Source organism: Balaenoptera borealis, assembly GCF_965194805.1.
Source record: "Balaenoptera borealis genome assembly, chromosome: 5".
NCBI classification, from domain to species: domain Eukaryota; kingdom Metazoa; phylum Chordata; class Mammalia; order Artiodactyla; family Balaenopteridae; genus Balaenoptera; species Balaenoptera borealis.
The window spans coordinates 64,511,975-64,584,063 of NC_138862.1; the positions used below are offsets into that span (position 1 = coordinate 64,511,975).

At 36.5% G+C, this 72,089-nt stretch overlaps 1 long non-coding RNA gene across 1 annotated transcript; it reads right to left on the minus strand.

The window, feature by feature from the left end:
• Positions 1-11,025: 11,025 nt before the first annotated feature.
• LOC309630072 lies at positions 11,026-22,011 on the minus strand. Its single transcript, XR_014245407.1, has 2 exons — positions 21,679-22,011; positions 11,026-21,629 (listed from the first exon to the last, which is right to left on the minus strand). It is a non-coding gene; the product is annotated as an uncharacterized lncRNA (long non-coding RNA).
• Positions 22,012-72,089: the final 50,078 nt, after the last annotated feature.

A 72,089-nucleotide genomic window follows, 5' to 3' on the forward strand; every position in this document is an offset into this window, starting at 1 on the left:
TGCCTTTAGTTAAGTTGAGAAACATCAAGAAGGCCAGGGTGGATGGAGTCTGGTCAGAAGGGGAGGAGTCCTTCAGGGAAACAAACAAGTAGGACTTAGTTGGCCATGGAAAGATTTTGGTTTCTATTTTTAGTGTGATACGAAACTATTGAAGTGTTTTGTGGGAGTGACTAACATGATCGGATTCAGGTATTTTAACCATCTCTCTGGCTGCTGTATGGAAAATTGAGTATAGCAGGGGAAGATGAATTAGGAGGTGGTAGCCTTTGAGGTAGTGAGAAATAAAAAGATTTGGTTGAGGTTTTTTAGGGGAGAACCAACAAATTTTGCTAAATAGTCAGCGGTCATGCATGAAAGAAAATGAGGAGTCAAAATGAGAGCAAGGTTTTTGACTTGAGCAGCTAGGTGACAAGTGGTGCCATTTACCACATTAGGAAAATGTGCAGAGAAGCAGTTTTGAGGAGAGGGGATTTAAGACTTTTTTTCAGCCATGTTGAGTTTGATATTTGCTTATTAGATGTTCAAGTTGAAATGTTGAACAGGCAGAGATATATGAGCTTGGAATTCTTAATTTATTGAGAAATCAGTTTTTCTTCAAAGCATTTATATTTACTAAAATAACACAGCGTTATGAATATACTAAGGATGAGTATTTGTGGTAAGGGAGAGAATTGTTTGTCTTGTTTGGATGTTTATACATTTTTTGTCTAATCATAAAATTAAATATATGATTATCATGGAAAATTACGAAGCTATATAGAAGCATAAAGAAAAAATCATAATACTACCATTGAACATCACTATTTGTATTTCTGTATATTTCCTTCTGGTGATTTAATATTATATGGTGAGTATTTTCTGATTGATCAAATATTCACTGGAAACACTTTATCACTATACAATAAGAGCTACAATAATTCAGTAATTAAGGTATTAGTGCAATAATCAATGGTTCAATGAACTGGATAAGGCCTCTGAAACAGATTATAGCTCAGTATGAAAATTTAATTTACGGCAAAGGAACCTAACTTACCAAGAAGGAATGTATTCAACAAATCGAGCCATAATCTTATCTCACACCCTAACCCAATATTAAAGGTAAAATTATTAAACCATAAATATTTAACCCTCTGTGAGTCTACTCTTGCCATCCTTAGCTTTTTCTCAACAGAGAATACCTTTCAAATATGTCAGATGATGTCACTCCTTTGTTCAGAATCTTCTAATGGCTTCTCCTTTAAGTTAAAGCTTCTCCTTTAATGTAAGTCTGAAGTTCTGCAAATGGTACATAAGATATTACATAAGCTGACCCCTGTTCTCTCTGTCCAACCACTTTCCTCCTCTACTCTCCTCCCACTCAGCTAGCCTCACCGTCCCTCAGACACACCAGCATTCTCCCACCTCAGGGTCTTTACACCTGCTGTTTGCTGTGTCTACAATGTTTCCCCCGGATGTCCCCATGGCTTGCTCAATCATTTCCTTCAGGTCTCTCTTCACATGTCACCTTAGTTGGAGTTCTTCCCTCATCATTCTATTTAAAATAGTAACTGATAACCTCCATTCTTTCCCACTGTGCCCTTCCTCCAAGATTCTCTTTCATTCTTAACTTCCTTTATTATTCCACATCAAATTTACTGCTACCTGACCTACTGTATATTTGTTTATAGACTGTCTTCTCTCATTAGAATATAAGCTTCATAAGGACAGAGACTTTATTTTTTTAGTTTTACCCCAGTACATTACCTGACATATATTAGGCATTCAATAATTTTTTGTTGTATGAATAAATTACTGGGTGAGTGAATTAATTTAGGATGAAATGAAGGACAATATTAGCTGATCTTTTTCTGAACACAAGTGAAATAAATGAATCGAAAGAGAAAGTAAGACTTTCCAAAAAAGCCCAATCAGTTTTATAAATCAAACAATAGAAATCTATTTTCTATTTTCTTATTCCTCTTATAACTGCCACTCCCCCCGCCCCCCAAAAGAAGAAAAACAGGAAAGTACAAGTCTGAAGAGGGTTTTGGTTTTTCTGTGCTGTAATTCAGCCTGATTTATCTGCTAAACTCTCAGGAGGGAAACTACGGAATCCCAAGCACCAAACAGAGTGAGAAAATGGGTAGTAAATGGATGAAACGATAGTGATGAGATCAGAGAGCAAAACAAAACTAAGCCATGCCACAGCTGACCATGCTGAACCCGTGGTTGCAGACTCTACAAATATTGCCAATGGTAGAGGGAAAGAAATGGTATTTTAAACCCAACTGTAATCCCCCTCTATTTTCCATTGCTCTGGAAAAGCAGTGCTTACAATGACTTTCTCTATGCTTCCCATGTGGGATTTAGGCACTGTTGTAACCTTTGTGTTGTTCATTGTGAGGCTAGAAAAGTACAGTTCCACTACATTTAAGCCACTTTGTAAGGGGAAATACAGCTGTCAGTTCAGGTGGCTTTAAGCTGCCAGAGCTTGGGAAATAAAACCAACTCATCTCTCTTCAAAATACCCACGTGATAAGAGAAGCTGACAGATATTAGTTCTGTCTTCCTGTAATAAACTCTTCCCATGCAATGTAGTGGTCTCAAGGAAGTGAGCATTGAATCAACTGTGGAACCTTAAAAAGTACTGCCCTCACCCAAGGTTTTGGCCTGAACATTAAAATTTGTAAATGCTCCCAGGTGATTCTAATGTGCAGCCAAATTGAGAACCATTGCTATAGGTTTTTCTTTTCCTTTCTTTTCTTTCTTCTTCTTCCTTTTTTTTTTTTTTCTTCTTTATGGTTTGCCTACCCAGAATAATTTTTCTATTTCCTATGATATCTAAATTCTAAATTTTGGTTCAGAGTTTTGCTCTTATTCATTTAGGAAACTGTGAGAAAAACTGACTTCTCCCAGCTTCAAGGCCCAGCCTTCTTGGCTTGTGCTAATCAGCCCATTCTATTGCCCTGTCCACAGTCACTGGTCCAGGAATGAGCAAGTAATAGGAACAGCCGAGTTAGGATGGATTTCAGGACACTTCCTTAGATTAGAAGTCTGTGTTAAGAACATTTTCTTCCTTCTTCAGGACAATGTGGGAGGTAGATGTGAAGCCAGGAACCAGCACAGGCATTTTTCTCCAGAGGACAAGTGCCCAAAGATGTGATCTTTACTTAGAAGGGGACACAGCCAGGGAAATTGCAGAGAAATTGCCAGAGTCACAATCTTATGGTTACCCTCAAGCCCATCCCATTTCTGGGATTCCAGTTAGATAAGCCAATAAAGGACCTTTTTATTGAAGTCAATTGGAATTGCAATGTAGCTAAAATACTCTAACAGATTTACCCTGACATTCTGTTTTTCTCCCTGCCTCTCTTAAACCTGGGCCAATTGTTAATGGAAGATGCCAAAATCCTCATTCAGTATTTACAGGGGACTGAAGCAGTCTTGCTAATCATCTTTCATGATCACCTTCCTAAAATAAAGTAAATCCTAATGTAAGCAAGATATTCTTTGTGTGATTTGAAATGGAAGTGCTAGCTTCTGCGAACGATATGGGGTTAATTGCTATAACAACTGCAGGAAAAAGTACTTCTATTTCATACTGTTTCTTTTTCAGTGGCTCAACAATAAACAAGTTGCCTCTGTTGGCAAATCAATAATCCTTGAGTGGATGATTCACAGGAATACTGTATGAGTAACTGTAAGTTCAGTTACAATACTGGAATGAAAGAAAAGCATGGCCCATGGCCTCAAGTAGTTTATTATTTAATGGAGCAGTTTTCCAATCTGCTTTCCTATGGGAAGAAACCTCAAGGAGTCATGTCTATGTCTTACCTAATTTCCTATCTATTCTGCTTTTAGAATGTTATACCAAAGCACACTAATGCAGATAGCTTATAGTCTCTTTGATCCACTATCCTTTCTAGACAGTAATCTTTTCACTAGATCCAACAAACTCATGACTTTGCCAGTCCTGGAACTGAAATTACAAACATAATAAGTGTTAAGAATCTTCCTCTCAGTTTTCCCCCTTATATCATTTTTTCTAGTTCCAGAAACTAGCACTTTTCAAATGACCAGACATAGTTCTCCTGTGTATCATCATCTAGTGATGTTTCACTATGTTTTATCTCAAACTGACCTCTTTCAGAGGTCAAATTTTCCCGTTTATATGCATAAGAAACTGAAATATTTGATTCCATAAATTAATCTGACCAAAAAAACCCATATTCTTCAAGGAATTCTGAATTTTGATTAAAAATATAGCCTTCAGATATATTCCTAGTTTCTTGTGGAATCAAATCATTTGGATTTCATAGGCTGATTTCAGTCAAATTGACAAAGAGGCAGAAGTCTTAGAGACATATTGAGTTTTCTTGTAGGCAACCACCCATGAAGTTAAAATCCAGGGGAAATCAAATTTCTTTAGTTCAGTCATTTGCCTCCAGTAATGACTTGCTTTTACACCAGCCATAACATTTCTCTACCATTAAAACGATTTAGAGCATTTTTGTGTATCAGATTATTTTTCACTTCGACACAGTTTTCCCTGCTTCACTGCCGAACCAATCCAATGCTCTAAGGTGCTGTCAGTTCACATGAAGGGACAATCTGCAGGCTCCACTGAGTAGGTGAAATGTTCCATCATGACTGGTTAGACTCAAGTTATGTCTTTACCTTTAGCTCAAAGTAGCTCTACATTTTCTCTTAGAGTTTGTGAGTCAGTCTGCAGATGTTGGTTTTTAGATTGTAAGTATAGGCGAGTGTAAGAAGCAGAAAAAATGATTTTCAGAGAGGTCACTTCTGATACATGGGTAGCACTGGAGTGGGCTTAAAAATGCATATACCACCCCGACTCCCACCCTGACCCAATCATTTTGCTGATAGGCTCTATGATGCTTCATAAGAGACTAATATTTGGGCTTTAATATCATGAGGTCTGGTCCAGACAGGAAAGGAGCCCAAACACCTCTCATGAGGTTTTACAGACCTGTGGTTTTTGCTTTTGAAACACTTTTATTATGAAATAGAATACATACACATCTAGTAAAGTGCATAAAATGCATTTTCAGTTTAGTAAACAGCTATAAACAACACTCATGTAAATGTTACATAGGTCAAGCAAAAGAATATTATCAATATTCCAGAACCCTCACATGTGTCTCTTCCTACTATTCCCTCCCCTTTGAGGTAATCGTTATCCTGACACTAATAATAATCAATTCCTTGTTTTCTTTAGTTTTAGTTCTTGTTTATGCCTCCCCAAGCAAAATACTTTACTTTTGCTTGTTTTGAATACTATATAAATGGAATCAGGCTGTGTATATTTTCTATTATTTGCTATTTTTCTTTCACTATAAAGATTGTAAGTTTCACCATATTGATGTATATAGAACTATTCATTAATTTTCACTGCTGTATAATATTCATTATTGATATTGCAAATTGTTTATCCATTTTGCTATTAAAGGATTCTTTTTGGATTTTGAAAAATTTGAAAAATGCTGCTTTGAACATTCTTATATCTTATTTCTTGTTGCATATAAGAATGCAGATTTGTAGAGTATACACTTAGAAATGGAAAGACTAGAATATGTGTATTTTTTCAACTTTACTAGTTTTTCTCCCAACTATAGCATTGCTAGATAATGCTATACCAGTTTGCAAAATGTACTAATTTCCATTCCCAAGTGATACATGAGAGTTCATGTGTGTCAACACTTGGTATATATGTGTGCCAACACTTGGTATAGTCAAGTATGCATTAGTATCTGCCAGTATGGAGCATGTGTATTGGAATCTCATTGTAATTATAATATGCATTTCCCTCATTACTAATGAATATTCATTGTCAATTTTATCATACTTATTGATCATTGTCATAGTCTGCTCAGGCTTCTGTAACAAAATATCCTAGACTGGGTGGCTTAAACAACAGAAATTTATTTCTCAGAGTTCTGTAGGCTAGGAAATATGAGACCAAGGTGTCAGCCAGTTTGGTCCTTGGTGAGAGCCCTCTTTCTGGTTTGCAAATGGCTGCCTTCTTGCTGTATCCTCACATGATGAAGAGAGATCATTTCTTACCTGTCTCTTCTTATAAGGGTACTTATTTCATTCATGAGGGTTCCACTTTATTGACCTAATTACCTCCTAAAGGTCTCCCCCCCTTCCAAATACCATCACACTGGGGATTAGGTCTTCAATTAAAATCTGGCATTTTAGGAGGACACAAATATTCAGTCCATAGCACTTATTTAGATGTGCTGTTTTGTGAAGTACCGCTTCAAAACTCTTAGATAATTTTTCTGTTGAGTTATCTGCATTTGCCACTTTCATTTTTTTGGAGACATATATTTTGGATTCTGTTATATATTCTGGATACTTTGTTAGTTATAAGTATTGCAAAAATCTTCTCCCACTCTGTAGCTTACCTTTTCTGTATAACGAAATGTCTTTTTTTTTTTTTAATTAATTTATTTTATTTTTGGCTGCGTTGGGTCTTCATTGTTGCTTGCAGGCTTTCTCTAGTTGCGGCGAGCGGGGGCTACTCTTCGTTGCAGTGCGCGGGGCTTCTCATTGCGTTGGCTTCTCTTGTTGCGGAGCACGGGTTCTAGGAGCATGGGCTTCAGCAGTCGTGGCTCTCAGGCCCTAGAGCATAGGCTCAGTAGTTGTGGCACACGGGCTTAGTTGCTCCGCGGCATGTGGGATCTTCCTGGACCAGGGCTAGAACCCGTGTCTCCTCATTGGCAGGCGGATTCTTAACTGCTGCGCCACCAGGGAAGCCCCCAAAATGTCTTTTGATTAATGGAAATTATTAACTTAACGCTCTCCTCTTTGTACATCTTTATCATTATGGCTCTGGAATTTGTGTCTTGTCCAAGAAATCATTCCTACCCTGAGGTCTAAAGACATTCTCCTATTTCTCTCTTAAACACATCATAGTTTTTTAACTTTAAAATGTAGATCTTGAGGATCAATTTAGACCTTCAAGAATTGATTTTTCTTAATATGGTGCAAATCAAGAGTTCACTTTTAAAAAAATTATTGATAGCAGTTATGCCTGCATAGTTTATTTAATTTTTTTGAGTTTTTTACACTTATCTGCAGTAATATTTGTGTAAAAAGTCAAGTATCCATTTATACTTAGTGCTGATACTAAGCTCTCTATTCTGTGTCATTGATCTACTTTTGCCAAAACCACTGTTCTTATTACTCTAGGTTTGCAATATGTAATAATAACAGAGAAAGTTCTTCTATCTTGTTTTCTTAAAAGACGTTTTTGGATATTTTTAGCTCTTTGCAATTTCATATAAATTTAAAATTCAGCTTGTTGAGATCATGACTGGAGTTTCATTGAAAGTATAAATTACTTTATGAACACTGTGTATTTCCATGTCCTTAAGTCTTCTTTAATGTTTTTCAATAAGGTTATAAATTTTACCTGTAAGCTTTTGCACTTCTTTTATTAGATTCATTTGCAGGTTTTAGATAATTTATATAAATATATAAATGATAGATTTAAAAATATTTATTTACTAAATGTTTTGATTGCATATAAATATACAATTGATCTTTTATTTTTAATTAATTAATTTTAACTCTTTTGTGTCTAGTTCCCTTTATTTAGCATACTGCTTTTAAGATTCATCCATGGAATTACATTTATAAGTAGTTTGTTCCTTTTGCTGCTGAGCAGTATTCCATCATAAGAATATACCACAATTTATTTATCCATTCACCAATTGACAAGAATTTGGGGTTTTTCTTAGTTTGAGAGTATTAGGAATAAAGCTGTTATAAACATTCATGTATAGATCTTTCTGTAGACCTTTATGATTTTTAATACAAAGAAGTATGGCTTAGAAAATACTGCATAGATTACAGGAAAATACTGGAGGGAAACAAAAGAACGTCCTTATCTCTGTATAGGGCCAGGTGTGTTAGCAGTGTAGACATATGACATCATTCCAGAATATTCTTTCTGTATTCTTAATTATGTGATGAGGATTGTGGGGTAAAATGCAGAAAGTAAAGAGAAGAGAGTGTTTGGAACAGTGACTTGCATTTTTTTAGCTGACTGCTATATTTACTATAGCTTTGTCTTCTAATAACTGTTCAATCATAATAATATTAGCAACAAAATATATGGTAGTAAAATTAATAGCTAATATTAACATAGCACTTTCTACATACCAAGAATCATTCTAAGTGTTTGACTTTTATTAAATCACTTAATTGTCATATCTTATCAACTCTTGGTAATGAATTAGTATTATATTGTTATTACCAGTTTATAGAACTAAAGGCAAGAGAAGATAAGTGACTGGGCCAAGTTTACATAGCTAATCAGTGACGGAACTGACATTCAGAAACTGGTAGACTGACTTCAGAATCCACGTTCTTAAACCCTATTCAATGCTATTTTGATAAGACAGCTATCCCTATTAACAAATTAAAGTCTTCTTAAGTGAGTATCATCTATGAGAGACACTCATAATTCTCACCATTTGGCAGAACACAGGAAATAGAACATAGCCAAGATTTGATAATAGATGCTAACTCCATTCTCTTGTCTATGTGTATCCTCAAGGGAGCTATATTACATTTCTTAGACATGGCTGCATGCAAATGCTAAAGCTATACTTCTTCTTTCCTTAGCAAGATTAAGAGAAAGTCCTCTAAGTGAAATTCAGAATTAAAGTTTTTCTAGTTTTCTGAATAAAAATATATCATATTGATGCTACATTCTTTTGGTTATACACAACAAAAGTCCATATAACAAAAAATCAAGTGATTAGTTACTACTAGAAAAATAATTTTTTTTTTATTGAAATATAGTTGATCTATAATATTGTGTTAGCTTCTGGTGTACAGCAAAGTGACTCAGTTTTTTTTTTCAGGTTATATTCCGTTAGAGGTTATTACAAGATATTGAATATTATTACCTGTGCTATACAGTGAATCATTGTTGCTTATCTATTTTATGTATGGTAATTTATATCTGTTAATCCCATACTCCCAATTTGTCACTCCATCCCTCCCTCCCTCTCTCCTTTGGTAACCGTAAGTTTATTTTCTATGTCTGTGAGTCTGTTTCTGTTTTGTATTTAGATTCATTTGTATTATTTTTAGATTCCACATATTAGTGATATCATATAGTATTTGTCGTTCTCTGCCTGACTTACTTCACTAAGTATAATATTCTCTTGGTTCAACCACGTTGCGGCAAATGGCGCTATTTCATTCTTTTTTATGGCTGAATAATATTCCATTGTAAATATATACCACATCTTCTTAAGCCAATCGTCTGTTGATGGGCACTTGGGCACAATTGATATTTTATAAGGATTTTTGTATATACTGAACTTGCTAATCTCTGTCGTAAATTTGAATAATTTATTTGTACATTTTTCCAGATTCACAATCATCTCACTTACAGATAATAAGAATTTATTTATTTCAAATTCTTTTAGCTTCTCTTTTTCTTCATTGCATTGGTTGAGACCTTGAGGACAGTGATGATAATGGGGATCTTTGTCTTATTCACAAACTCAAAAAGAAAGCTTTCAACATTTGATCATTAAATGTTTCTGGAAACTTTTATTATAGATACCTCTTATCATATTAATGAGGTTCCCTTCTACTTCTAGATCACCAAATATTTTAATTTTTTAAATCAAGAAATGGTGTTGATTTTTGTCAACTTCTTTTTCTATGTATATTAAAATTAATAACTTTTCACTGTAATGTAAATTTTTGATGGCTTAAAATGGTTAATTTTTAATGCTAAATCAAACTTGTACTCCTGTGATACATTTGAGCTTGGCAGTGATCTATTATCTTTCTTATACAGTACTGTATATTCTTGGAGTTTGCGTTTGCTAATATTTTGTTTGAATTTTTGAATTTATAATTCATGATTGGTGTTGGACTTTAATTTTAATTTCTAGTCTAGTCCTCAGCAGTTTATAAAAATATATTAAAGTGTAACATACACACACTAAAAAGTACATTTTTAAGTATGCAATTTTGATCTATCTTTGTGTATATATATGTGTGTATTTACACAAGCACACACACACTAGTAAATTATCACCACAATCAAGATAATGAACATACACATCACTCTCAAAAGTTTCCTCATGTCCATTTTTAATCTCTCCCTTTGGCTCATCCTTAAACCCACTTCCATCTCCTGGGAACCACACTGAATTACTTTCTGTCACTATGGATTAGTTTGCATTGTCTAGAACTTTATATAAGTATAATTATACAGTATGTACTTTTTATGGTCTAGCTACTTTCACTCAAAATTAACTATTTTGACATTCATCTATATTGTACATATCAAGAGTTTGATATTGTTATTGCCAAATAATATTCCATTATATTGACATACTACAATTAGTTTATTCATCCATCCATTGATGGGCATTTGAGTTGTGTACAGCTTTTGACTATTACAAATTAAGGTGCTCTGAATATTGTTGTATGATTATTTGTATGAATAAACATTCTAATTTCTCTAGGGTAAATATGCAAATGTTTAAAGTTGGGGTCATATGTAGGAATACACTTAACTTTTAAGAAATTGCCACATTATTTTCAGAATGGTTCTACCATTTTACATTCCTACCAGTAGTACACAAAAGTTCAGTTGTTCCATACCCTTGTCAAACTTGGTATTGTCAGTCTTTTTAATGTTAGCTATTCTAATAGGTGTGGGAGTATATCATTGGTGTTTTAATTTGCCTTTCCCTAATGGCTAAAGATGTTGAATATCTTTTCATATGCTTATTTTCAATCTGTATATCACTTTATAAAGTGTCTCTTATAAAGGACTTCTCTGGCACTCCAGTGGTTAAGACTTGGCACTCTCAATGCAGGGGGCACAGGTTTGATCCCTTGTTTGGGGCACTAAGGTCCCACCCATGCTGTACTAAGATCCTGCATGCTACACGGCGTGACCAAATTAATTAATTAATTAATTAATTAACTGACCTGACTCCTCTTAAAAAAAAAAAAAGTGTAACTTCAAATATTCCCTTTGTTTATTCTGGGGGGGGAGCCAGTTGGTTTCTTATTCTTGAGTTTTGAGAATTCTTTATACTTTCTAGATACAATTCTTTTATTAGACATGGGATTTGCAAATATTTTCTCACAATCTTTAGTGTTTTTTTCCCCATTCTACTAACAGTGTATTTCAAAGAGCAGAAATTTTGAAGTCTAATTTATTGGTCCTTTTACTTTACGGATTGTACTTTTTACTGTTTTATCAAAGGAACCTTTCTTTGCCTAACCTAGGATCATTAAGACACACTCTATGTGTTCTTGAAATTCTATGGTTTTAGGTTTTATATTTAAACGTATTAGCTATTTTGAGTTAATTTTGCTATAGTGTGGGATATGAATTGAATGAAATGAATCAATATTGAGGCCTTTTTGCATCTGGATAAACAAATTTTTTAAGAACTATTTGTTGAAAAATTTATGCTTCTCCAATGAATTGCCTCTATACCTTTGTCAAATTCAAATAAGTATATATTAATTTTTTTAAATTAACTATCTATTTGCAAGTCTATTTCTGGACTTGATTTGGTTCCCTTGATCTATTTGTCAATTTTCATGGCAAAACCACAGTATCTTGATTACTATAATTTTAAAATAAATAAATCTTAATGTCAGGTAATATAAGTTCTACAACTTTACTCTGCATTTTCAATGCCATTTTTTCTACTTTAGATACTTTACATTTCAATATGAATGTTAAAATTAGCCTTCTGAAAAACTAGCCTACAAAAATCTCCTTATAAGGTTTTAATTGACATTACATGGAATCTATAGATCAATTTAGAGAGAAATGACAGGTTAAAAATATTGAGTCACCCAATATAGGAACACAGTATCGCCATCCTTTTAGGGATTCCTTAATTTTTCTCAGAATTTTCTATTTTTAAGTGTAAAGGCCTTGTACATTTTTATCAGATTTATCTCTAAGTATTTGCTATTTTTGATGCTATTGTAAATGGTATTTTTAGCATGTTAACTACTGATTATCAGTACATAGAAATCCAACTAATTTTGTATGTTGATCTTATATCCTACAACCTTGCTAACCTCACATATTAGATTTATTCTTATTTATTTTAGAGTCCATAAGATATTTTACACAACCAATTGTGTTTTCTGTAAATTAAGACAATTTTAATTCTTCCTTTCCTACAATGTTATTTAATCTTTTTCTTATCTTTTTGGACTGACTGGAACCTCCAGTACAATGTTAAATAAAAGTGGTGAGAATGAATATCTTTACTTTGCTCATGATCATAGGAGAAAACACTAACTTTATGCACCATTAAGAATGACGTCAGCTGAAAGCTTTTTGTAGATGACATTTATACAATTCAAGACATCTCTTCTACTCCTTGTTTTCTGGGAAGATTTTATCAGTAATGGATGTTGGGTTTTTCAAATGCTTTCCCTGTATCTATTGAGATAATCACTTCCTTTGCTGTTGCTGTTGTTGTTCGTGGTGGTGGGGGTGGCGGTGGTAGTGTGTGTGTGTGTGTGTGTGTGTGTGTGTGTGTGTGTGTGTGTGCAAGTTTAGTCTTAATAAGGTCAATTACATGGATTGATATTTAAATGTCAAACCAACTTTGCATTCCTGGGATAAGCCCAAATTGGTCATATTATATTATTTTCTTTATACATTGTTGGATATAATTTGCTAAAATTTTGTTGAAAATATTTTATGTATGTTCATGAGGGATACTGTTCTGTAGTCTTCTTTTCTTGTAATGTGTTAGTCTGGTTTTGCTATCAGAGTACCACTGGTCTTATAAATGATAATAGGAAACAGTCTCCTCAATTTTCTGGAAGAGTTTGTGTTTAGACATGTTTTATGGCCTGGTATGTGTTAACTATTTATAAATGATTTATGCATGATTGAAATTAATGTACATTCTGCAGTTGACGAGTCAACTTTGTTAATTACATTTTCTAATAGTTTATATCCTGATATTTTTAAGTGCTTTTCTATCAATTTCTAAGAGAAGAGTGTTGAACTTCCTAACTTTGGAAATTTATCAATTTCTCATTGCACTTTTGTCAACTTTTGCTTTAAATAATTTGATACTTTGCTAATATAGGCATATAATTTTTAAATTGCTGTATCAGTCTGATCATTGAATCTTTTATCAGTTCAAATGATTCCTTTTAACTCTACTAATTCTATTTGCCTTAAGATATCTTTTGTTGCTAATTAATGTGCTATATCAACTGTCTTTTAATTAAGATTTAATGGTGTGTCTTTTTCCATGCACTGAATTTCAGCATTTTCTATACCTATGCATTTTAGATATCTTTCTTACACACAGTATAAACTTTTTGTTCCCAGTCTCATTATCTTTATTTTATTTTATTTATTTGTTGAAGTATTGTTGATTTACAATATTATATTAGTTTCAGGTGTACAGGATAGTGATTCAGTATTTTTATGGATTATACTTTTTTAAACTTATTATTAAATTTTGGCTATATTCCCTGTGCTGTGCAATATATCCTTGATGCTTAGTTATTTTTTACAAAATAGTTTGTACCTCTTAGTCCCCTACCCTTTTATTGCCCTCCCTCTTTCCTTCCCTCCTCTGGTAACCACTAGTTTGTTCTCTATATCTGTGAGTCTGTTTCTGTTTTTTTTACATTCATTTGCTTGTTTTCTTTTTTAGATTCCACATATAAGTAATGCCATATAGTATGTGTCTTTCTCTGTCTGACTGATTTCACTAAGCATAAGACCCTCCAGCTTCATCCATGTTGTTGCAATTGGCAAAATCTCATTCTTTTTATGGCTGAGTAATATTCTATTGTGTGTGTGTGTGTTTGTGTGTATCAATCACATCTTCTTTATCCATTTATCTGTTGAGGGACACTTAGGTTGCTTCCATATCTCAGCTATTGTAAATAATGTTGTTATGAACATTGGGGTCCATGTATCTCTTTGAGTTAGTGTTTTCATTTTCTTTGGATACACCCAGCATGAAATTACTGGATCATCTGGTAGTTCTATTTTTTTATTTGGAGGAGGAACTTTACATTGTTTTCTATAGTGGCTGCAAGAATTTACATTCGCACCAAAAATATACTAGGGCTCCCTTTTCTTTACATCTTCACCAACATTTGTTATTTGTGGTCTTTTTGATGATAGACATTCTGACAGGTGTGAGGTGATATCCCATTGTGGGTTTGATTTTCATTTCCCTGATGATGAGTGATGTTGAGCATCTTTTCATGTGTCTGCTGGCCATCTGTATACCTTCTTTGGAAAAATGTCTATTCAAGTCTTTGCCCATTTTTAATTGGGTTTTTTGTTTTTTCCATATTGCGTTGTAAGAACTGTTTATATATTTTGGATATTAACCCATAGTCAACAATATCATTTGCAAGTATTTTCTCCCATCCACTAGGTTGTATTTGTTTTTTTAATGGTTTCCTTGTTGTGCAAAAGCTTTTAAATTTAATTAGGTCCCATTTGTTCATTTTGATTTTGTTTCCTCTGCCTTAGGAGACAGATCTGTGAAAATATTGCTGCAATTTATGTCGGAGAATGTTCTGTCTAGGTTCTCTTCTAGGAGTTTTATGGTTTCCAGTATTACATTTAGGTTTTAATTCACTTTGAGTTTTGTTTTTGTTTTTTTTTGTTTTTTGTTTTTTTTTGGTATATCGTGTGAGAAAATGTTCTAATTTTGTTTTTTACATGTACCTGACAAGTTTTCCCAGGACCACTTACTGAAAACACTGTCTTTTCCTCATTGTATTCTTGCCTCCTTTGTTGTAGATTAATTTACCATAAGTGCATGGGTTTATTTCTGGGCTCTCTGACTGTTCCATTGATCTCTGTGTCTTTTTTGTGCCAGAACCATATTGTTTTGATTACTGTAGCTTTCTAGTATAGTCTGAAGTCAGGGAGCATGATACCTCCAGCTTTGTTCTTTTTTTCTCAAGATTGCTTGAGCTATTCAAGGTTTTTATGGTTCCATATAAATTTTAGGATTATTTTGTCCTAGTTCTGTGAAAAATGTCACATATTTTGATAGAGGTTGCATTGAATCTGTTGATTGCTTTGGGTAGTATGGACATTTTCACAATATTAATTCTTCCAATCCAAGAACAGAGGGTATTTTTCCATTTCTCTGTATCATATTTAATTTCTTTCATCAATGTCTTAGAGTTTTGAGAGTATAGGTCTTTCATCTCCTTGGTTAAGTTTATTCTCAGTTATGTTATTCTTATTGAAGCAATTTTCAATGGAATTGTTTTCTTGCTTTCTCTTTCTGAAAGTTCATTACTAGTGTATAGAAAAGCTTCTGGGTCATAAGTTCTATGTGTATGGAAATTATGCCCATTTTGCACATCACTGGGTATTTAAACCTAGTATAGTACCTAGAATATGGAAGTTAGATAATATAGATTTAAATGAATGAATAAGAGAATGAATAAATTAATAAGCATAGTACCTGCACTTGTGGTATATACAGCCTGGTGCATAGCTATTGAAAACTTTCTAGATTTCCCCAGCAAGGGTCTCTTCAGTCTCAGGTATATTTCTAGATGAAAGTCAAGTTCATATGCATGATCCTTTGCTATATACCCATGGAGCAGATCTAAGTACTAGTGCTAGCCATGGTGTTACTAGTGCCTATCACAACTTTCATTGTATATTGTTCTATTTTGGTTCATTGGAGTGTATTGATGGGTTTAGAGAGAGTGGCAGCCTCAGTGTTCTAAGCATCTAAAAGAGCTATGGAAATGTGCTGGGTGAGCTTGGAGAGGGTAGCTGGATTTGAAACTTTGAGGATTTGTGGCCTTTTTCATCTTTAACCATTCCAAGATATAGACCTATAGATACTGACATAAGCATACAACTTTCACTGGGGCAACAATTACATGACACCTATTATTTGAATCTCATCCCCCAGAGTTACTTCCTTTTCTTTCTATTTCGCACACCACTGAATGCCTTTTAGTCTATTTTTTCAACAAATAGTCTTAAAATGTGCAAAGCACCTGCTATCACTTGGTGATAAAATATGAGTAATCCCTGTCTTTATGAAACTTATGATAAGTGGACAAGGTAAAGAAATAAAATAAGCAATTATACCACAGTGTGATAAGGAAATAGAAAAATGACAGACATCTACGTGGAACTGGGGCTTGTCAGAAGGATCCCTTTATATTACTTCTGGGATACCTCCTCTGACCCTCTATGTCTTGGTTAGATGTGACATTCCTGTGTTCAGTGAGAGTACCACATTGCTCAACTCCAGAGGCGACACTAATATTATCATGCAAATGGTGTCCCCTGGATTGTTCAGCATATACTCCATGCAACTCAGCTACTCTAATGGCAAAAGCAGCCATGATTATTTTGAAAAGGCCAATTCTTAAGGAGAAGACAACGAATTATTATAGCTGGTCTAAACTATGGAGAGGTGTTTTATCAATAGGAAGTATAAGAGTAGTAGTCTTCCAGGTTTTGGTACATAGTTACTCCATCAATAAAATAATAATAGATGAGAGACAGGAACCTTGAGACCTTATGCAGTGCTGCCAAATCAAGACATAAGCTGGTGCCAGACAGTGATGATTTAGTAATCCATTAAGGAAAAGGTGATGGAAGATGGTATCGCTTCTGGATATTCATGAGGCTGTAGGCTTTAGAAGACTGATTTCCATAACTCAGTACTTCAGATCTTCAGATGATCAGAACTAGGAACAGTCATAGGGGTTGACGTATTTGAGGCCAAAACAGTCCTGGAAGAGGTTATTTCTAATGAAACTAGAGTCTCAGCAGTGGGAGTAAAGGTTCTTAATAAGGCCTGCTTCAATGTGTTATCTATATATTGTGCAAGATGTCTGTCCTTTGTAAGCTAGGGAAAGCACCTCCTCACCTGAAAGCTCCTGACTGTAGCTAGCATGTATGTCCAGAATCCAGGGCCCAGGAGTGACAGGCATGGCGGTATATGGCAGGAGCTACCGAGATTACTGAAGAGCTGAAGCTTAGATTTTCCAGTCAAAGTCAAGGGCACTTTCTGATCTGATTGGCCAGGCATCTGAGCATTTAATCAACGCAATCATGCCTTTTTACAAGGCAGGGTAGGAGGCCAAACCTCACAGTCTGAATCCATGCCCTGAGGACACATGTAACTATGCAGGAGAACTATAGACTTTCTTCATGTAAACCTGCAGCTCTTGGATTCTTGTTTAGCTCTGATATTTACAATCCACTTTTAAGATAAGGAGTATTTGGAAACTTTATTAAATTAAATCTGCAATCAGCCAAGAATTTTTTTCTTTAATTTAGTTCCAAAATTCCTGAAGAAAAAAAACAGTATTAAGTTTTTCAGCAGGAGCTTTATACACATTGCAAAATAACTGTTTACCAGTTTGTGTAGGCAGTAAATTTACCTGTGAAGAATTAAATATGAATACAAGAACTCTCATATATACAGAGAAGTAATTTCTTTTTGAAAATCCACCATATATTGCTCTGGGTGCTTTGTGCTTGCCTAATCATGAGTCATCTCCTTCTTTTGATGAAGTAATTCATAACTGAATGTTTTCATCATGAAAATAAGAGCCCACTTCAAATTCTCTTTATGAGAAAGTCTGTGCTTTGGACATGAGATGATCATTTCTCTTGAGGAAACAACACTAAAAAAAATCAAAACTTGTTTTTAGCACAGAAACTGTAGCTCTAAATTTGTTTAAATAGGTTCAGTTTTCTATTTCAATTCCTGTGTCAAATGCAAGTGTGGGAAGAATTTTTAGCATCATGGATAATCTGCAAAATGATGCAACTCTGCATCAGGACTACAACAAAATGAATATATAGTCAGTATACAGGAAATGCTGTGCCTTTTTAAAAGCACTTTTAATATGAGTGGTAGAAAAAGATGGGTATTTGAACTCAAAGACATAAAATGCTATGTATTCTAATATAGATCGTAAGGTATAATTTAGATCATCCTAATATGAAGCCACTGAGTTGGAAACTCGGGAATTCAGACAAGAGCTAAAGAGAAACAGAAGGTGGGATTTATTTCCTGAGCCAACTAACATCAGGCTAAAATTGTTGGTTCATTTTTTTTCTCCTTTTTGATGGATGGACCTTTTTCACCCTTGAAAATGTGACCAAACAATACATAAAATTCTGTTAACAATAATTATCTTTGGGGGAGGGACAAGAGGCAGAGGAGGAAAGCTCTGATACCCATTATAAACATTTTGAACAATTATTTGAATATTCTAATAAGGTACATGGATTACCTTTTTAAAATGTCAATAGGTATTTTGTAGGTGGAAAGATTGTGAACTATATATGTTTTCATTTTTATACTTTTGTGTACTAAAAGCACTGATGTTATTTTTGAGCAATACTCATTCATTGTCAAAAATTAGAAATAACTGATAGACAAAAAACATTTTGTCTATTTTCAAAAACAAAAACATTTTCAAACCCCATGATCCATTCAAAGACAACTGTTAGCTTTTAGATGTTTATTCTTCCAGATTGTTTTCTCAAATAGAGTATGCTAATTTAACACCTAATACATAACTTTCCATATCACTTAATATAATTCTGCATTACTATTTTAAGGACTGTATATAAAATGTACCATAATAAATGAGTTCATTATTGTTGGAATCATAGGTTGTTTTACGTTCCTCCTTCTCCCTTCATATTTGTGCATTTGTCTCATTATTTCTTAGGATAAATTCCTAGAAAAGCATTGCTGGCCCAAAAGGAAGGCATATGTTTAAGGCATTTGATACAGTTGCCAAATTGTCTTTCAGGAAAGTTGGACCAATTTAGACTACCATTAGCAGTGTATCAGAATGTCTGTTTCTTCCAACCCATGCTGTCACTCAGTTTTGTCAGTCATTTTAATATTTGTCAATGTAGTAAGCTAAAAATTAAATCTCATTTTATTTGCATATTTTGAAGTTAAATATATTTTCTTCTCTCTTGAATTACCTGTTATTGTCCAGAGTATTTTTTCAATTGAGATGTTTAACAATTGCTGTTAAAACTCTTTGTATGATAGTATATCAACATATATTTATATATTCTGTAATTATCTTTCCCAGTTTAGTGTTCAATCTCAACTACATTTATTCTGTTTCTTTTTCCATAGACAAGGAAGTTTTACATTTTATTTTTAAATTGATTGACAGACTAAACATATAAATAGAACAATGACCAGGCCATATATAAAACAAGAACTTTGATCCACAACCTGCAGCCACTTTCCCAGGAAACCAACTCCTACAATAAACAACTAGGAAGCCAGTTTGCTACAAGTCAGACTTGCAGGAACAGAGATTGCTATGCCTAGTGTCAATCCAGGAAGCTAAACAATGACTTCTGTATCAATCAGCCCCAAATGGCCAGGATATGATTAGTAACTGACAGCTTCCTTAATTTTGTCCCCACTTTCAACTTAGAACCAAGTAGAGAAAGCCAAATATGTACCCCTAACCATTCACATAAGATGTCCCACTTCTAGTTATCCTGCTTAGAGCTTCCCCTTGCCAACAGCCTCAATCAGGCCATACCAGAATCCTTCTCTTTTTTCCACCATACAGCTTTCCCACTCTGCCTGAGTTTCTGCCAAAACACAAGTGATAGTGGCTGACTCCCTTGCCATTGCAAGCTCTGTATAAATAACTTTGCTCTTCTTATTTGGCTAGTCTTCATTTATTTCCACACTATGTATTCTCATGTTGTTTCTCCTTTGGTGCTACATGTAGAAATCTTCTTTATCACAAGTTTATGTAATTTTTAACTGTATTTATTTATACTTTATTGAAGAGTCAATACAGTATGCTGGTTCAAAGTGCTTGCTCAGGAACTAGATTATTTGGATTTTGATATCTGGGCTGCAACTAATCAGGTAAATGACTTGAACAAATTACCTAATCTCTCTGGCCTCAGTTTTCCCATCTGTATAATGGTTATAATATTACTTCCTCTGGGTTGCTGTGAGGACTATGTGAGAATGCTTAAACCAGTGCCTAATACATAGTTAGAACCCGATATGTTACTTTCAGTGTCTATATTTTTTCCAAGCACTTTATGATCACATTTCTGATTATGGGAGGGTTTTACATGATTCTTACATGAGGTTACAAGCACACCCTAAGAATCAGTTGAGGAATAGGTTTTGATTTCAACCACTTTAGGCTCTCTGCACTTCAGGGCAAGGATGTATTCACAAAAGCAAGAAACTGAGGGAAGCTTAGGCATGTTGCTTGGGCCGGCAGGTTGAGAACTGGGGAAATGTTGCCATTTACAGGCACATGGATGCCCAAGACTCAGTCCCAACCCAGAGTGCCCACAATCTTGTGTATCATTTCATCCACCAGAGTGAATCAATTTTTTCTTGATTCCATATATAAGTGGTATCATACAGTATTTGTCTTTCTCTGACTTAACTTCACTTAGCATAATACCCTCCAGGTCCATCCATATTGTACCCTCAAGGTCCAGCCATTATCTCATGGCTGAATAATATATAATCATATTTTCTTTATCTACTCATCTATAGATGAGCCTTAGATTGTTTTCATATCTTGGCTAATATGAATAATGCTCCAATGAACATGGGAGTACAGATATCCCTTTGAGATCCTGTTTTCATTTCCTCTGGATACCTTCCCAGAAGTGGGATTGCTGAATCATATGGTAGTTCCATTTTTAAATTTTTAAGAAACCTCCATACTGTTTTCCATAGTGGCTGTACCAATTTACATTACCACCAACAGTGCACAAGAGCTCCCTTTTCTCCACATTCTTGCCAAAGCTTGTTATCTCTTGTTTTTTGATGATCGCCATTCTAACAGGTGTGAGGTGATCTCTCATTGTGCTTTTGATTTGCATTTCCTTGATGATTAATGATGTCGAGCACATTTTCATGTACCTGTTGGCCATCTAGAAAAAATAATCTACTTAATAAGCACCCTAGATGACTTTGAAGATGATGGTATGTAGACCCTACACTGAAAACAATACTATAGATGTGCTCAGGGACTAAACTGGCTTGCATGTGATTTTGTATCTAAAGTATGAATTTTTAAAAAATGACATGGCATCAGGGGAATAAGAGGAGGGATTCAATTCTCCTCCTCCTTTCATCTTTTTCAAACAGTCTTTAGAGAAAGAGGCCTATTATTATTATTTTGTCCTTAAAGATTACATTAAAATACTTGGTTTCTTTAGTGTTGCAACTTCTCTGTTTTGCAGTTCAGAGCATTCTGTCAATGGGATAAATCTTGGGATGTCTGAGGAAACACTGGTCACCTTGACCCTCTCCTCCAATTACCAGTACCTTTAGTTTTAGTTAGACACAGTGTCTTAAACTGTGTTTTTCTTGGAGCTTTTCATACAATAGCAACTATCCTTTTTGATCTTTACAAATGAAATTTTTAAAAAATAAAGAAAAGAATGAGGGAAAATATTTAACTTGTTTCAATCTCACACACGCACATAATTATATCTAGTACTTAAATATATGATTTTATACTGTCTCCAATTATTTCATGTTTTTATCTTGTCTTTTCAAGATAAAGATGGCAAGACAGTAGTATAACTTTATCAGTAGTATATTTCAAGATAAAGATGGCAAGACAGTAGTATACTTCATCAAGACAGTAGTATACTTCTTGTCTAGATGGCATGACAGTAGTATACTTCATTACTCTTATCTGCTGCAAGGAGGAAAATAAGCACATAATAAATATTCTGATTTAGCTTTTTTCTCTCTCATTATGATTTGGTCATTCTTTTCTACTAATTTTATTCACATTGTACATTTTGTCTTCTCTTTCCTCCGTTTTCCTGCTCTTTAAAGGCGAAGTCAACGTTTTCCCCTCACATTATCAGGAGATAGTCCTATAACAAGATGGAATGCCAGAGCTTAAATATATCCCTTCATATAGACTCCTGGTTCACACTCTTACTAGTTTATGATATTTCTGATATTATGATATTTATGATATTTCTGACTCAGTTTTCTTAGTGTGTAAAATTAGGATAATAGTCATATCTACGTTATAGGTCAACAAATTTCAAATTTGTTTCAAATAGGTTTGTTGAAAGGATTATATAAAGTACATAAAGTATTTACAATGGTACAAAGAATATAAATAAGTTCTTAATAAATATCAGTTATTATAAACATAATTTTTCCAACTGAGACATTGCACTAAGGCATCTCCAGAGTTAACATAGTTGTGTTTTTCATTTATAAAATATGATAAAAAATGTTATTTAATTAAAACTTCTCAGAATAGTTTAATAATACTACCTCAACTTTGTATATAAGTAAATTGAGTGTCAGATATGTTAGTGTAGGGGGTCTGGGCAAGATGGCAGAAGAGTAAGATGCGGAGATCACCTTCCTTCCCACAGATACATTAGAAATACATCTACACGTGGAACTGCTCCTACAGAACACCCACTGAACGCTGGCAGAAGACGTCAGACCTCCCAAAAGGCAAGAAACTCCCCACGTACTCGGGTAGGGCAAAAGAAAAAAGAAATAACAGAGACAAAACAATAGGGACGGGACCTGCACCAGTGGGAGGGAGCCGTGAAGGAGGAAAGGTTTCCACACACTAGGAAGCCCCTTCGCGGGCAGAGACTGCGGGTGGCGGAGGGGGGAAGCTTCGGAGCCACGAAGGAGAGCGCAGCCACAGGGGTGCGGAGGGCAAAGCGGAGAGATTCCTGCACGGAGGGTCGGTGCCGACCAGCACTCACCAGCCCGAGAGGCTTGTCTGCTCAGCCGCTGGGGCGGGCGGGGGGGCTGGGAGCTGAGGCTCGGGCTTCGGTCAGATCGCAGGGAGAGGACTGGGGTTGGTGGTGTGAACACAGCCTGAAGGGGGCTAGTGCGCCATGGCTAGATGAGAGAGAGGCCGGGAAAAAGTCTGCAGCTGCCGAAGAGGCAAGAGACTTTTTCTTGCCTCTTTGTTTCGCGGCGCACAAGGAGAGGGGATTCAGAGCACTGCTTAAACAAGCTCCAGAGACGGGCGTGAGCCGCGGCGATCAGCACGGACCCCACAGCAACAGGTGCGCAGAGGGAAAAACGGAGAGATTCCCTCACAGAGGATCAGTGCCGAGCAGCACTCAGCAGCCCGAGAGGCTTGTCTGCTCGCTCGCGGGGACAGGTGGGGGCTGGGAGCTGAGGCTCGGGGTTTGGTCGGATCGCAGGGAGAGGACTGGGGTTGGCGGCGTGAACACAGCCTGAAGGGGTTAGTGCACCACAGCTAGCCGGGAGGGAGTCCAGGAAAAAGTCTGCAGCTGCCGAGGAGGCAAGAGACTTTTTCTTGCCTCTTTGTTTCCTGGTGCGTGAGGAGAGGGGATTCAGAGCGCCACCTAAACGAACTCCAGAGACGTGTGCGAGGCGCGGCTATCAGCGCGGACCACAGAGACAGGCGTGAGACGCTAAGGCTGCTGCTGCCGCCACCAAGAAGCCTGTGTGCGAGCACAGGTCACTCTCCACACCGCCCCTCCCGGGAGCCAGTGCAGCCCGCCACTGCCAGCCTCCCGTGAGCCAGGGACAACTTCCCTGGGAGAAGCACGGCGCGCCTCAGGCTGCTGCAACATCACGCCGGCCTCTGCCGCTGCAGGCTCGCCCCGCCTCCGTACCCCTCACTCCCCCTGGCCTGAGTGAGCCAGAGCCCCCGAAGCAGCTGCTCCTTTAACCCCGTTCTGTCTGGGCGGGGAACAGACGCCCTCAGGCGACCTACACGCAGAGGCGGGTCCAAATCCAAAGCTGAACCCCGGGAGCTGTACGAACAAAGAAGAGAAAGGGAAATCTCTCCCAGCAGCCTCAGAAGCAGCGGACTAAAGCTCCACAAACAACTTGATGTGCCTGCATCTGTTGAATACCTGAATAGACAACGAATCATCCCAAATTCAAGAGGTGGACTTTGGGAGCAGGATATATTATTTTTTCCCCTTTTCCTTTTTTTGTGAGTGTATATGTGTATGCTTCTGGGTGAGATTTTGTCTGTATAGCTTTGCTTTCACCATTTGTCCTAGGGTTTGGTCTGTCCGGTTTTTTTTGTTTTTTTTTTTTTACTTAAAAATTTGTTTTTTCTTAATAAATGTTTTCTTAATAGTTTTTTCCTTATTTTCTATTTATAAAATTGTTTTTCTTAATAAGTTTTTTCATATTTTTTATTTTAAAAAATTAAAAAAAATTTTTTCTTAATAAATTTTTTTCTTATTTTTTATTATAAAAAATTAATAAATCGTTTTTAAAAATTAAAAAAAATTTTTCTTAATAAATTTATTCTTAATAATTTTTTTCTTATTTTTTATTATAATAGCTTTATTTTATTTTATTTTACTTTTTTTATCCTCTTTCTTTCTATTTTCTCTCCCTTTTATTCTGAGCTGTGTGGATGAAAGGCTCTTGGGGCTCCAGCCAGGCATCAGGGCTGTGCCTCTGAGGTGGGAGAGCCAACTTCAGGACACTGGTCCACAAGAGACCTCCCAGCTCCACGTAATACCAAACGGCGAAAATCTCTCAGAGATCTCCATCTCAACATCAAGACCCAGCTTCACTCAATGACCAGCAAGCTACAGTGCTGGACACCCTATGCCAAACAACTAGCAAGACAGGAACACAGCCCCATTCATTAGCAGAGAGGCTGCCTAAAATCATAATAAGGCCAAACACCCCAAAACACACCACCAGATGTGGACATGCCCACCAGAAAGACAAGATCCAGCCTCATCCACCAGAACACAGGCACTAGTCCCCTCCACCAGGAAGCCTACACAACCCACTGAATCAACCTTAGCCACTGGGGACAGATACCAAAAACAACGGGAACTACGAACATGCAGCCTGTGAAAAAGAGACCCCAAACACAGTAAGATAAGCAAAATGAGAACACAAAACAACACACAGCAGGTGAAGCAGCAGGGTCAAAACACACCAGACCTAACAAATGAAGAGGAAATAGGCAGTCTACCTGAAAAAGAATTCAGAATAATGATAGTAAAGATGATCCAAAATCTTGGAAATAGAATAGACAAAATGCAAGAAACATTTAACAAGGATGTAGAAGAACTAAAGAGGAACCAAGCAACGATGAAAAACACAATAAATGAAATTAAAAATACTCTAGATGGGATCAATAGCAGAATAACTGAGGCAGAAGAACGGATAAGTGACTTGGAAGATAAAATAGTGGAAATAACTACTGCAGAACAGAATAAAGAAAAAAGAATGAAAACAACTGAGGACAGTCTCAGAGACCTCTGGGACAACATTAAACGCACCAACATTCGAATTATAGGGGTCCCAGAAGAAGAAGAGAAAAAGAAAGGGACTGAGAAAATATTTGAAGAGATTATAGTTGAAAACTTCCCTAGTATGGGAAAGGAAATAGTTAATAAAGTCCTGGAAACACAGAGAGTCCCACACAGGATAAATCCAAGGAGAAACACGCCAAGACACATATTAATCAAACTATCAAAAATTAAATATAAAGAAAACGTATTAAAAGCAGCAAGGGAAAAACAACAAATAACACACAAGGGAATCCGTATAAGGTTAACAACTGCTCTTTCAGCAGAAACTTTGCAAGCCAGAAGGGAGTGGCAGGATATACTTAAAGTGATGAAGGAGAAAAACCTACAACCAAGATTACTCTACCCAGCAAGGATCTCATTCAGATTTGATGGAGAAATTAAAACCTTTACAGACAAGCAAAAGCTGAGAGAGTTCAGCACCACTAAACCAGCTTTAAAACAAATGCTAAAGGAATTTCTCTAGGCAAGGAACACAAGAGAAGGAAAACACCTACAATAACAAACCCAAAACATTTAAGAAAATGGGAATAGGAACATACATATCAATAATTACCTTAAATGTAAATGGATTAAATGCTCCCACCAAAAGACACAGACTGGCTGAATGGATACAAAAACAAGACCCATATATATGCTGTCTACAAGAGACCCACTTCAGACCTAGAGACACATACAGACTGAAAGTGAGGGAATGGAAAAAGATATTCCATGCAAATGGAAATCAAAAGAAAGCTGGAGTAGCAATTCTCATATCAGACAAAATAGACTTTAAAATAAAGACTATTACAAGAGACGAAGAAGGACACTATATAATGATCAAGGGATCGATCCAAGAGGAAGCTATAACAATTGTAAATATTTATGCACCCAACATAGGAGCACCTCAATACATAAGGCAAATACTAACAGCCATAAAAGGGGCAATCGACAGTAACACAATCATAGTAGGAGATTTTAACACCCTACTTTCATCAATGGACAGATCATCCAAAATGAAAATAAATAAGGAAACACAAGCTTTAAATGATACATTAAACAAGATGGACTTAATTGATATTTATAGGACATTCCACCCAAAAACAACAGAATACACATTTTTCTCAAGTGCTCATGGAACATTCTCCAGGATAGATCATATCTTGGGTCACAAATCAAGCCTTGGTAAATTTAAGAAAATTGAAATCGTATCAAGTATCTTTTCCGACCACAACGCTATGAGACTAGATATCAATTACAGGAAAAGATCTGTAAAAAATACAAACACATGGAGGCTACACAATACACTACTTAATAATGAAGTGATCACTGAAGAAATCAAAGGGGAAATCAAAAAATACCTAGAAACAAATGACAATGGAGACACGACGACCCAAAACCTATGGGACACAGCAAAAGCAGTGCTAAGAGGGAATTTTATAGCAATAAAAGCCTACATCAAGAAACAGGAAACATCTCGAATAAACAACCTAACCTTGCACCTAAAGCAATTAGAGAAAGAAGAACAAAAAAACCCCCAAAGGTAGCAGAAGGAAAGAAATCATAATGATCATATCAGAAATAAATGAAAAAGAAATGAAGGAAATAATAGCAAATATCAATAGAACTAAAAGCTGGTTCTTTGAGAAGATAAACAAAATTGATAAACCATTAGCCAGACTCATCAAGAGAAACAGGGAGAAGACTCAAATCAATAGAATTAGAAATGAAAAAGGAGAAGTAACCACTGACACTGCAGAAATACAAACGATCATGAGAGATTACTACAAGCAACTCTATGCCAATAAAATGGACAACTTGGAAGAAATGGACAGATTCTTAGAAATGCACAACCTGCCGAGACTGAACCAGGAAGAAATAGAAAATATGAACAGACCAATCACAAGCACTGAAACTGTGATTAAAAATCTTCCAACAAACAAAAGCCCAGGACCAGATGGCTTCACAGGCGAATTCTATCAAACATTTAGAGAAGAGCTAACACCTATCTTTCTCAAACTCTTCCACAATATTGCAGAGGGAGGAATACTCCCCAACTCATTCTACAAGGCCACCATCGCCCTGATACCAAAACCAGACAAAGATGTCACAAAGAAAGAAAACTATAGGCCAATATCACTGATGAACATAGATGCAAAAATCCTCAACAAAATACTAGCAAACAGAATCCAACAGCACATTAAAAGGATCATACACGATGATCAAGTGGGGTTTATCCCAGGAATGCAAGGATTCTTCAATATACGCAAATCAATCAACGTGATACATCATATTAACAAATTGAAGGAGAAAAACCATATGATCATCTCAATAGATGCAGAGAAAGCTTTTGACAAAATTCAACACCCATTTATGATAAAAGCCCTGCAGAAAGTAGGCATAGAGGGAACTTTCCTCAACATAATAAAGGCCATATATGACAAACCCACCACCAACATTGTCCTCAATGGTGAAAAACTGAAACCATTTCCACTAAGATCAGGAATAAGACAAGGTTGCCCACTCTCACCACTATTATTCAACATAGTTTTGGAAGTGTTAGCCACAGCAATCAGAGAAGAAAAAGAAATAAAAGGGATCTAAATTGGAAAAGAAGAAGTAAAGCTGTCACTGTTTGCAGATGACATGATACTATACATAGAGAATCCTAAAACTGCTACCAGAAAACTACTAGAGCTAATCAATGAATTTGGTAAAGTAGCAGGATACAAAATTAATGCACAGAAATCTCTTGCATTTCTATACAGTAATGATGAAAAATCTGAAAGTGAAATTAAGAAAACACTCCCATTTACCATTGCAACAAAAAGAATAAAATATCTAGGAATAAACCTACCTAAGGAGACAAAAGACCTGTATGCAGAAAATTATAGGACATTGATGAAAGAAATTAAAGGTGATACAAACAGATGGAGAGATATACCATGTTCTTGGATTGGAAGAATCAACATTGTGAAAATGACTATACTACCCAAAGCAATCTACAGATTCAATGCAATCCCTATCAAACTACTAATGGCATTTTTCACAGAACTAGAACAAAAAATTTCACAATTTGTATGGAAACACAAAGGACCCCGAATAGCCAAAGCAATCTTGAGAACGAAAAATGGAGCTGGAGGAATCAGGCTCCCTGACTTCAGACTATATTACAAAGCTACAGTAATCAAGACAGTTTGGTACTGGCACAAAAACAGAAACATAGATCGATGGAACAGGATAGAAAGCCCAGAGATAAACCCACGCACATATGGTCACCTTATCTTTGATAAAGGAGGCAAGCATATACAGTGGAGAAAAGACAGCCTCTTCAATAAGTGGTGCTGGGAAAATTGGACAGGTACATGTAAAAGTATGAAATTAGAACACCTAACACCATACACAAAAATAAACTCAAAATGGATTAAAGACCTAAGTGTAAGGCCAGACACCATGAAACTCTTAGAGGAAAACATAGGCAGAACACTCTATGACATAAATCACAGCAAGATCCTTTTTGACCCAGCTCCTAGAGAAATGGAAATAAAAACACAAATAAACAAATGGGACCTAATGAAACTTAAAAGCTTTTGCACAGCAAAGGAAACCATAAACAAGACCAAAAGACAACCCTCAGAATGGGAGAAAATATTCGCAAATGAAGCAACTGACAAAGGATTAATCTCCAAGATTTACAAGCAGCTCATGCAGCTCAATAACAAAAAAACGAACAACCCAAACCAAAAATGGGCAGAAGACCTAAACAGACATTTCTCCAAAGAAGATATACAGATTGCCAACAGACATATGAAAGAATGCTCAACATCATTAATCATTAGAGAAATGCAAATCAAAACTACAATGAGATATCATCTCACACCAGTCAGAATGGCCATCATCAAAAAATCTAGAAACAATAAATGCTGGAGAGGGTGTGGAGAAAAGGGATCACTCTTGCACTGTTGGTGGGAATGTAAATTGATACAGCCACTATGGAGAACAGTATGGAAGTTCCTTAAAAAACTAAAAATAGAACTACCATACGACCCAGTAATCCCACTACTGGGCATATACCCTGAGAAAACCATAATTCAAAAAGAGTCATGTACCAAAATGGTCATTGCAGCTCTATTTACAATAGCCAGGACATGGAAGCAACCTAAGTGTCCATCATCGGATGAATGGATAAAGAAGATGTGCCACATATATACAATGGAATATTACTCAGCCATAAAAAGAAATGAAATGGAGGTATTTGTAGTGGGTGGATGGAGTTAGAGTCTGTCATACAGAGTGAAGTAAGTCAGAAAGAGAAAAACAAATACAGTATGCTAACACATATATATGGAATCTAAGGGAAAAAAAAAAAGGTCATGAAGAACCTAATGGCAAGATGGGAATAAAGACACAGACCTACTAGAGAATGGACTTGAGGATATGGGGAGGGGGATGGGTGAGATGTGACAGAGTGAGAGAGTGACATGGACATATATACACTACCAAATGTAAAATAGATAGCTAGTGGGAAGCAGCCACATAGCACAGGGAGATCAGCTCAGTGTTTTGTGACCACCTAGAGGGGTGGGATAGGAAGGGTGGGAGGGAGGGAGGGAGTTGCAAGAGGGAAGAGATATGGGAACATATGTATATGTATAACTGATTCACTTTGTTACAAAGCAGAAACTAACACACCATTGTAAAGCAATTATACTCCAATAAAGATGTTTTAAAAAAAAATATGTTAGTGTAATTTCCTGAGGTAATAATGCTAAAAAGATGCACATGATTTTTCAAAAAGGAATATAATATTAGCAAACATTTGTTAAACACTTAGGTGGTCACTTTTTCATATGCATTCATCTCATTTATTCCTCAAAATAACCCTATTTTCACCATTTAACAGATGAGTAAACAGGCTTAGAATGCTAAGTAACTTGATCAAACTCGCATTTCACAAGTGACAGAGCCAAGAGTCAAACCCAGCTATTTTGGGACCTATATTCATCTTCCACTTTTTAGGGAATATTTAACCCCAAATTCAAGCCTCTGCGTGATACCACACTGCAATATTATGCTGTTCCCTTTCTACTCCAAGGACATGAGCGAAATGTATACCTACATTACCTGGAAAAGATACCCTCCTGTCTGCCAAGAATGAGAGAAGTATACCAGCTTCAATGCTCCATGGTATAAGGAGAGAAAAAACATTGTGATTTAAAATTGAATATCTCCAGGTGGGTAAATCATATTTGCAATGGTTACTCTTTATCCGTGGACTTGATTCACTTACAAACACTTCTGCCAGTCAACTCACAGGCTGGAAAGATATTAATGACACAAACCCAAGTATTTGAGCCAACCCAACTAGAAAACACCGTCTTAAAACTTTATGCCTCTGTACTCCTAAGACTGAAATTGTTAATTGTTAATTGTACCATTTTAAAATGGTACTGTCTAAAGGAAATATTAGTCTCTAAAGTTTATGAAATGCAAGTAACACATAGTAATACTAAACAAATCTAATTCAAAGCCATTTCATTTCTTTATATTATTAAAAAGTAAATATTAGATTAAAATTATTCATGAATAGCAAGAAAACTATAAATTCCCATGACTGAAACTCTGTAATAAAAAAGAGAGTAACCATGCTATCATGTAAAAGTAAAGGTGAAATTTCCCACCAACTATTTAACTCCTTCCTACTGTCACCATTCTGATGCGGTTCACTCACTCTCACTTGGATTAAATTGCTGCCTCACATACAGAAATTCTAAATGTTACAAGCATGAAAATCTATGACATTGGAAAGTGTAGCTCTCTTTGAAAAAATTTTAGAGAAACACTGATATCACATTCCAGGTGCAAGTGAAAAAAAAAAAAAAAAGGTAACTTACCAAGAAGCCCAAGAAAAGGAAATGCTGTCAATGCCTGTTTGATAATTTCAGGGTCAATGTGGTAATTTGACTTTTTTAAAACCTTACCTGTTTTATTCATATTCTGTTACCAACTAGCAGCATGTCTGTGTTGTATAGTTTTCCTTGAGAACAAAGCTTCTCTTCAGAAATTGCACACATATTGAAGTATACATGGTCATGGATTACCAATACTTTTAAGGTTCAAATATAGCTTCCTCTCTAAAAATAATCAAAATTGAGTGACGTTTAACAAACCTTAAAAGAGACAAAACTTTCAGAGAGATATTTTAGAGCAAACCAATAAATGAGAAGTTGCTGTTCAATGTGTATATAGTTTCAGTTATGCACGCCGAATAAGTTTTAAAGATCTACTGCACAACACTGTGCCAACAATATAGCTAATAATATAGTTAGTAATACTGCAGTGTGCACTTAAAAATTTGTCAAGAAGGCAGATCTCACGTTAAGTGTTCTTACCACAATAAAAACAAAAAAATATTTAAAGAAATAATATATCATATGTGTTTTTCTAAATTTTTTCCTTCCTATTGACTTGTAACTCATTCTTCCTCTTTAAGGAAGTCATATATTTACCTTCAAGTGGGAATACAAGGACCTATTTACTTACCTATTTGACTTTGTATCTAAAGCAATTTGCTTTAAACCATCCCTGTTTCAGTATAGCTCAGAGTAAATGCTCCTCTAGTTTTCCTCCTGATGGAAAACATTTTCTTTATGCTTCATCTTCTTTCAGTCAATTGGTAGAACCTTCAGTGTTCTTACTGATACTTAGTAGATTTTCTTGAAAAAGTATTTCTTCATTTGTTAGGATGATTTCCAGAGACTTTAAATTGTTTGGTTTAAAAAAAAACACACAATTTTGCCAGTTATGTTTTCACCATAATTTTTCCCCAGTTTCACCACGGGGAGTGTCTGTGGAGATAAAAATGCTGCAATTCCAGGAGTTTGGGGGTTGTCTTTCTATAATTGTGGTTTTAATTTCATTTCCATGATGACTAATGATACTGTATACTTTTTTCTAATCCAGGGATATTGTTTTATCACTAACCTAAAAACACATATACTTCATTTATCTAAATGGCTGAAATTATTTTTAACAACTTTATTGGAAATATAATTGACATATAACAAATTGTACATGTTTTGACTTATGTACTCAAATGGAACCATTACCATAGTTAAGATAATGAAACTATGCATCACTCCCCCAATTTTTCTCATGTACTTTGTAATTTATCCTCCTGTCTCTTTCACCCACTTTCCCCTCACACTGTCCTATACAAGCATTGATCTGCTTTCCATCAATATAGATTAGCTTGCTTTTCTAGAATTTAACATTCATAGGATCATATAGTATATAATCTTTTTTTTTTTGGTCTAACTTTTCCCATTAAATGCAATTGTTCTGCGATTCATCCCTTTTGTAACATGTATCAATGGTTCCTGTCTTTTCATTGCTGAATACAACTACATTATATCCATTCATCTGCTGATAGAAACTTAATTGTTTCCAAGTTTCAGGCAATTGTTAATAAAGTTGCTATGAATATTGATGTACAAGTCTATTTGTGGACATATTCTGTCATTTCTCTTGGGTAAATATCTGGAGTGAAATGGCTAGATCATATGGTAGATGTATGTTTAACTTAAAAAAAAATAAACAAAAACCAAACAAAACAAAACCTGCCAAACTGTTTTCCAAAGTGGTTGTACTCTTCTACATTCCAACCAGCAGTGTATGAGAATTCCAATTTCTCCAAATATTTGCCAATAAATGGTATAGTTGGTCTTTTTATTTTTTAGCAATTATAATAATGTAGTGGTATTATATGATACTTTTTACTTTCATTTATCTAATAATGAAATATCTGTTTAAATAAGACTTTTTACTGAGTTTTATTTTTTATCCTGGTATTTAGTTTTGAGAGTTCTTTACATATTCTGGATATAAATACTTTATAATATATATAATTGCAAATATTTTCTTCCAGGCTGTGGCTTGTCTTTTCATTATTTTAACAGTATGCTTCAAAAACAAAGTTTCTAATTTATATGAAGCTCAGTTTTCCAATCTCTTCTTTTATGGACTATGCTTTTGAGGTCATATCTAAGAAATCCTTCCCTAAACACAAATCACAAGAGTTTTCCTCTGTATTTTTCTTAGTTTTCTAGTTTTAGGTTTTACATTTAGGTCCAAAATCTTTTTTGTGTTAGCTCTTTTAATATGGGGTGAAGTATGTAGCAAAGATCATTCTGTTTTTTGTTTTTGCATACAAAAATCAATGTTGAAAATACTATCCTTTCTCCACTAAACTGACTTTGCAAGTTTGTCAAAAATCAGTTGTCCATATATGTGTGAGCTTGTTTAATTCATCTATTTGTCTACTTTGATACAAATACCACACAGCCTCCATTACTGTTGCTTTATTATAAGTTTTACATTCAGACATTCTTAGTACTCCAGTTTTGCTGTTAGTTTTGCTGTCGGATTATGTTTTGGCTGTTCAATGTCCTTTGCATTTCCAAATGAAGTTTAGAATCAGTGTTTCAATTTCTATTTTAAAAATTTCTATGGAAGAATAGGGCTTCCCAAAGGATACCTTGAGAACCTCTGTGGTCTTCCTCCATAAAACAATGAAAATTCTAGAAAAACAATGTCAAAAGCAACTTTCCAGGACTCTGGAAATTATTCATGGGTTTGTGGCAGTGAGAGTAGTTTGTTAAAAAGCCAAACAAAACAAAACTGCTGCACCTTGGTAACAAAAGCAGGGTTTTTGGCTTTTATGCTTGGCATATTCCCACTCCTCTCTCCAAAGATATTCATTATTAATCTAATTTAAAGACTTCACGGTAGTCTTGAAACCAAGTAGCCTCACAACCACAATAGCAGCGAAAGCTAGGAGTCTTAGAATAACCAGAAAGAACAGATAAGGATTTCAGCTCTTCAGAACATCTCTTTTCCATACTATTGTTACTATTAGACTTATACATCTAGAAAAGTCTGATTTACAGGGCACTGTCATAATTTAACCTAACTCAGAGCTCACTGCACTATAGAATCTCTACCTCCATGGCCTTTGTTGGAAAAACTCAATGGCAATTGTTTATCATTGCAGTCTTTTAAGTCTGCAATACCATTGAGGCAAATATGGGCCTAACAAAAAGTTAAAAGTGATATTTGAGGAACAAATATGTCCAAAGGAAACACTGGAAATTTCTAACATAGTTCTGTAACTACTTCTGTGTGCATGTTCAAGGCTGTGCACATGCTCAAGAAAAACATGGGAGCACCCCAATCTCTCAGATGTGGCTGAAATTTAAGTACTATCCAAACAGGAAATGAAGGATAAGGCAGAGTTGTGAACAGCCTGCGCACTGAAGGCATGTCTTAACCGACATACAGAGACCCTTTGTAAAGGATGAAAGATTTACTGGTTCAGGCATCTAAAGAAATCTCTGACCAATCATTAGCTGATCAATAAGTTAATCAATCAGAGATTTCAGTGGCAGCACACTATTAAGAATACAGACTTTATAGAATTAGTTCAGGAAAGGTACTAAGCAAATGAATAGAAACAATAACAACAAACCTCAGGGAGAGGGAGAAAGAAATTTCTATACTTACCATATTATACTATCCCAAATGTTCATTTTTTAACAAAAAAAATTACAAGAAATATGAAAGTATTGCCCATACACAGGAATAAGTTCATTCAATAGAAACTATCCCTAAGAGGACCCAGATGTTAAGCTTACTAGACACAGACTCAAATCAGCTAGTATAAGTGCATTCAAAGAAGTAGGACAAGCATGTCTAAAGAATTAAAGATATGACAATGATTCTCATCATTCATAAGAGAGACTATCAACAAAGAGACAGAAATTTTATAAGAGAAACATTATTCTCTGAAAATCATACAAGATGACTCAAAAACTGATGATGAAGATACTTATGTGGATGATATATGAATATAGTTAGAATACTATTGTTTTCTTGAATGTGAGTTGAAAAATTTCAGTATTTTTAATGACATTATTTTATATGATACATGGTTTTAAATGTGTGTAATTAAATTATGAAATAAAAAAAAGAACCAAATAGAAATTCTGGGATTAAAAAGTATAATAACAATAATGAAGAATTCATTAGAGGGGCTCTAGAGTTGACTTGAACTGACAGAAGAAATAATCAGCAAACTTGAAGAGAGAAAAATTTATATCATCAAACTATGGAACAGAAAAAAAAATAATGAAGAAAAATGAATAGTACCTCTGAGACCTGTGGTGCACCATCAAGTTGTACTAACAAATGCATAACAAATGTCCCAGAGGAGATGAGGGAGAAAAGGGGCAGAAATACTATTTGAAAAAATTGTGTTTAAAAGCTTCCCAAAACTGATGAAAAACATTAATCTACACATCTAAGATGTCTTATAAACCCCAAGTAGTACAAGTTAAAAGCAGTCCACACATAGATACAGTCTGAACCACAACTCCGTCTCCATTGCCAATCCTCAGGTGCCCTGCTGGTGGTTAGGAACCTCTTACTTATCCTAACACGTCTTAAGGGAAGATGACTTGGAGAAGGAGGAAAATTATACACAGATATAGAGGCTGGTGGAGATTCCTTTGCCTGCATGTCCCACACTATGCACACATACACACTAGACACATTTACCTCTTTTGAACTCCAGACCTTGGGGATCCCCAATGAGCAAATCTATCCCTGTTTCTTTGTCTGTCAGTGAATAAATGTGAGTTTGTGAGGAATAAAAAAAAACCTGCACTCAAACTGTCAAATTATAAAAAGCCACACTGTAAAATGTCAAAGACAAACTGTTATTTTCTCATTGGTACTCTTAAGATTACAAACTGTAGTAAGTCACACTGTAAAATTTTAAAACAGTCACACTGTAAAAAAGTCAAAGAGAGGATAATAAAAACAGTAAGAGAAAAAAGCTTACCACATACAAGAAATTCTCAATAAGCAAATGACTTCTCATCATAAACAATGGATTTGCAGGGACGGAATGGAGTGGGAGGTTGGGGTTAATGGTATACTAAAACATATCCAAATGCAAAAGAAGTCAGTAATGGAGGAAGGGAGGAAAAAAAAGACATAGGATATATAGAAAACAAGTAATAAATAGCAGGTATAAGTCCTACCTTATCATTAATTATATTAAAAATAAATAGATTAAATTCTCAAATCAAAAGGTGGAGAATGATAGAATGGATAAGAAAAAAGATCCATCTGTATGCTGTTTACAAGAGACACACTTTATATTTAAAGACATAAATGGGTTAAAAAATGAAAATATGGGAAAATATACACCATGCAAACAATTACCAAAAGTAAGCTATAATAATTTTGCTTTTTGGAACTTTCTGGAACTTTAAAAAAATATATTTTCAATCTGCAGGTGGTTGAATCCATAGATGCAGAACTCATTGAAACAGAGGGCCTGCTGTATATTGTTTATAGTACTTCATAATTATCCTTTTAATATTTAAGCTATCTATAAGAATGTCACGTCTCTTTCTTATTATTGGAATGTCTTTTCTCCTTTTATTTTCTGATTGGTCTTGCTAGATTTTTTTTTCCTCTTTGATTTTACTGACCTTCTCAAAGGACAAATTTTTGACTCTATTGATTTTCCTTTTTGTTAATTTATTGAGGTAACATTGGTTTATAACATTATATACGTTCCATGTGTACATTATATTTTGACTTCTGTATGCGCTATAAGGTGCTCACCACTAAAAGTTTAGTTTCCACACATCACCACAAAGTTGATTCCCTTTACCCATTTCATCCTCCTCCACCTCTTTCCCCGCTGGTAGCCACTACTCTGTTCTCTATATCTATGTGTTTGTTTTTGCTTGATTTTGTTTGTTCATTTATTTTGGGTTTCTTTGTTTGTTTGTTTTTTATATTCCACACGTGAATAAAATCATATGACATTTGTCTTTCTATCTGGCTTATTTTACTTAGCATAATAATCTTGAGGCCAAGCCATGCTATTACAAATGTCAAGATGTCATTTTTTTTAAGGCTGAGTAGTATCCCATTGTATATATATATATAACACCTTATTATACAGCAATTCATTAATGGGCACTTAGGTTGTTTCCATATCTTGCTATTGTAAATAATGTTGTAATGAACATAGGGGTCCATATATCTTTTCAAATTAGTGTTTTGTATTCTTCACAAAAACGTCCAGAAATGGAATAGCTGGATCATATGGTAATTCTATTTTTAATTTTTGAGGAAACTCCACTCTGCTTTCCATACTGGCTGTACCAATTTACATTACCACCAACAGTATATGAAGGTTCCCTTTTCTCTACATCCTCTCCAACACTTGTTATTTCTTGCCTTTTTGATAATAGTCATTCTAACTGGCATGAGGTGATATCTCATTGCGGTTTTGATTTGCATTTCCCTAATAACTAGTGATGCTGAACATCTTTTCATGTGCCTATTGGCCACCTGTACGTCTTCTTTGGAAAAATGTCTATTCAGCTTCTCTACCCATCTTTTAATCAGGTTGTTTGTTTTTTCTGTTGTTGTTGTTCAGTTGTATGAGTTCTTTATGTATTTTGGATATCAATCCCTTATCAGATATATGATTTGCAAATATCTTTTCCTATTTGATAGGCTGTCTTTCATTTGGTCGATGGTTTCCTTTGCTGTGCAGAAGCTTTTTCATTTGATGTAGCCCCATTCACTTATTTGCTTTTGTTTCCCTTGCCTCACAAGATATACCTAGAAACACATTGCTAAGATCTACGTCAAAGAGCATTCTGCCCAAGTTTTCTTCTATGAGTTTTATGGTTTCAGGTCTTACATTCAAGACTTTAATGCATTTTGAATTATTTTTTTGTATGGTGTGACATAGTGGTCTAGTCTCATTCTTTTGCAAGTCCAGTTTTCCCCAAACAATTTATTGACAAGACTATCCTTTCTCCACTGTATGTTCTTTGCTCTTTTGTCATAAATTAACTGTCCATACACATGTGGGTTTATTTCTGGGATCTCAATTTGGTTCCACTGATGTTTGTTTTTCTGCCAATACTGTGTTGTTTTGATTGCTATCGCTTTGTAGTATCATTGATTTTCCTTATTACCTTCCTGACTATAATTAATTTATACTCTTTACTATTTACTTTCTTCTTCTTTGTGTTTAATTTGCCATCATGTTATAGTTTTTAAAGATGGAGGCATACATTACTGATTTGAGAGTTTTCTACTTTTCAGATATAAGTATTTGTACTAGATCTCTAATGCTGTATAACAAATTACCAGAAAACACAGTAGCTTGAAAACAACACTTATTACCTCATAGTGTCCGTGGGTCAGAAAGCATTAATGGCACAGCTCGGTGGTTCTGCCTCAAGGTCTTTCTGTCTTTCATGAAATAGCTGGGCCTGTAGTCTCACTTAAAGGCTTAACTCAAAGAGAACACATTTTTAAGCTCTCTCACACAGCTAATGAAAGGCTTTAACTCTTCACTGTCTGCTGGCAGAAGACTTCCATTTCTTATCATGTGGTACTCTGTATAGGCTGTCTGAATGAACTTATGACATGGCTTCTGGCTTCTTCCAGAACAAGTGATCTGAAAATGAGAAAGTCCATGCCAAATGAAGCTGCAATCATTTCATAATTTAATCTCATACATGACATGATACCATAGTTTCTGCCATACTTGATTCACTAAGTCTATCCCACACTCAAAGGCAAGGGAGTAAAAATATTTACTTTCCTCCTCTGTGCAAAATACATTCTTCTCCTCCCAAGACTCCCAGACATCTCATCATTGTCAAATGAGCTCTAAGTTCAAAATTTTATAATGTGAATCAGGTCCAGGTGTGGATACTGCTCTGTGAGTGTAGTTCCATAATTACAGCTTCTAGAATACAGCCCTTCTCAATCTATAGACCTGAAAAACTAAAGCAAAAAATCTGTCTCACACAATCCCAATATACAGTAGTGGAGCAGGCATAGAATAAGTGCTATAGCCACACCTGTTCAAAAAGAGGAAAATATAGCAGGTGGAATCACTAGCACAAAAAGCCCACAGCAATCCTGAAATATAGCTAGGCAAATATTGGAAATTCCTTGTAGGTTTGAAAGCCTGGGAATAATTTGCTATGGCTCTCAGTTCTGCCCTCTGGGCTGTTGGTTCTGCATTCTGAGTCATCTTTCCTTCATCATAAAAGACACTGACTGCTTGTAGCTGGGTGGTTTTCTCAGTCTCCTACCTGCCAATAGAATTTGGGAGGTCCCAAGTCCTCTTTAAATTCCTTTTGCCTGGTCTCTAGGTCTTTCAGTCAACTGGTGATCTTTCTGTATATATAATCCTTCAAAAATCCTTGTGGATCCTCTCTGACTTACTGGAGCCTATTCCATTAGACAAAAGTTACACACATAGATTTTGTTAACATATGCCCTTTTCTATTTCTGTATTTTGAGTTTTTGATAAAAATGCTGAGGGAAGACACCCTGAAGCTTCCTAACCGTCCTATAGAGAAGATGTGTGAGGCACAACTTTGTTCTATTTAAAGAGCATTTTGTCTCACTGAATAGCACCCTGATACATCACTGTTGATCTTCCTGAGATCTTAACAAAAGATTTTACAGTCACTCTCTTGGCTTAGACATTAATGCATTGGGTTTTATTTTTTACTTGGAACGCATTGCTTAATCTTAGCATTTGTTGTCTATAGAGACAGAATTTTCAAAACCATCAAGTTCCAGCTCCTTCATGTTTATCAGCACTTTCTTAATTTACCTCTCTTTTCTTGAATTTTATGTTAAGCAGCAAGGAAACAAACAAATAGTACATTCAAAATTTGACTGGAAATATCCTTAGTCAGGGGCTTCCCTGGTGGCGCAGTGGTTAAGAATCCGCCTGCCAATGCAGGGAACACGGGTTTGAACCCTGGTCCACGAAGATCCCACATGCCATGGAGTGACTAAGCCCATGCACTACAACTACCAAGCCTGCGCTCTAGAGCCCGCGAGCCACAACGACTGAAGCCCGCGTGCCACAACTACTGAAGCCCACGTGCCTAGAGCCCATGCTTTGTAACAAGAGAAGCCACTGCTATGAGAAGCCCGCACACCGCAATGAAGAGTAGCCCCCCTTGCCGCAACTAGAGAAAACCCATGCGCAGCAACGAAGACCCAACACAGCCAAAAATAAAAAAATAAATAAATACATTTATTTAAAAAAAAAGAAATATCCTTAGCTAGATCATCCAGTTCATCAGGTATATTTTCTATCAATACTTTCAACATGACTGATGGTGTCCCTGTTGTACTTTCTACCACTATGTAACAAGCATCCCCCTTCTTCCAGTTTCCAATAACATTTAGGTCACTTTCCTAAATGTCCTCAGCAGCAGCCTTATCTAATACCATGAGACTTCTGTTAATAGTTTCTTAAAGGTATTTAGGCTTTCCATAATAGACTTAGCAAAGACTGCTGCCTGGTATCAAAGACACACCAACATTTTAGGTTTTTTATTATGACAACATTCCATTCTCAGTATCAAAATCTCTATTACTCATATATTGTTGCAAAAAAATTATCCCTGAATTTAGAGATTTTAAAAAACAAACATTTCTTATTTCACAGTTTCAATGGACCAGAGATCTGGGTGTAGCTTAGCTGGATAGTTCTGACTCAAGATTTCTCGTGAGTTTACAATCAAGCTGTTGGCCAGGTTTGCAGTATCATATGAAAGCATGTCTAGGAGATCATGTACTTCCAAGCTCAAGCATATGTTTGCTGGCAGACTTTGGTTCCTCTCTGGCTGACAGCCAAAAACCACTTTCTTGCTGCATAGGCCAGTCTATAGGTTGCCTGAATGTCCTGAAATGGATACTAGCTGTCTCCAGGATAAATAATTCCTTAGATAGAGGGCATCCAAAATAGAAACTATGTCTTTTTATAACTTATTTTCAGAAATGACATACTGTTACTTCTGTCTTATTCTAATTATTATAAGCAAGAGACTAAATGTATCCCACACTGAAAGGGAGGGAAATTAAGCTCTACCTCTTAAAAAGTGTGTTGTGTGAAAGAAATTGTGAGCATATTTTTAAAACCACCAGAAATTAAAATTTCTCCATAAGCATTGCTTTAAATGCTTTACACAAATTTTCTTATTTTGTGTTTTTGTTTTCATTCAGTTCAATACTTCCATACTTCAATACTTCTATACTTCAATACATTAGTTCAATACTTTCACTCAGTTCTAACTTCCCTAAGGAAGTAAGGACACATGGATTATTTGAAAGTGTGCTATTTGTTTTCCAAATATTTGGGGGCTTTCTAGGTATTTTTCTGTTATTGATTTCTGATTTAATTCCATTTCTTTCAGAGAACATAATTCATATTATTGAATATCTGTAAAGTTATTGAGATTTGTTTAATGATCCAGAATATGTCCTATCTTTTTAAATGTTAAATGTGCACTTGAGAAAAATGTGCATTGTGCTATTGTTGTCTGAATGTTTTTATAATGTCAGTTACAGAAACTTGGTTGATAGTATTTTTCAACTCTTTATCCTTACTGATTTTCTGACCACTTAATCTATCAGTTATTGACAAAGGAGTGTTAAAACATCTTACTATAACCATGGATTTGTCTATCTTTTCAGTTCTGTTAGTTTTTGCTTAACCAATTTTTAAACTCAGTTATTTAAGAGTATGATCATTTAGGATTATTATGTCCACTTGATAAACTGACCACTTTAATCATTTTGAAATAATGCTCTTTATTCCTAGCAATATTTTTTCATCTGAAAAGTAGTTTTTCTGATATTAATATAGCCATTCCAGCTTCTTTCATTAGTTTTAGCATGCAATATCTTTCTTCCTTTTACTTTTAATCTACATATCTATATATTGAGTGTGTAATTCTTGTATTGGATTTATACATGGACCTAGATTTTTATCTACACTTAAAATCTCTTGTAAAAATTAGAATATTTAGATCATTTACATTTAATATGATTATTAATGTGTTTGAGTTAAATCTATCAGATTGTTTTATGTCCATCCTGTCAGATTTTTTGTCTCCTTTTTTCTACTACTTTGTTACCTTTTTAAGGATTAATTTGATATTTTTATGATTGCATTTTATCTTCTTTGTTGGAATGTTACCTATACCTCTTTCTTGTTTTTTTTTAAAATTAGTGGTTATCTTAGGGCTGATTTTACTTATTACAGTCTAATTTCAAGTAATAATATATCTCTGCACACAAAATATACAACTGTATACTTGTATCACACTTCTCCAAAATAATCTAACTTTGAACCTAAAGGAACCAGAAAAAGAAGAACAAACAAAGCCCAAAGAACAGTAGAAGGAAGGAAATAATAAAGATCAGGGAGGAAATAAAGGAAATAGTAACTTAAAAAATAGAAAAGTTCAATGAAACTAAAAGCTGGTTATTTGAAAACATAAACAGGATAGATAACCATTAGCCAGACTCACCCTCAAAAAAGAGAGAAGGCCCAAATAACTAAAATTAGAAATAAAAGAGAAGTTACAACCAATATCACAGAAATATCAAGAATCATAAGTGACTACTATGAAAAGTTATATGGAAACAAATTGGACAACCCAGAAGAAATGGATAAATTCTTAGAAACATACAATATTCCAAGAATGAATTAGGAAAAAGCAGACAATCTGAACAGACCAATTAATAATAATGAAACTGAATCAGTTAAAAAAACAAACAAACTCCCAACAGACAAAAGTTCGAGTCCAGATGGCTTCATATGTGAATTCTACCAAACATTTAAAGAACAGTTAATACCTATTATTCTCAAATTATTCCACAAAATTGAAAATGAAAGGCCACTTCTGAACCCATTCTATGAGGCCAGCATCACCCTGATAGCAAAACCAGAAAAAGACACTACAAAAAAAGAAAATTACCTGTCAATATCCCTGATTAACATAGATGCAAAATTTTTCAATAAAATATTAGCAAACTGCATTCAGCAACATGCTAAAAGGATCATATACCAGATCAAGTGGGATTTATCCCAGGGGTGCAAGGATGATACAACACCCACAAATTAATCAACATGCTACACCACATTAACAAAACAAAGAATAAAAATTATGTGATCATCTCAACAGATGTAGAAAAAGCATTTGACAAAACTGAACATCCTTTTACAATAAAAAGTCTCAACAAAGTGAATATAGAGAGAATATACCTGAACATAATAAAGGTTATATATGACAAACCTAACATCATATTCAATGGTACAAAGCTGAAAGCTTTTCCTCTAAGATCAGGAACAAGACAAGGATGCCCATTCTTGCCACTTTTATTCAACACAGTATTGGAAGTCCTAGGCACAGCAGTAATATAAGAAAAAGAGATAAAAATTATCCAAATTGGAAAGGAAGAAGTAAAACTGGTACTATTTGCAAATATGATACCATAAATTGAAAACCCTAAAAACTCCACCAAAAAAAGCCTACTAGAACTAGTAAATGAATTCAGTAAATTTGCAGGATATAGAACCAATATACAGAAATCTGTTGTATTTCTATGCATTAATATCAAACAATCAGAAAAAGAAATTAAGAAATCAATCTCATTTTACAAGCGCATCAAAAAGAATAAAATACCAAGGAATGAAGTTAACCAAGGAGATGAAAGACCTACACTCTGAAAACTATAAGATTGATGAAAGAAACTGAAGAGGACACAAATAAATGGAAAGATATTCCATGTTCATGAATTGGAAGAATTAATATTATTAAAATGTCCATACCACCAAAAGCAATCTACAGGTACAATTTAATCTTTATCAAAATACCCATGGAATTTTTTACAGAACTAGAACAAAGAATCCTAAAATCTGTATGGAACCAAAAGAGACCCCAAATAGCAATAGCAATCTTGAGAAAGAAAAACAAAACTGGAGGTATCACTCTCTCTTATTTTAAATTATACTACAAAGCTATAGTAAACAAAACAGTGTGGTACTGGCACAAAAACAGATCAATGGAACAGAACAGAGAGCACAGAAATAAACCCATGCTTATATGGGTAATTATTCTATGATAAAGGAGGCAAGAATATACAGTGGAGAAAAGAGTCTCTTCGATAAATGGTGTTGGGAAAACTGTACAGCTACATGCAAAAGAATGAAACTACATCACACTATTACACCCTATACAAAAGTAAACTCAAAGTGGCTTGAAGACTCAGATGTAAGACCTGAAACCCTAAAACTCCTAGAAGAAAATATAGGGAGTACATTCTTTCATGTTTGTCTTAGCAATATTTTTTATGGGACTGTCTCCTCAGGGCAGCAAAAGCAACAGTAAACAAGTAGGACTACATCAAACTAAAAAACCTTTGCATAGTGAAGGAAACCATCAACAAAACAAAAAGGCAGGCTACTGAATGGGAGAATATGTTTGCAAATCATATGTCCGACAATGGGTTAATATCCAAAACATATAAAGAACTCACACAACTCAATATTTAAAAACTAATAATTTGTTTTAAAAATGGCAGAGGACCTGAATAAACACTTTTCCAAAGAAGACACACAGATGACCAACAGGCACATGAAAATATGCTCAACCTCACTCATCATCAGGGAACTGCAATTCAAAACCACAATGAGATATCACCTCACACATGTCAGAATGACTGTTATCAAAAATACAAGAAATAAGAAGGGTTGGAAAGGATGTGGAAAAAAGCGAACACTTGTGTACTGTTGGTATAATGTAAATTGGTGTAGCCACTATAGAAAACAGTATGGAGGTTCCTCAAAAAATTAAAAATAGAACTACCATAAGATCCAGCATTTCCATTTCTTGGTATTTATCTGAAGAAAACAAAGACACTAATTAAAAGATACATGCATCTAGTCCATTGCAGTGTTCATTGCACATTATTTACAATACCTAAGATACAGAAGCCACTTAGTGTCTATCAATAGATGAATGGATAAAGAAGTGGTATCCATATAAAATGGAATACTACTCAGCCATAAAAAAGAGCTAAATCTTGCCATTTGTGACAACATGGATGGATCCAGAGGGTATTATGCTAAGTGAAGTAAGTCAGATAGAGAAAGACAAATACCACATGAGTCCACTTATATGTGGAAACTAAAAAAACAAAACAAATTAACAATCATAACAAAAAAATAACAGACTCATAGATACAGAGAACAATCTGTTGGTTGCCAAAGGCTAGAGAGGTGGGAGATGGGTGATTTACGGGAATGAAATTAAGCGGTACAAACTTCCAGTTATAAAATAAAATCATGGGGATGTAATGTACAGCATAGGGAATGTAGTCATAATAGCGTAACAACTCTGTATGGTAACAGATGCTAACAAGACTTACTGTGGTGATCATCTCATAATGTACAAAAATATTGAATCACTATGCGGTATTACCTGAAACTAATATAATTTTGTAAGTCAATAATATTTCAATAAAAACAAATGAACAAAACTTGGCAGAAGGGATCACTACAGGGTTAGTTATCTTTATTTTGGCTTTTAGCTTCAGTACAGATAACACATTCCCATGAAGGAGAGTTATAGAATGTTTAAGCCACAATTTTATATTTCTGGACTGAAAAAAGAGAGGACAGAGATTGGAGCAACCCCGGCCTCTGGAACATGTGGTGTGCGTGGGAAGAAGGAACCACAAAAAAATATAGAGCCCTAGAGTCAAATTTTGTGTATAAACTCTGCACAAATCTCTACCAGACCGCCAAATTATAAATGTGCAGGACAAAAAGCAGGGTGTAAGCAACCCAGCTAATGGAGGAAAAAATTTTTAAAGTTAACAGAGATTTGAATTTTCACCCAGATTTAGAGTTATTTCTTTGAGTCCAACCAAGTTAACTGTCTGCTAAAACAAAAATATACATACTTTTCTCAGTTACATAACAGAATTCCAGTCTCCATACCATGACTTTCACAATGTCCAGGATATAATACAAAATTACTTGAAATATAAAGAAGCAACAAAATGTAACCCATTTTAAGAAGGAAAAACAATCAATAAAGGCCAATATAGAAATGATTTAAATGTTAGAGCTAGTCATCAAGAACTTCAAAGTAGCTCTCATAACTAGACTCAATGAGGCATAGGAAAATATGGTCGTAATGAATAAAAAGATAGGGAACCCCAAATGAGAAATAAAAAATATGAAAAAGAAAAGTGGAATATCCTAGAAGTGAAAAATATAATTCTGAATGAAAAAGTCACTGGATGGACTTAAGGACAACTGCAAATTAAAAGAAAAAATTCAGTGAAGTTAAAAATAGACAGGAGAGAAGATGGCGGAAGAGTAAGACGCGGAGACCACCTTCCTTCCCACAGATACAGTAGAAATACATCTACACGTGGAACTGCTCCTACAGAACACCCACTGAACGCTGGCAGAAAACGTCAGACCTCCCAAAAGGCAAGAAACTCCCCCCGTACTTGGGTGGGGCAAAAGAGAAAAAAGAAATAACAGAGACAAAAGAATAGGGACAGGACCTGCACCAGTGGGAGGGAGCTGTGAAGGAGGAAAGATTTCCATGCACTAGGAAGCCCCTTCGTGGGCAGAGACTGCAGGTGGCAGAGGGGGGAAGCTTCGGAGCCACGGAGGAGAGTGCAGCCACAGGGGTGCGGCGGGCAAAGCGGAGAGACTCCCACACAGAGGCTCGGCGCCGAGCAGCACTCACCAGCCTGAGAGGCTTGTCTGCTCCCCCACCGGGGTGGGCGGAGCTGGGAGCTGAGGCTCGGGCTTCGGTCGGATCACAGGGAGAGGACTGGGGTTGGCGGCGTGAACACAGCCTGAAGGGGTTAGTGCACCACAGCTAGCAGGGAGGGAGTCCGGGAAAAAGTCTGCAGCTGTCAAAGAGGCAAGAGACTTTTTCTTCCCTCTTTGTTTCCTGGTGCGCGAGGAGAGGGGATTCAGAGCGCCGCCTAAATGAACTCCAGAGATGGGTGCGAGCCGCGGCTATCAGCACAGACCCCACAGCAACAGGGGCGCAGAGGAAAAAATGGAGAGATTCCCGCACAGAGGCTCAGCGCCGAGCAGCACTCACCCGCCTGAGAGGCTTGTCTGCTCACCCGCCGGGGCAGGCGGGGCTGGGAGCTGAGGCTCAGCTTCGGTCAGATCGCAGGGAGAGGACTGGGGTTGGTGGCGTGAACACAGCCTGAAGGGGTTAGTGCACCACAGCTGGCTAGGAGGGAGACCGGGAAAAAGGCTGCAGCTGCCGAAGAGGCAAGAGACTTTCTCTTGCCTCTTTGTTTCACGGCGCGCAAGGAGAGGGGATTCAGAGCACCGCCTAAACGAGCTCCAGAGACGGGCACGAGCTGCGGTTATCAGCGCGGACCCCAGAGACAGGCGTGAGATGCTGGGGCTGCTGCTGCTGCCTCCAAAAAGCCTGTGTGTGAGCTCAGGTCACTCTCCACACCGCCCCTCCCGGTAGCCTGTGCAGCCCGCCACTGCCAGGGTCCCGTGATCTGGGGACAACTTCCCCGGGAGAACACACGGCGCGCCTCAGGCTGCTGCAACGTCACGCCGGCCTCTGACGCCGCAGGCTCGCCCCACCTCCTCTGTACCCCTCCCTCCCCGCAGCCTGGGTGAGCCAGAGCCCCCGAAGCAGCTGCTCCTTTAACCCCATCCTGTCTGGGCGGGGAACAGACGCCCTCAGGCGACCTACACGCAGAGGCGGGTCCAAATCCAAAGCTGAACCCCAGGAGCTGTGCGAACAGAGAAGAGAAGGGGAAATCTCTCCCAGCAGCCTCAGAAGCAGCGGATTAAAACTCCACAAACAACTTGATGTGCCTGCATCTGTTGAATACCTGACTAGACAACGAATCATCCCAAATTCAGGAGGTGGACTTTGGGAGCAGGATATATTAATTTTTCCCCTTTTCCTTTTTTTGTGAGTGTATATGTATATGCTTCTGGGTGAGATTTTGTCTGTATAGCTTTGCTTTATAATAGCTTTATTTTATTTCACTATATTATAGCCTCTTTCTTTCTTTCTTTCTTTCTTTCTATTTTTTCTCCCTTTTACTCTGAGCCATGTGGATGATAGGCTCTTGGTGCTCCAGCCAGGCATCAGGGCTGTGCCTCTGAGGTGGGAGAGCCAACTTCAGGACACTGGTCCACAAGAGACCTCCCAGCTCCACATAATACCAAACGGCAAAAATCTCTCAGAGATCTCCATCTCAACATCAAGACCCAGCTTCACTCAACGACCAGCAAGCTACAGTGCTGGACACCCTATGCCAAACAACTAGCAAGACAGGAACACAGCCCCATCCATTAGCAGAGAGGCTGCCTAAAATCATAATAAGGCCACAGACACCCTAAAATACACGACCAGACGTGGACGTGCTCACCAGAAAGACAAGATCCAGCCTCATCCACCAGAACTCAGGCACTAGTTCCCTCCACCAGGAAGCCTACACAACCCACTGAACCAACCTTAGCCACTGGGGACATATACCAAAAACAACGGGAACTACGAACCTGCAGCCTGTGAAAAGGAGACCCCAAACATAGTAAGATAAGCAAAATGAGATGACAGAAAAACACACAGCAGATGAAGGAGCAGGATCAAAACACACCAGACTTAACAAATGAAGAGGAAATACGTAGTCTACCTGAAAAAGAATTCAGAATAATGATAGTAAGGATGATCCAAAATCTTGGAAATAGAATAGACAAAATGCAAGAAACATTTAACAGGGACGTAGAAGAACTAAAGAGGAACCAAGCAATGATGAAAAACACAATAAATGAAATGAAAAATACTCTAGATGGGATCATTAGCAGAATAACTGAGGCAGAAGAACAGATAAGTGACCTGGAAGATAAAATGGTGGAAATAACTACTGCAGAGCAGAATAAAGAAAAAAGAATGAAAAGAACTGAGGACAGTCTCAGAGACCTCTGGGACAACATTAAACGCACCAACATTCGAATTATAGGGGTCCCAGAAGAAGAAGAGAAAAAGAAAGGGACTGAGAAAATATTTGAAGAGATTATAGTTGAAAACTTCCCTAATATGGGAAAGGAAATAGTTAATAAAGTCCTGGAAGCACAGAGAGTCCCATACAGGATAAACCCAAGGAGAAACACGCCAAGACACATATTAATCAAACTGTCAAAAATTAAATATAAGGAAAACATATTAAAAGCAGCAAGGGAAAAACAACAAATAACATAGAAGGGAATCCCCATAAGGCTAACATCTGATCTTTCAGCATAAACTCTGCAAGCCAGAAGGGAGTGGCAGGATATACTTAAAGTGATGAAGGAGAAAAACCTGCAACCAAGATTACTCTACCCAGCAAAGATCTCATTCAGATTTGATGGAGAAATTAAAACCTTTACAGACAAGCAAAAGCTGAGAGAGTTCAGCACCACCAAACCAGCTTTACAACAAATCTAAAGGAACTTCTCTAGGCAAGAAACACAAGAGAAGGAAAACACCTACAATAACAAACCCAAAACATTTAAGAAAATGGGAATAGGAACATACATATCGATAATTACCTTGAATGTAAATGGATTAAATGCTCCCACCAAAAGACACAGGCTGGCTGAATGGATACAAAAACAAGACCCATATATATGCTGTCTACAAGAGACCCACTTCAGACCTAGAGACACATACAGACTGAAAGTGAGGGGATGGAAAAAGATATTCCATGCAAATGGAAATCAAAAGGAAGCTGGAGTAGCAATTCTCATATCAGACAAAATAGACTTTAAAATAAAGACTATTACAAGAGACAAAGAAGGACACTATATAATGATCAGGGATCGATCCAAGAGGAAGGTATAACAATTGTAAATATTTATGCACCCAACATAGGAGCACCTCAATACATAAGGCAAATACTAACAGCCATAAAAGGGGAAATTGACAGCAACACAATCATAGTAGGGGACTTTAACACTCCACTTTCACCAATGGACAGATCATCCAAAATGAAAATAAATAAGGAAACACAAGCTTTAAATGATACATTAAACAAGATGGACTTAATTGATATTTATAGGACATTCCACCCAAAAACAACAGAATACACATTTTTCTCAAGTGCTCATGGAACATTCTCCAGGATAGATCATATCTTGGGTCACAAATCAAGCCTTGGTAAATTTAAGAAAATTGAAATCGTATCAAGTATCTTTTCCGACCACAACGCTATGAGACTAGATATCAATTACAGGAAAAGATCTGTAAAAAATACAAACACATGGAGGCTACACAATACACTGCTTAATAACGAAGTGATCACTGAAGAAATCAAAGGGGAAATCAAAAAATACCTAGAAACAAATGACAATGGAGATACAACGACCCAAAACCTATGGGACGCAGCAAAAGCAGTGCTAAGAGGGAAGTTTATAGCAATACAAGCCTACCTCAAGAAACAGGAAACATCTCGAATAAACAACCTAACCTTGCACCTAAAGCAATTAGAGAAAGAAGAACAAAAAAACCCCAAAGCCAGCAGAAGGAAAGAAATCATAAAGATCAGGTCAGAAATAAATGAAAAAGAAATGAAGGAAACAATAGCAAAAATCAATGAAACTAAAAGCTGGTTCTTTGAGAAGATAAACAAAATTGATAAACCATTAGCCAGACTCATCAAGAGAAAAAGGGAGAAGACTCAAATCAATAGAATTAGAAATGAAAAAGGAGAAGTAACCACTGACACTGCAGAAATACAAACGATCATGACAGATTACTACAAGCAACTCTATGCCAATAAAATGGACAACCTGGAAGAAATGGACAGATTCTTAGAAATGCACAAACTGCCGAGACTGAACCAGGAAGAAATAGAAAATATGAACAGACCAATCACAAGCACTGAAATTGAAACTGTGATTAAAAACCTTCCAACAAACAAAAGCCCAGGACCAGATGGCTTCACAGGTGAATTCTAGCAAACATTTAGAGAAGAGCTAACACCTATCCTTCTCAAACTCTTCCAAAATATTGCAGAGGGAGGAACACTCCCAAACAAATTCTACGAGGCCACCATCACCCTGATACCAAAACCAGACAAAGATGTCACAAAGAAAGAAAACTACAGGCCAATATCACTGATGAACATAGATGCAAAAATCCTCAACAAAATACTAGCAAACAGAATCCAACAGCACATTAAAAGGATCATACACCATGATCAAGTGGGGTTTATCCCAGGAATGCAAGGATTCTTCAATATATGCAAATCAATCAATGTGATACACCATATTAACAAATTGAAGGAGAAAAACCGTATGATCATCTCAATAGATGCAGAGAAAGCTTTCGACAAAATTCAACACCCATTTATGATAAAAGCCCTGCAGAAAGTAGGCATAGAGGGAACTTTCCTCAACATAATAAAGGCCATATATGACAAACCCACAGCCAACATTGTCCTCAATGGTGAAAAACTGAAACCATTTCCACTAAGATCAGGAACAAGACAAGGTTGCCCACTCTCACCACTATTATTCAACATAGTTTTGGAAGTGTTAGCCACAGCAATCAGAGAAGAAAAAGAAATAAAAGGAATCCAAATCGGAAAAGAAGAAGTAAAGCTGTCACTATTTGCAGATGACATGATACTATACATAGAGAATCCTAAAGATGCTACCAGAAAACTCCTAGAGCTAATCAATGAATTTGGTGAAGTAGCAGGATACAAAATTAATGCACAGAAATCTCTTGCATTCCTATACACTAATGATGAAAAATCTGAAAGTGAAATTAAGAAAACACTCCCGTTTACCATTGCAACAAAAAGAATAAAATATCTAGGAATAAACCTACCTAAGGAGACAAAAGACCTGTATGCAGAAAATTATAAGACACTGATGAAAGAAATTAAAGATGATACAAATAGATGGAGAGATATACCATGTTCCTGGATTGGAAGAATCAACATTGTGAAAATGACTCTACTACCCAAAGCAATCTACAGATTCAATGCAGTCCCTATCAAACTACCACTGGCATTTCTCACAGAACTAGAACAAAAAATTTCACAATTTGTATGGAAACACAAAAGACCCCGAATAGCCAAAGCAATCTTGAGAACGAAAAATGGAGCTGGGGGAATCAGGCTCCCTGACTTCAGACTATATTACAAAGCTACAGTAATCAAGACAGTTTGGTACTGGCACAAAAACAGAAATATAGATCAGTGGAACAGGATAGGAAGCCCAGAGATAAACCCACACACATATGGTCACCTTATCTTTGATAAAGGAGGCAAGCATATACAGTGGAGAAAAGACAGCCTCTTCAATAAGTGGTACTGGGAAAACTGGACAGATACATGTAAAAGTATGAAATTAGAACACTCCCTGACACCATGCACAAAAATAAACTCAAAATGGATTAAAGACCTAAGTGTAAGGCCAGACACTATCAAACTCTTAGAGGAAAACATAGGCAGAACACTCTATGACATAAATCACAGCAAGATTCTTTTTGACCCAGCTCCCAGAGAAATGGAAATAAGAACACAAATAAACAAATGGGACCTAATGAAACTTAAAAGCTTTTGCATGGCAAAGGAAACCATAAACAAGACCAAAAGACAACCATCCGAATGGGAGAAAATATTCGCAAATGAAGCAACTGACAAAGGATTAATCTCCAAGATTTACAAGCAGCTCATGCAGCTCAATAACAAAAAAACGAACAACCCAATCCAAAAATGGGCAGAAGACCTAAATAGACATTTCTCCAAAGAAGATATACAGATTGCCAACAGACATATGAAAGAATGCTCAACATCATTAATCATTAGAGAAATGCAAATCAAAACTACAATGAGATATCATCTCACACCGGTCAGAATGGCCATCATTAAAAAATCTAGAAACAATAAATGCTGAGAGGGTGTGGAGGAAAGGGAACACTCTTGCACTGTTGGTGGGAATGTAAATTGATACAGCCACTATGGAGAACAGTATGGAGGTTCCTTAAAAAACTACAAATAGAACTACCATACGACCCAGCAATCCCACTACTGGGCATATACCCTGAGAAAACCATAGTTCAAAAAGAGTCATGTACCAAAATGTTCATTGCAGCTCTATTTACAATAGCCAGGACATGGATACAACCTAAATGTCCATCATCGGATGAATGGATAAAGAAGATGTGGCACATATATACAATGGAATATTACTCAGCCATAAAAAGAAATGAAATGGAGGTATTTGTAATGAGGTGGATGGAGTTAGAGTCTGTCATACAGAGTGAAGTAAGTCAGAAAGAGAAAAACAAATACAGTATGCTAACACATATATACGGAATCTAAGGGAAAAAAAAAAAAAAGGCCATGAAGAACCTAGTGGCAAGACGGGCATAAAGACACAGACCTACTAGAGAATGGACTTGAGGATATGGGGAGGGGGAGGGGTGAGATGTGACATATTGAGAGAGTGTCATGGACATATATACACTACCAAATGTAAAATAGATAGCTAGTGGGAAGCAGCCGCATAGGACAGGGAGATCAGCTCGGTGCTTTGTGACCACCTAGAGGGGTGGGATGGGGAGGGTTGGAGGGAGGGAGGTGCAAGAGGGAAGAGATATGGGAACATATTGTATATGTATAACTGATTCACTTTGTTATAAAGCAGAAGCTAACACACCATTGTAAGGCAATTATACTTCAATAAAGATGTTTAAAAAAAAAGTGATATAGCTACACTTTAAAAAAAATAATAGATTAATATAGAGACCTTCAAGATGGTGGAGGAGTAAGACGTGGAGATCACCTTCCTTGCCACAAATACAGCAGAAATACATCTACATGTGGAACAACTCCTACAGAACACCTACTGAACGCTGGCAGAAGACCTCAGACTTCCCAAAAGGCAAGAAACTCCCCATGTACTTGGGTAGGGCAAAACAAAAAAGACAAAACAGAGACAAAAGAATAGGGATGGGACCTGCACCTCTGGGAGGCAGCTGTGAAGGAGGAAAAGTTCCCATACACTAGGAAGCCCCGTCACTGGCGGAGAAAGGGCGTGGAGGGGGGGAAGAGCCACAGAGGAAAGCACAGCAACAGGGCCACCGAGGGCAAAGCAGAGAGATTGCCGCACAGAGGATCAGTGCCAACCAGTACTCACCACACCGAGAGGCTTGTCTGCTAACTCGCCAGGGCAGGCAGGGACTGGGAGCTGAGGCTCCAACTTCAGAGGTCAGATCCCAGGGAGAGGACTGGTGTTGGCTGCATGAACACAGCCTGAAGGGGGCTAGTGAGCCACAGCTAGCCGGGAAGGAGTCCAGGAAAACGTCTGGACCTGCCTAAGAGGCAAGAGACCACTGTTTTGGGGTGTGCAAGAAGAGGGGATTCAGAGCACTGCCTAAGCGAGCTCCAGAGACGGGCACAAGCCGCGGCTATCAGCACAGACACCAGAGATGGGCCTGAAACGCTAAGGCTGCTGCTGCAGCCACCAAGAAGCCTGTCTGCAAGCACAGGTCACTATCCACACCTCCCCTCCCAGGAGCCTGTGCAGCTCGCCACTGCCAGGGTCCCGTGATCCAGGGACAACTTCCCAGGGAGAACACACAGCACGCCTCAGGCTGTTGCAACGTCACGCTGGCCTCTGCTGCCGCAGGCTCGCCCCACATTTCCTACCCCTCCTACCTCCCGGCCTGAGTAAGCCAGAGCCCTCTAATCAGCTGTTACTTTAACCCCATCCTCTCTGGGTGGGGAACAGACACCCTCAGGAGACCTACAAGCAGAGGTGGGGCAAAATACAAAGCTGAACCGCAGGAGCTGTGCGAACAAAGAAGAGAAAGGGAAATTTCTCCCAGCAGCCTCAGGAGCAGCGGATTAAAGCTCCACAATCAACTTGATGTACCCAGCATCTCAGGAATGGCTGAATAGACAACGAATCATCCTAAAGTTGAGGCAGTGGACTTTGGGAACAACTGTAGACTTGGGGTTTGCTTTCTGCATCTAATTTGCTTCTGGTTTTATGTTTATCTTAGTTTAGTATTTAGAGCTTATCATCATTGGTAGATTTGTTTATTGATTTGGTTGCTCTCTTCCTTTTTATGAAAAAATATATATTTTTTTTTTCAGTTTTCTCTTTTTGTGAGTGTGTATGTGTATGCTTCTTTGTGTGATTTTGTCTGTATAGCTTTGCTTTTGTCATCTGTCCTAGGGTTCTGTCTGTTTTCTTTTTTTTTAAGTATAGTTTTCAGCACTTGTTATCATTGGTGGATTGGTTTTTTGGTTTGGTTGCTGTCTTCTTTCTTTCTTTCTTTTATTACTTTTTAATTTTTAATAATTATTTTTTATTTTAATAACTTTATTTTATTTATTTATTTTCTTTCTTTCTTTCTCCCTTATCTTCTGAGCCGTGTGGCTGACAGGGTCTTGGTGCTCTGGCAGGGTGTCAGGCTGGTGCCTCTGAGATGGGAGAGCAGAGTTCAGGACATTGGTCCACCAGAGAGTGGCTCCATGTAATATCAAATGGTGAAAGCTCTCCCAGAGATCCCCATCTCAACAGTAAGACCCAGCTCCACTCAATGACCAGCAAGCTACAGTGCTGGACACCCTATGGCAAAAAACTAGCAGGACAGAAACACAACCACACCCATTAGCAGAGAGGCTGCCTAAAATCATAATAAGGTCACAGACACCACAAACCACACCACTGGATGTGGTCATGCCCACCAGAAAGACAAGATCCAGCCTCATCCACCAGAACACAGGCACTAGTCCCCTCCACCAGGAAGCCTACACAACCCATTGAACCAACCTTACCCACTGGGGGCACACACCAAAAACAACAGGAAATACGAACCTGCAACCTGAGAAAAGGAGACCCCAAACACAGTAAGTGAAGCAAAATGAGAAGACAGAGAAACACACAGCAGATGAAGGAGCAAAGTAAAAACCCACCCAAACAAACAAATGAAGAGGAAACAGGCAGTCTACCTGAAAAAGAATTCAGAATAATGATAGTAAAGATGATCCAAAATCTTGGAAATAGAATGGAGAAAATACAAGAAATGTTTAACAAGGACCTAGAAGAACTAAAGAGCAAACAAACAATGATGAACAATGCAATAAATGAAATTAAAAGTTCTCTAGAAGGAATCAATCCCAGAATAACTGAGGCAGAAGAACAGATAAGTGACCTGGAAGATAAAATAGTGTAAATGACTACTGCAGAGCAGAATAAAGAAAGAAGAATGAAAAGAATTGAGGACAGTCTTAGAGATCTCTGGGACAACATTAAATGCACCAACATTCGAATTACAGAGGTCCCAGAAGAAGAAGAGAAAAAGAAAGGGACTGAAAAAATATTTGAAGAGATTATAGTTGAAAACTTCCTTAATATGGGAAAGGAAATAGTCAGTCAAGTCCAGGAAGCACAGAGAGTCCCATACAGGATAAATCCAAGGAGAAACATGCCAAGACACATATTAATCAAACTACCAAAAATTAAATACAAAGAAAAAATATTAAAAGCAGCAAGGGAAAAACAACAAATAACATACAAGGGAATCCCCATAAGGTTAACAGCTGATCTTTCAGTAGAAACTCTGCAAGCCAGAAGGGAGTGGCAGGATATATTCAAAGTGATGAAAGGGAAAAAACTACAACCAACATTACTCTACCCAGCAAGGTTCTCATTCAGATTCGATGGAGAATTAAAACCTTTACAGACAAGCAAAAGCTAAGAGAATTCAGCACCACCAAATCAGCTTTACAAGAAATGCTAAAGGAACTTCTCTAGGCTAGAAACACAAGAGAAGGAAAAGATCTACAATAACAAACACAAAACAATTAAGAAAATAGTAATAGGAACACACATATCGATAATTACCTTAATGTAAATGGATTAAATGCTTCAACCAAACGACATAGGCTAGCTGAATGGATACAAAAACAAGACCCATATATATATACTGTCTACAAGAGACCCCCTTCAGACCTAGGGACACATACAGACTGAAAGTGAGGGGATGGAAAAGGATATTCCATGCAAATGGAAATCAAAAGAAAGCTGGAGTAGCAATTCTCATATCAGACAAAATAGACTTTGAAATAAAGACTATTACAAGAGACAAAGAAGGACACTACATAATGATCAAGGGATCGATCCAAGAAGAAGATGTAACAATTGTAAATATTTATGCACCCAACATAGGAGCACCTCAATACATAAGGCAAATGCTAACAGCCATAAAAGGGGAAATTGACAGTAACACAATCATAGCAGGGGACTTTAACACCCCACTTTCACCAATGGACAGATCATCCAAAATGAAAATAAATAAGGAAACACAAGCTTTAAATGATACATTAAACAAGATGGACTTAATTGATATTTATAGGACATTCCATCCAAAAACAACAGAATACACATTCTTCTCAAGTGCTCATGGAACATTCTCCAGGATAGATCATGTCTTGGGTCACAAATCAAGCCTTGGTAAATTTAAGAAAATTGAAATCGTATCAAGTATCTTTTCCGACCACAACGCTATGAGACTAGATATCAATTACAGGAAAAAATCTGTAAAAAATACAAACACATGGAGGCTAAACAATACATTACTTAATAATCAAGAGGTCACTGAAGAAATCAAAGAGGAAATCAAAGAATACCTAGAAACAAATGACAATGAAAACAAGATGACCCAAAACCTATGGGATGTAGCAAAAGCAGTTCTAAGAGGGACGTTTATAGCAATACAATCCTACCTTAAGAAACAAGAAATGTCTCAAATAAACAACCTAACCTTATACCTAAAGCAATTGGAGAAAGAAGAACAAAAAAACTCCAAAGTCAGCAGAAGGAAAGAAATCATAAAGATCAGATCAGAAATAAATGAAAAAGAAATGAAGGAAACGATAGCAAAGATCAATAAAACTAAAAGCTGGTTCTTTGAGAAGATAAACAAAATTGATAAACCATTAGCCAGACTCATAAAGAAAAAAAAACTAAAAATAGAACGACCATACGACCCAGCAATCCCACTACTGGGCATATACCCTGAGAAAACCATAATTCAAAAAGAGTCATGTACCACAATATTCACTGCAGCTCTATTTACAATAGCCAGGACATGGAAGCAACCTAAGTGTCCATTGACAGATGAATGGATAAAGAAGATGTGGCACATATACACAATGGAATATAACTCAGCCATAAAAAGAAACAAAATTGAGTTTTGCAGTGAGGTGGATGGACGTAGAGTCTGTCATACAGAGTGAAGTAAGTCAGAAAGAGAAAAACAAATACCGTATGCTAAAACATATATATGGTATCTAAAAAAAAAAAAAAGTTTCTGAAGAACGTAGGGGCAGGACAGGAATAAAGATGTAGACGTAGAGAATGGACTTGAGGACATGGGGAGGGGGAAGGGTAAGCTGGGTTGAAGTGAGAGAGTGGCATGTACTTATAAATATTACCAAATGTAAAACAGATAGCTAGTGGGAAGCAGCCGCATAGCACTGGGAGATCAGCTCGGTGCTTTGTGACCACCTCGAGGGGTGGGATAGGGAGCCGGGGAGGGAGACGCAAGAGGGAGGGGATATAGGGATATATGTATATGTATAGCTGATTCACTTTGTTATAAAGCAGAAACTAACACACCATTGTAAAGCAATTATACTCCAATAAAAAAAAATAGATCAATAAATCAAAATAAGTAGATTACAATGTGAGAGGAAAGAGAACAAGGCAGAAAAAGTATTTTAGAATAATGCCAAATTTTTCCAAGTTTGGTAAAAGATATAAATTTACAGTTTTAAGAACCTTAGAAAGTTTCAAGCCACATAAAGATGAATAAAACCATACTTATGCATATAGTTAACCTGTTGATACCAACGATAAAGATAACATCTTGAAAACAGCAGGGGACTATGACATATTTTATTCAGGAGGAGACCAATTTACATAACTGTTAACATCTCATCAGAATCTACAGAGGCAAGAGAATGAGATTACATTCTCAAGGTTCTGGGAAGAAAAATCAATGTACTGCAATTTCAAAAATAGGAAAATATGAGAATTTGTCAAACATTTATTACCAAAAATGCTTAGTGAATTGTTCAAGCTGAATGAAAATAATTCCAAATAGAAATTCAGATATTCAAGAAGGAATAAAGAACATTGGAAATGGCAAATGAACATAAACACAAAAGATGTTCTTTCCTCTTTTTTGTTTAAAAAATATATACATATATGACTTAAAGCAAAAGTTATGCTCTGTTGTGAACTTCATAATGTATGTATGACAGCTAGAGAGGGTTGGCTGGTGGGGTAAATAGACCTACAGAGTCCCCAGGTTTCTACATTTTATATGCAGTAGTACAATAATACAAAAAGTAGACTATAAAAATTAAGGATATACATTTAATCCACAGAGCAACTGCCAGAAGACATTCAGAAGCATAGGTAAAAAGCTAATAGATAAATTAAATGGCTTTAAATATATTCAAATTACCCAAAAGAATGGAGGAAAAAAAGAGATGAACAGAAACAAATAACAAAATAGAGCTAAATCCAAGCATATCATTAATTAATTATAATGTTACTAGACAAAACAGGCTATTCAGGAAGACGAATTTATTAATATTGACAAGAAACAAGCCTAAGTATATGCTGTCTAAACAGACACTTTTAGAATAATGCACAGATATGTTGGAAGTAAATAGATAAGAAATATATATGTACATATATATAAAATATTACACAAACAGTAATTATAAGAAGGCTGGTAACCATATTTATGTAAAATAAAAGAGACTTTAAGATAAAGAGTATTACCACACATAGAAACGGATAATATTAAGGAGCTATATCATCAGGAAGACATAATGATCAGAAATATGGATGTACCTAATTAGTAACTTCAAATTGCATGAGTCAAAAATTGACAGAATTAAAGGAAGACTAGTTAATTCCACAATCATAAATGGAGATTTTAACACTCTTCTCCCATCGATTGATAGAATACTAGATAAATATCAGTAAATACATAAAAGGTCTGAGAAGTATTCTCAACCATTTTTATTGAATTTATATTTATGAAATAGTATAATCAACCACTTCAGGATACACAATCTGTTTAAGTGGATATGGTACATTTATCAAGATAGGTCATATCTTGGGTCATGACACCAGTCTCTATAAATTTAAATCAGCGAATATCATACAAAGTATGTTCTACTACAACAATGATAGTAAATTTGAAATAAACAGCATTCTATCTAAGAAAATCCCATCAGAAATTGGAAGACATATATCTAAATAATATATGGGTCAAAGAATAAATCACAGGTAAATTAGAAAATAGTCCAAACTGAATGGTAAAGTAATTGCAACATAACAAAACTTGTGGGATGCAGCCAAAGGAGTTCTTACAGGGAAATGTATTAATGTTTCATGATTATATTAGGAAAGAGAAAGGCAGAAAATCAATGACCTAAGTTTTCACTTTCCAAGGCTAGAAAAGTAGAGCAAGTAATACACCAATGTAGGTAGAAGGAGGACAGTAATAAAGGTAAGACCAGAAATTAACAAAAAAAGAATATGAAATATTAATAAATTCTGTCTTCCTTGTTGCCTCTGTTGCTAATACCTCCATTTTTTTCATATGTTGTTTTTCCTTTGGCTACTTGGAGATTCAATCCCTGTGAGTACTTTTTAGAAATCAGCCAAAGATTTGAGTATGGTTTATATCAAAATTTGGGGCTCTCCTTCTGTGGCTCCCTACTTTGTGGAATTTTATTTTCTTTCCAGCCATGTTGACATCTCTGAATTCCTCAGGTCAATAGGATTTTGGTTTTCTCCTTGACCTTTATCTGCCAGCATACTGTATTGACTGGGTAGTAGTAGCCTCAGAGCAAAGTTGTATAAATGCAGATCTTGTTCTGGGTGGTTCTCTTTATTTAAGAGTCTAATTGCTCCAGTATCTCCTTGTTTGTGGTTGCTTTCCAATGTCTTAAAGCAATTTTCCAAAGTTTACCATTGTTTTCAGCAGGAGAGTTATTCTGATTCAAGATCCTCTGCTCGAAGTCCTCCATGTAATTTTTATGTTCAGACAAACCAACATCCTGGTAAAGTGCTTCTCAAATTTTAATGCACAAATGAATCATCTGGGAGTTATGCTAAAATGCAGGTTCTGATTCAGTAGGTCTGGAGTGGGGCCTAAGATTCTGCATTTTAAACAAGTTCACAGGGAATATGGATGCTATTGTGCACAGACCACTTTTTGAGTAGTGAGGCCTTAGACTACTAACATAGTGAAATATTGGCAGTAAATTTTACAGTGTGCTACAACAGAATTTTAGAGTTTGAAACAATTCAGGTTAACACATGGCTTTTAATGGAGAAGCACTGGCTGTGGTTGTAAATTCTTATTGTCCCGAACCTAGGGATCTGAACAAGTGTCAGTATTGATAAAACCTACCTCTACCTTATTAATGCTAATGGATTAAACAGCACCATGAGCCTGATTATCTGTTAGCCAATTAAGATAAGCATTGAACTTGTCTTTATAGTATATTTATTGTGATTGGAAATATTGATGTATTCCACGTTAAATACTGGCCAATATATCAAGTACACAATTTTGCCCTGGGCAGATTCCAAAACAACCACTGAAAACATATTTTAAAAAGGACAGTTGCTAACTTTTCTCCAAAAAAAAAAAAAAAAAATGGATTTGCATCTTAATGGGCGATAACAATGAAATTTCTTCCAAGGATCTGAAAGGAAGTTATCTCCTCCATCTTTATAATATCCACAGTCAGTCACTACCATAGGCAGCCCTCTTTAGATAACCCCTCCCTTGGCTCAACAAACTCAGCCATTAAATTGTACAGATTTTATCTTCTAAATAATTAATCAGTCCAACTCCTACCAGCTCCATCCTTGCTATCACTTCCCTAACTTAAGTAATGAACACCTCTCTTGACTGCTATTCCTTTTTCCTTCAGGTCCATATCCAACTCTGCCACCCAAGTAATATACTTAGCCCCCTCCTTAAAACATCTACAATATAAAGGTCAAGCTACTCAATGTGACATAGAAGGCACTTCACGAACTTATCTCTGCCTATCACTATGCTTTCTTATCCCATGAGTCCTTTCCTCTCAAATTATATTTCAGTGATGATAAACTGTTGTACTCATACCGGCCATGCTATTTCTCCCCTTCATGCATTGGCCCTATTTGCAATAATGTTTCCTATCTCTATCAAAACCATCCATCTCCTTCCTCTAGATTAGTCTTAATTCCCTTTGAGACTTAACTCAGTTGTCATCTTCTCCAGAAGCCAACCAGCTGCTTATTGCCAAGTTCCTCAGTGTACACATAATGCCCAGTGAGTATTTCTACCACCGGAGTATCACATACCAATAAATTACTTGTTTTTATTTTTGTCTCCTTCTTAGATTATAACATATAAATCAGTCTTAATGTTGCCTTTATCTCTGTGTAAGAGTCCAGGCTGGCACTACGTTAGAGTTCAGTAAGGCCTGATAAAACATATTAATGAGAAAATCATTCAATTATTTGAACAACTGGTACTAGAGTTTCTCTGGTTTAAATTTAAGAAACTGCCTTGTTCATCTGTATTAAATGAAAGGAGTAAAATGTTAAGAGTATTGTCTAGCAAGAGAGAAAGAGATAATTAAACTACTAAGGTAATAGGAATTTGAGGGTATAGCAGGAAAAGGGAGAAAGGTAAAGAGGAACAAAAGAAGGTTGAATAATGTGATGGAAGGCTAGAGTCTGGAGCCTTGGGAGATGGGTAGTCAGAGGGAAATCCCAGTGGCTTGGTGGTGGAAATTTTTCATTTTGGGTTTTTTGTTTCTTTCTTTCTTTTCTCAGTATGTGTACTGTCTACCCAATACTTCCCTCTTCTTTCGAAAACAGAACCCCTCTTCTTTCAGACTGCTATAAACATTTAGTTCCAGAGGAAGCTACCAAGTTCATTCATGCTATTAGGAAATACTGGACACCTTCTATGTGCCAGGGACTGTCCTAAGATGTAGTGTTGGGCAACCAAGGGGAAGCTACCAAGTTCAAAATGAGTCCAACACCCTGTACATGGCTGAGTGGCCAAGGAAAGAAGTTGGGGGACAGGACGGCTGAAGCAAAGTGCTGTGCTCTGTTGGCCACATCTGAATGATCCGGAGGACAGCTGACCCAAGCTGGGCCAATTACAGCCTTTCAGTGATGTAAGTTTTTATAAACAGGCACGTCAAATACCCAATGTTAAGTTTTTGTGATGTGATAATGTAAACTCACTATTGTAACTCTTTAATTACTCCCAACTTTTTAGGAAATACTGACCTATTGATACAGAGCTGTTAAATGATATGAAGAAATAATAAGATAAGGCAGTAAAGGCAAAATACATTGCCTCTCATTCACGCCTTCCCAGACATCTATATAAATGGAGCATCATTCTAACAAGGAAAAGTGTAACCCAAGACCATCATGTGGTGATACGTTTGGAAGAGAGCGAATATGTGAAGGCAGTTCTGGGAATAAAGGGAGGAGCAGCTTCTCAGTGATGACTCCACAAAGGTTTTGATACAAACTCCCATAACCAAGTATACATGAGAGGAAGCTATCCTTAAATGTTTAACTCTCATGTGTGGGTTGCATTTGTGTACTTTACATGTGCTTGGCCCCTGGAAATCACAGGTAATCCTCTTGCTTCCTCACTGCCATTTGGGGCTCTATTCTGTCTCCTCTTTTTCTCCTTTTACTCAGACCAAGCAATATCTGCTCACACAAAGGTAACTCTCAGGTGGGATCTCTGGTAGCAGAGCTGAAACAAGGTGGGTGAGAAGTAAGAGGGTCTAATAATATGATCATTTCTTTCATTTTTTGCCGTCCTTGCGTACACATGCACAAACACACATACACACACACAGAGCTACTTGAATTAGGGAACACTATTCTATTTATTACCTGGGTCCTAACTTCACTCCTCATCTCCCTACTTTCACTTTTGAGTTACCAGCCCTAGTCCAGTTCCTACAACGAAATGCTCAGAAAGGCTACTCTAGAGTTTCCTACCAAATACAAATGACTCCTCCATCAGTCTTTTGTGGATGGAAAGAGTCAGCATGGATGTGCAGAATAGTCTTGCTGTTTATAATCTAAATATAAGCTCTAAAGAATAAACATATATCAGGAGGCTCTAGTACTCATATATATTTCCTCATTGTTACTATTAGAAAAGTCACTTCAAAAATCTCAGAACGTCTCTGTGATTGCTTTAGGCACAGAAACTTGGCACTCTATTCTGCTGGGAAGGAAACTAGGACAAGTTATAAAGATAAGCAGGGTTGGTCACAGAAGAGAGAGGGGACAACCAGCCAGATAGCTCAGGACAAATTAATTCCCTATAAGCCACCACGGCCCTTTGTAGTTCCTGAGCTTTTTGAGCCTCTCTTATTGAAATTCTCCAACTTTCATGCTCACCGTCCTACTTATGTTGCTCTCCAATCCCAGCTCATTGATTAACCAATATTTAATTTGCATTTCTACGTGCTAGTTATTGTTCTTGGAACTGTGGATACCATCATGAGCTGAATATAATCTTGACCTAAAATGCTTACTACACTAGGAGGGAGAGATAAATAATCAAGCAGTTAAATATGGTATCATAAATACTACCATTGGACTAAGCACAAAGTTTCTAGCACTTCCCCGCCCCCTCACCCCCACCCCTCTCCACAGACTAAGAATTTTAAAACAAGAGCCAGACTCAGGTGAATCTGTATTTGGGAAGCACCTGGCAGAGTTTCCCAAAGAAAGCTGTTGATTTTCATTCTGTTTGTACATTTACTACAGTCATAAACTCCACCTTTAATTTCTTCTGGGTGGAATCCTCTGATTATACCACCCACCAAATTGCTGATTAGGAAAAGGCAGTGAGCCATTTCCACTGCATTGTGGGTGAGAAGCATTCCTGCCATCTCAAAATAGAAGTCAGGGAGTATTTTTTTTTCTCAGAAAATATTTTTACATATACAGTTTAATTTTATAGTTATATTTCAGATAAATCAAAGGTTAAAGATGATTTTATATACTGGTTTTAGAATTTAAGCACCACTATGACATAAAGAAAAGACATTCTAAGTTATACACAAATGGTTTATAATGAATTTATATCAACTTTTTAGTAAGTCAGATACTCATGCATCTCAATTTTACATACTGGGGAAAAGTTAGACTCAAGATTATGAAGTGACTTTAGATATTTTTATCTTCTTTATTTAAAAAAATATAATTTTAAATGGCTTATAGAAATGACTAGGAAAATGAAATAAATTATAAAGTAAGGGGTAAGAGAAAAAATTTGTCCCATAAATTACCTAAAGCTCTCTTGAGGAAGAAAGATTATTTCACAGTCCATGATTCTGTATATCCTCATGCTGAGAGCACTTAAGTCCCTGAAGCTCTTGTTCATATTTATGAGAAAGTTAAGCCCTTAGAATGTGAGAGGGAAGAGAGCATTTGGTACCCTAAAAGACCAGATAACTTTAGAAGCGATCATAAAATCAGGGACCCTTAAGAAAGATTGCTCATGTTAATTCCAATGAAAATTAACCAATTCTTCTTCAAACTATTTCTCAGCCAGTGTCATAGTGAACTAATGGCAAATGGAGAAAGGTTTACTTCCTTTTTCTTCTTTAAACTCTGACATAGAAATAGGGATTCTCCTCAAGGTGACAGAGATAACTCAATTTGCCTTGCATGGAATTCAGAGTAAATACATATCTGCAAGGTTAAAATTCATGGCTCATGTACAACTACTCCTAGTAATAAGGTCATCTATCTAGTTAAGGGATCCAGATTTGCACTGACCCACCATTTCTGAGCATGATTTATTTTTTTACCTTATTTCTACTTATTTATTTTTCATTGTGTTTCATTTGGCTTACTTGAAAAAGAAAGAAATTTGGGAATAACAAAGCACTAGGGTGTACCCACTATTTATGCTATAAAGAAATACCTCCCTAGACTCTGATTTCTTTAAGAGACTGAATCATTCAGAAGTAACTCAGAAGAAATAATCAATGAGGAAATGCTGAAAATAATGCTGTTTTTCTGGTTTTGCCCACTCAGACACTAGACTCTCTTCTCTGAGTATCAAGTATTGTCCAGATATTTACATACAAAAACAATAAAATTGTTTTCTTTTTTAAAATCAGGGTTTTAGGGAAACAAGAGATTTGCTGAAAATGTCTGAACCCATAATCTGAAGTGAGAACTCTGAAGTTTCTTACATACACAAAAAATAGGAGTGTATAATGCTCTCTGATAGTTGTTTCTGCACTCTGCATGTTAGAAAACTGGGAATGACCTTTAAATACTATAGTTAAAAAACAGAATGCTCTCCAGCGTGACAAACTGAAGCAGTCCATTCCTTAATTCTGAGCTCCAATTACCAGTTATCTCTTTAATACTTAAAATATAAAATTTGAGGGCTAAATAATTTACTAACTTATTTTTACAGAAGTCTTTGTTCCACTTCAATATGCTCTGCAAAAGACAAGATATGAGGGAGATGCTGCCTTTTCCCATGTACATTGAAAAAATTTATATCTGTGTTCCCTTTTGTCATGGTTGGTTTTTTGGTGTGTGTGTTCTGGGGTGATAAGATGTATGCTTTGGACCCACTTTGGAGAAAAAGTCCCTTCTGCTTGGAGTCTTCGACCTAAAATTTCTGCCACAACATAAAATTATTAGCACCATTTGCCACCTCCATGGCAGCAATGGCTCAGAAAGGAGCTTGACGCCATTACTGTTTATTGTAGCAAGCCCTCATAGATTAGGCTACAGAAAGATGGAAAAATCATTCTGTAGAGGTAGAGGGGAAGCAAGAGGAAAATGATGTCAAATGATGGGAGATCATTAGAATAGGATGCAGATGTGAAAGATAAAGACAAGAAATCTTAGAGTCTTAAGATTCTTCTCCAAAAAGTTTAATGTAATCCTTGCGAAGAACCTACATTTTGTCACATTCCATAGCAAATAGGAGAGAGACATAGATATTATAAAATAAGTATTATAAATCCTCTACAGAGGCTTTCCAGGTGGCGCAGTGGTTAAGAATCCGCCTGCCACTGCAGGGGACATGGGTTGGAGCCCTGGTCCGGGAAGATCCTACATGCTGTGGAGCAGCTAAGCCCATGCGCCACAACTACTGAGCCTGTGCTCTAGAGCCCGTAAGCCACAACTATTGAAGCCTGTGCGCCTAGAGCCTGTGCTCTGCAACATGAGAAGCCACCACAATGAGAAGCCCGTGCACCGCAACGAAGAGTAGCCCCTGCTCGCCACAACTAGAGAAAGCCCACGTGCAGCAACGAAGACCCAATGCAGCCAAAAATAAATAAATAAGATATATTTTTTAAAATATATTTTAAAAATCCTTCTACAGATTCTAAGAATCAGAGGTGGTGCATTGTGGTGGTAGTTAATGATAACCTGCTTCAAAAGAACAAATATGTTTAGTAGTGATCTATTTTTGTTGCTTTCTGTTTATTCGCTTTCCCAGAATCCTTTCTCCTTCCTTTTGATAATAAAAACTGCATCTTCTCTTGGTGAACTACCCCTTTCCCTCTCTTAGACCCGTAGTTCACGTGGCACTGAATTTCCCCTCTGGTTCCAAGAAAGCACAGGCAACCTAGACATGGGCAATCAGAGTATGACGTCTCCTGGCCGCATGCATCACATCTCGGGATTTTACTAGAATTATCAGGAAAGAGGCACCCTCTCTTTCTTTAAGGCACATGATAGCCTGGAGCCCCTGGGAGTCTTACTCGCTACCCCATGCAGAGAGCCTGCTGTGCAAATCTGAGGAGTGGGGAGACAGTGAGGCCTGGAAACACCAACTGGCCTAAAGGCAGATGTGCTGCAAATTTTTTCAGCAGTAAATAAATTTCATTTATTATGCTTGTAACTTAAACTAGCTAAGTTGGATTTCTGTAACTTGAATCTGAAAGACTCAGAGTTAGAACATGTTATAAGGCAAACATAATTTTCTCCATGTGACGGCATCTTTAAAAGTTTAAATAAGTCCTGGGACTTCTCTGGTGGTCCAGCAGTTAAGACCCCATGCTCCCAATGCAGGGGGCCCGGGGTTCGATCCCTAGTCAGGGTTCGATCCCTAGATCCCGCATGCCGCAACTAAGAAACCGCATGTCGCAACTAAAATGATCCTGCATGCCACAATGAAGATCCTGCATGTGGCAACCAAGATCCCGCATGCTGTAACTAAGACCTGGTGCAGCCAAATGAATAAATGAATAAATAAATAAACATTAAAAAAAGGTTTAAGTAAGTCCTAAAAACTATGAAACTAGGAAGTGGCTTAGGCCAAATTAGAACCTTCAAAAATCATAACTATGAATTATGCTCTCTTCAGGAACACATACCTGCTATGCTATGAGAAGCTTTCCTATATTTATTGACTGCCACCCAATTCTACTGACATACATAGGGAATAATAAACAATGTCAACATTCTAATATTATAGCACTTTCACAATCATTAACTTATTTTGGTGCTCAATTTCGCCACTTCTTTTCAATATCACACTGAAGTTCCTTGTCAGTAAAATAAGGCAAGAAAACAAAAATGCAAGGCATAAAGTAGGGGAAGAAAGAAGTAAAACTGTCTTTATTCACAGATGACATAATCATGTATGTAGAAACTGTAAGGAATTTAAAAAATAGCTATTAATACTAATAATTAAGTTAGGCAAAATTGCAGAAAATAAAGTCATTTTACAGATGTTTTCTACCTACTAGCCACAAATAATCAGAGAATTAAATATAAAATGACCACTTACAATAACATCCAAAAACATGAAATACTTACATAATCTTTTTTTCATTTTAAAGTTTCTGAGTTTTCTGTTTTGTGTTTCTTTTTTCATCCAAGGATTATTTGGACCATGTTTCTTAATTTCACAGTAGCTCAGGTTTTTTTTTGCAATCTTTTTATTATTCTATAGTATATTTTTAAATGGAAGTCTTAATCCTCTGAATTCATTTTACAAACAACTAAGGCAGGGGTTCTCAAACTTTAGTGCACATTAAAATCACCTGGAAGACTTTCTAAAACATAGATTGCTGGATCCCATCCCCAAATTTCTGTTTCAGTAGCTGTGGGAGGTAGATTATCAAGTTTTCTAACTAGTTGCCAGGTGATGTTGACCCTACTACTGGTCTAGGAGCCACACTTTGAAAATCACTGCACTACAAGATAAACATACAGGCTTGAAATTTGAAAAATACTGTTAAAAAATTAAAATAAAATGAACTTTCAGTAAGGCTTACACATAGCTGCTCAGTACCTTTTTCAAGGTCACACATTTAAAAATGACAGATCAGTATCTCCTGACTCTCAGAAAAGTAATGACCCAAGCACATCATACCATCTCCTTTGGTTCATTATAAGATTGAAGATTCTAGAAGTTAGACCTATTTAAGAATGGAAAGGACTAAGACTTCCATGTTCAGGTAGACATTAGAGAATCAGTTAGAAGAGACCATTTTGAGGAATGTTATACATTGGACTGGAGGCTAATCTGAACTACTTCTGAGATTTGAAGGCTTACAAATCTAAGAACGCAAAGGAGAATAAAGCTGATGGATACAGTTCATGAAAAAGAATAGAGCAACCATTGGGCTTTGAGTGCAGGAAGAAGGACTAAGTAAGAATAATTGCTTTGGAGTTACTAGATTTGAAAAAAATGTTCATAATACATTGATCAAATCAAGAAAAGTTTCTAAATCAAGGGAGAAGGCCTGAGGTTAATATGACATTTAAAGTTTTTAAATGTAATAATTCAATTACCTAGTACAAAACCCAAGAAATACGACTAATAAGAAGACACCATGACCTACAAAGCTGGCATAATGTAAACTTTTGTGCTGCTGATTATAATCTGGTTCCACAAGTTAAAATTTCTAATGAGTGTAATAATTAGAAACGGTAAAACTGGAGCTCACTGTACTTAGATAACTTACCTAATGTTAATTTATCCAGTAAGTCTCATAGCTACTTCCTGGGCTTTGTGAGACTAAAACTACTTTGTTCACTATGCCGTAAATGAATAGTTTGATCTACATCCCAAGTGACCACATATATTTTCATATAAAGCAGGATGTTTTGTTAGTGAAATAACCTATTATTAATAATAATTCTGAGGAAACATAGTGGGTAGCTTTTTGCCTAGGACTATGTTCTGCATCCCCATGAGACAATCCAAAAGATAAGGCAGTTGCTGATGGAGACAGTCACAAGTGCCATATCACTCTATTTTGAGACATCCTCTAAGCTACTCAAATGTACCTGAAAGCAGCACAATCAAAATTTTATTTTTAATATTCACATGCATTTGTTCTTCTGCACTCCAAAACTGCATCCTTTTTCTTGCTTCACGTGCCTGAAACTTACCCATTATTTCTTTCTACACTTTTTAGGTTATTTGCCACAGTCATTTTGAAACATTCTCCTTCACTGCCTGCCAGCTGGAACTGCCCTTCAATGTCTAACCCTTCAGATCCCTACTTCTTTATGAAACACATTGCATGGTATAATTAAAGTAGATTCTGTTCTGCTGTATGTTGTCTAACATTTTGCTTTGTGCCTGAGAGAGCTATTTATTTTAGCGGCCACAGAATCTTTGGGAATTGGTAGCTCCCAATGAGGGTCAGTAGGCAGCATGAAGAACAGATGACAGCCTGCAATACCTCCTTCGCATTTCTGTAAAGAGATCTGACATTTACAAAGTACTGCACGTTGCCTTTCCCCACAAATCTCTAAAGACTTCATAAAAATAAAAGGCTTAATGATTATTCCTTCACATTTGCTATGATTTCAAAAGTGCAAGATAAGCTATTTTTGATTAAACTGAAGGAGGCCTTACCATTGCAGATATGGTGAAACCATCACCAAGAATATCTGAATGCAGGAATAATAAATGTCAGAAAATCCTTTCCTAGAAACTGCAGTGCCAATTCTGGAGCTGAGAATTGCTGTTCAGGGTAGGAATTTGTGTTCTGAAGAATCAACATCCCTCTTCCTACAGTACTCTGAAATTTAGATATGGTAGAATCAGGTAGCATTTAAACTGCCTAACAGTTCATTATTCTTCCATTTTCACTGTTCGTGAAAGAAATTTGAAAGCAAACTGAAGTCTACCTTCAAATACCAGAGATAAACTTCCTTTAATGATAGAGAATACCTTAAACTAAAGATTCAAACAAATCCCACAAGTTAATCTACCCCTGAATATTTTAAATTGCATATAAAACCTGCATGCATTAATAAGAAATGACTTAACTTTATAAATACTGCCTTATTTTTAATTTTCTGGTCTAAATACAGATTACCAAATAAGAAATTTTCTGTAATATTTCCTTCATGTAGAATTTAGGAAAGTGCTTAGATTAACTAATCTTTTCTATAGTAAATAATTTAAGTGGGGAAAAAGTTAATAAGCAAAAGGAGCTCTAGTGACATTTTAAAGTAAAACTCAAGGACAGTTGTGATGTGAATCAAGTCCCATTTCTCCCTCAGGGTCACATACAAAGCACAGAAAAGCTGACTAAGTAAATCAGTACCGGATTTGGTAGGACAGGGAAGAAATAACTGCAAGTGCATAAGCAGGAGAAATAGCCATTTCCAAAGGATGTTTATCCAAGTGGATATCGCCACGAAGAGTTTAAGGGAAAG